At 44.3% G+C, this 72,089-nt stretch overlaps 1 protein-coding gene across 4 annotated transcripts; it reads right to left on the bottom strand.

Annotated features, from left to right (window-relative positions):
- Positions 1–27,149: 27,149 nt before the first annotated feature.
- Positions 27,150–54,505, bottom strand: LOC109887650 (hepatocyte nuclear factor 4-beta). Of its 4 annotated transcripts, none has more exons than XM_031811020.1 (10): positions 53,914–54,504; positions 51,164–51,329; positions 36,124–36,218; positions 33,484–33,590; positions 32,545–32,700; positions 32,252–32,339; positions 31,889–32,041; positions 29,239–29,529; positions 28,816–28,938; positions 27,150–28,088 (listed from the first exon to the last, which is right to left on the bottom strand). In XM_031811020.1, exons 1-10 carry the CDS (start codon positions 54,026–54,028, stop codon positions 27,961–27,963), a joined length of 1,422 nt encoding a protein of 473 aa, XP_031666880.1. In that variant the 5' UTR covers positions 54,029–54,504; the 3' UTR covers positions 27,150–27,960. The 4 variants fall into 4 exon arrangements, with proteins under 4 accessions (XP_031666880.1, XP_031666906.1, XP_031666889.1 ...); XM_031811046.1 differs by having other exon boundaries at positions 27,150–28,424; positions 29,266–29,529; XM_031811029.1 differs by having other exon boundaries at positions 29,266–29,529; positions 53,914–54,503.
- Between the last annotated feature and the right edge of the window lie 17,584 nt (positions 54,506–72,089).

The following is a 72,089-nucleotide window of genomic DNA, read 5'->3' as shown; positions in this document are numbered from 1 at the left end:
TCATTTCCTCCCTGCTATGTTGAAGCTGAGGCTCTGAACGGCTGTGTGTCTGTATGTGTGTCTGTTATCTCCAGAACACTATATCTTGCCATAGCAACTCCAGCAGGCTCACCCATCCAGCAGCCAGCTGCTCCTCTCCATCTCCCTGTTTCTGCTTAAGGCTGCAGACTGTTTGGTTGGGTTACTGTAGTAGTGGGAAGCAGCAGGGGATGGATAAACAAATAGGCCTCACTTGTCTTGTAACCCAGCCATTAATGCACAACAAACAGCAGGGCCTTCAGTGGAGAACATGCAGCCTCTGCCCTTATCCTGCCCCACTGCAGCAGCAGCAGGAGCAACACACTGTATCGACCAGCTGCTGGAGAAGAGCCCTGTCTCCTCTGATGGGGTTATGTTCTACGCACTGACCTCAGTGTGTGTGTGTTGGAGGGGATCTTAAAAGCAAGGTATCTGGCTGAAGTCCCTGTAGCTAGGACTTTGCAGTCCTTACGATCATTTACAGTATGCTAGTGAGCAGCTGAATTTAACCTTCAGGGACTTTTGGTTGAAGATCTCTGCTGTTATTGGGTGCCATTTTCAACCACAATGTCAAAGACTACAGTCGGAGACTGTAATTCAGAGGGACTTTGTGCTTGCCTTGTTTTCCCCTGAAATTTGAGTGAAATGAAGGAGGACATGTTGCACAAATTACATTAAACAACTCATTAACCCTTTAATTCATACAGTAGATCCTTCTAAAACTGTGGTCTTTAAGTCAAGGCCTGGCAGCTCCATTTCCTTTCCATCCTTCTGATGTGCTTGACAATTCCTGCATCTCACCTTCACACATCGTTTAATAAACATCTGTGTGGGGGCTGGAAGTCATTTCTGAGGAAGACCGTACAGTAATTACTGTAGTGAAGTCCTTTGGGGGAAGTGGCCGTAGCTGAGCGTCCTGGAGGAAGCACCGCGGGGCTTCCAGGATATGCTGCATGTTATCAACCTCCTGTTTGTTGGCTTAATTTAATGAGGCTTCACAGGCCAGGACTGCTTACCTACTAACATGGGTCCCCTTTCTGGGGGCCTTGAACACCTCTGTAACATTCCACTGGACTGTGTCCACCACTCTCCATGCTGCTTGGAAAACAGTCTACAGTTCATGATGAAAAACACTGTCCACTCTACTCAAACAGAGAGATGATCAACATGGTCATGTTCACAGTCAACAGTACCAGAGTTGGGGAAACCACTTGGACACTGTAACCTACAGCTATTAGCGTCTGCGTCCAAGTGAATAAATTAATCTGTTGTTTATCGGCTGCTGACCCTTGGCTGGTTTACACTGTATGTTGAAAACATTCCTGCAGACCTCAAGGCTCCTCAAGATTAACACAGCATTAATGAGATGTACAGGTTGTGGACAGCATCGATATAAATGCATTAGAGGAAAATATCCTAATACATCATACAGTATTTCCCCAGGCCATGTGAGGAGATCCATCTGGGTTCTCCGGCTGTGGAGCCATGGATGTTGAGTTATCACTGTATTTGCATCTGTTAGGGAGTTTTTGTTCAAACTAGGTTAACATAGCACACATGCCCTGCACTCACTGGGGGCGGACCAGGATGCAAGACAGGATCCAAGACTGCACCAAAAGAAAAAGAGGACTCCGGATTCAAACTAATATGACAGACTAGGTAAATTGAGTGTGTTTTTCCATCCGGGGGGATTGATAGTGATGCAGCATGTGCTCTGAAGGGAGACAAATGGGGTCTACTGGGTTAGTGGTGTGGGAGGATGCAGGATAAAGGACTGGATTTGGATCCAAAGGGAGCTATGTGCAAAGGTGGCTGATACTGCTGTGATGTTAGGGAGGATGCTTGGCCTCATTGGCCTGCTGCTTAGAAACACTATGGGGTGATGTTTCTGAAATTCTAATACATCAATATTAAAAATCAATGCGCTTCCTTCAGCAAAGGTGTATGGATCGGCTAATGTTATTTATTCAACTCCCCAAAAAAGGCAGCAGGAGATGATGTGCAAGAGGGAGGACAAAGATCACGGGAAGGACACATTTGACAAGTGTTTGAGGTGTGATCAGATTGATGGAGGAGGATGGTGCATCCCTGCCTTATCTACACAGTATCCCCTGGCAGCATATCAGAAGTCACTGCAAGAGAGTGCTTGGGTGAGGACATGAAGCTATGGTTAGGGTTATGGTTGAGCCGGGGTGAGGACATGAAGCTATGGTTAGGGTTATGGTTGAGCCGGGGTGAGGACATGAAGCTATGGTTAGGGTTATGGTTGAGCCGGGGTGAGGACATTAAGCTATGGTTAGGGTTATGGTTGAGCCGGGGTGAGGACATTAAGCTATGGTTAGGGTTATGGTTGAGCCGGGGTGAGGACATTAAGCTATGGTTAGGGTTATGGTTGAGCCGGGGTGAGGACATTAAGCTAGGGTTAGGATTATGGTTGAGCCGGGGTGAGGACATTAAGCTAGGGTTAGGGGTAGGCTTGGCCCCACAGGGTCCCATTCACCCAACCTTCTCACTCCTCACTGCTGTGGGGGTTGAGGTGTCAGGGGCCCCTGAATAACATGAGCGGAGGAAACCTGGGGTACCCCCTGAGGGCTCTGGGGTGTAGAGTGGAGGCAGTAAATCACCTGCAATCTGTGGAAGTAATCACTGGCACACTACCCAAACACAACATGGTGTGGCAGCCATCTCCAACACTGCAATGTGATCCACATCTGAGAATACAGTACAGTACAATACAGTTACATGAGCCAGAGACATCAGTGAACACATTCTACATTTTATACTGTACAGTGTATAATCCATCTTAATTTCTCTCCGGTTTATTCAGCCGGTCATGACCTTCTGATCAGGCGAAGACACGATAAACACAAACCTACCAACATACACACACTCTGGTATTACCCTTAAGGTGGTGAATACACTGTAGCGTGAAGGCTTGAACTGTGAAGGACTTCTAGCTAGTTGTCTTACACAATACAAATCATAATGCAACGTTTCAAATGCTTCCAAACTACTGCAAACTAACACAATTACATTTTGTTGTTTGATTGACTCATCCCTCCTTTATTTGTGTTTGATTCAGGCTCTTTATTGTTTCAGTATAAAAACAGCTCTCATTGATTCATTGACTAGGTCCCCCTGGGGAGTGGAGTAGAATACTGGCACAAAGTGAAGCCACTCAGAGCAGAGAAACAAAGAGTGTATTTCACAGGGCTGATGGGGAATCTGTGGCAATGCTGCATACTACTTAGTTAGACAGACCGTTCTGACTGGAACATCAAACCCACACTGTAGTAGGGACTAGAGACGTACAGTGAGCACCAAAAGTATTGGGACAGTTTTTATTGTAAATAAAAATAGAACATGTTCCTAAACACTTCTACATTCATGTGGATACTACCATGATTACAGATAATCCTGAATGAACCGTGAATAATGATGAGAGAGAAAGTTACAGACGCACAAATATCATACCCCCCCCCAAAATGATGAAAGGTTAGCATGTCTTGGGGTATGATATTTGTATATCTTTCTCACTCATCATTATTCACGATTCATTCAGGATTGTCCATAATCATGGTAGTTAACACATCAATGTAGAAGTGTTTATAGACATATTATATTCTTATTTACAATAAAAGTGACTCCAAAATGACACAATACATTATTTAGCATTTATTTCTATTGGGCACAAAATAATCTGAAACACAACTAAAACAAACAGCAAATGCATCCAACAAATGTGTAGAGTCTCAAGCTTGATGTAGTCATTTTATGCCATGACTATGGGACCAAATACTAAACTTTTGAGTACTTTAATGAACATATAAGTGAATTTGTCCCAATACTTTTGGTCCCTTAAAATGATTGGACTATGTACAAAAAGTGCAGTAATTTCTAAACTGTTCACTCAATATGGATGAAAATACCCTCCAAGTAAAGCTGACAGTCTGCACTTTAACCTCATAGTCATTGTAGAACTTCAAATCCAAAGTGCTGGAGTACAGAGCCCCCCACCAAAAATATGTCACTGTCCCAATACTTTTAGAGCTCACTGTATATGAGGATGAGGACTGAGAGATAAATTGTTCTGTTTTATCACACTGACAGTGAAACAGCCCCCAAGTTTATTTTTTCAGTGACGCACTTCCATGCTGGGAAGTGTCTTGAAGATTCACAGCCTAGTGATCAAACATGGGTGCCTGTGGATACATAGTTCAACCAATGAGCAGGGACTCACTGGTGCCAGCTTTGGAATCCTGAAATGTCTAGTAAAAATCGTAAATCCATGTTGTTTTTGAAAACAAACTTGTCAACCAGCAGTGATTCCATGTTGAAGAAGAGATGAACATGTGGATAGATTAATTTAAAAGTTTAGATTTGTGTGTAGTGTTGTGAAATGGTTAGATATCACTTGTTAGATATTACTGCACTGTTGGGGCTAGAAAGACAAGCATTTCGCTACACCCGCAATAACATCTGCTAAACATGTGTTTGTGACCAATAAAATGTGATTTGATCTGTGTCTGAGTGTGACTGACCAGAAACCTGCTGCGCCACCAGGTTGACTCAGGGTTTTAAAAAATGACATCGCACAGTCACTAGAAGTCCTCTGATTGAATAGTGAGAACCGGGACTCATTCATGGAAACCACTTCTCTACAGAATTACATAATCAAATCAAACATGGGATCCTGTGGATGTTAGAATCAGTTAAATGTAACTAAATGTAACTAAATGTAATCGAAAAACAATGGGTCATAAACAATGACTAGTAATGCTGCATTCTCCAAGGTTAACATCTCACCTTTCTGGTAAAAATAGTTATACATTGCTGAAGTGTAGTCATTCTCAGGACACAAGCTCAAGTACACAGTACAAATGATAAAAATATTAAATATATGATATTTTGTATTTCCTACTCAACAAAACTGTATGCATTAGGCTTGAAATGATTTATATGCTTTCTAAACATTGTATAATCAAATGATAAAATGTCAAACTATAAGATTTCGCCTTCCTTATAACTGTAAAATACATGTTTATATGTTTAGTGTTAGAGAAAATGTCCAGATTTTCTAAAGGTCTCTCTTGATCAAAACGTCTGTCCCCATCGCTGTGAACATCTCACAGAGCTCTGGCTTGGCTTCCTGAACTCGTTAGGAACTCGCCTTTCATTAATATTGCCGGTCTAAGATGAACAGAAAGTGTTTTTTGTTTAAAATCTATGAATTATTTTAGATGACTGGCTATAAATCGATATCTGAATGTGCTACAGAGACGAAACCGCTCTCTCTTGCTGCGCTACGGTGTAGATTCCAACTGCGTTGTTAGTGGCTGTGACATAAGGTTCAGCCAGGAGTTGATGGACAATCGGAAGAGCGAATTAAATGGTAGGAGGAACATCCCAGTGCTCTCAAATTGTGTCAGATTTCACATCCTGCTTCACACAGGCAATAGAGACATACATACTCTGTCCGTGAGAATCAGAGCTACCACTTAATACAAGCCATTTCGATCTATGGTGTCCACCGATCGATATCTAAGCGAAAATGTCGGTCAGAACCGGTACCAGAACCATGCAGGTCCCCAAAACAGGGGACTTTACATCTAAGAGGTTTAAGCTTCAACCAATGGCAGGGGGATGCTGTGGTGCCAGTTTTGGAATCCGGAGTAAAACCCCTAAATCAGTGTTGTTTTTGGAAACAGCCATCAACCAGCCGTGTTTTCATGTGGATGAATATATGTAATTGTGAATAGATTGATTTACAAGTTATCCATATTGGTGTGTCCTGAGGGACTAAAACTTGTTGTATCACCAGATTGACTCAGGAGAAATGAGACCTCGCCTGTTTACGAGAAGCTCTCTGATTGGACAGTGAGCACCAGTGCTCATCCATGGAAAACATCTACAGGTTTCACATAATCAGTTGACTGTCATCCACACTGGGTCGTCTGATGAGTTGATGGTGTGTTTGGAGGAGGTATGTTACTTCTCCTTAATTGTTGCCATATGTGTCTTTGGCTCTAGGAATATTTGGGAGCTAGCCATAGCCCAAGATGAGACCTGAGAGATGGGCTGTGACCACAGCAGCACTCCCTAACATGGTTCTCCTCCTCCTCAAAGGACTCTGTCTCCTACCCATCACTGGCATATTTGGCTAATGAAGACTCTATGCCTCAGTGTTGTATAACCATCCTCTCAGCTCAGTCTAAACAGTGTAGAGACTCACAGGGAGCATCTTTATCAAAAGCAAATCAAAGCGCACACTCATACACACACGTCATCACTAAGTTATTTTCTAACATCATACACAGGAGCTGATTCAGGGTTAAGGCCCTGGGTAAATTGGTCTCCTGCTGGTTTGTATATATTGACTGCTTATTGCTCTCCTCTATGAATCTGTCCGGTGCTGTAGCAGTATCATTTGTTGTTACTGGGATGCTCTGAGAGAAGCAGAAGGAATAGTGGAAAGTTAAGCAGGGGTAAACAAGGCTTTGAGGCAGTGTTATGGTGTGTTTAAACAACTCTGTGCTTTAGTGGAGCTGAGCTGGGACAGTGCCAGAGGCTGAGAGGGTGACTAGCTGTTTGGGTGAGGAGGATGTAGCCTGTGAGAGGTACTGAGAGGTGGGACAATCCTGACCCCAGCCTGGCCTACCAGATGGTCTCTCATCACTTGAGTCTTGTTTCCTGACAAGACTATAAACTCAAAGATTAAAACAACACATAAACAGTTTCCTGATCCTGTTGAAACAAGCTCTCTGCTTATGACAATAGGTCCTAATGGAATAGAGTGGAGTACAATGACTCTACTACTGCTTGGACTGTAACTGTAATGACTGTACAGTAGTCATCCCTGCGATAGATGGGTGGTGTCGCGCAAACCTGGGGCCCCTGGCACCACCGCCTGGCCTCGGAGCAGGCCTCGGAATCAGTTCCATGTGACGCTGTTCCGCTGTTTAGATAACGGGGGTGTCAAAGTAAAGGAGTGGAATTATGGGTCGAGGTGCAGGGCTGACTGATGACTCTGCTCATTGGTTTGGTGTGTAGGGGCTTGGTTTGCGGTGCAGAGGGGGGGGGGGGTCGTTACTGTACCAGGTCTGGTTCCAGTTATCTCCATGTGGGACTGGCTCTGGACTGGTAAACAATACTCTCCACAGACAGGTACCAGGTCTTAGAAAGTACCCTTGGCCCTCACAAAATCAATGATAAAATAAACATTTACATTTTAACCTGACTTTTTAGTCTCCAGCCTTGGTTTATAAATGCATTAGTGTTTCGAGGGACATTTCCATAAAGTGTGGCTGCGCTCATGACGCAGAGAAATCCCACATTTTTTCCAGGTGTCCTTGTGTTGTCAGCGGTTTAATATAGATGTGTTTTTCCAATTTTCCTAATGTAAGTCTACTATCTCTAGCGTGCTAGATGAGCTGGGCCCCTCAGAGCTGAGGACCTTGTGTCATGCAGAGTACAATATGAATTGGATCATGGAAGGATTGGTGATAAATCTCCCCTCTGGCACCCTCCCTCTGTCTCTGTGTCTGTCAGATTCCTCTCAGGAGCTAAAAGAAATGGGGTTCAAATGGGGAGATACATCTCCACAAGGTAAAACTCTCTGTGAAAAACAACCGCAAAGCCCCTTACCCCTCTCACATTCAGAGAAAAAACACCCCTTACTCTGAAACCACTATCCTCCCCTTATATCACCACCATGAATTCTGAGAGTACTCAATAAAAGTAATTGCATAAATGTGTTGTTTCCATTACGTTAGAGGATAGGCTTAGAGTGATAAAGTTTACATGGCTTCTTATGTAACAGGTTGTGTTAAGATGTTGATGCACCCCTTATGATGGGCTAACCCTCTGGAATGGCAGTGGGGACCATTATGTTCCTTTTTTTCAAACCGGATCGTAAAATGCAACCCAATGTTTTCCACTCCAGATATGGGTTGTATTTAAACTACCTGTGGGGCAAGTAATACGTTAGACCTCAACCACACAGGGTATATGTTTCACTGTCCTCTCATGGCAGATTAAATGTCAGTTGAAGGGGGCTGTGGATCCGTCTTCCAAGAAGATGAAGTCTCATCAGGCTCCCAGCTTTGATGTTCTGTTTTGGAGATCTCTCTGTTCTCTAAAGGTTGCTCCCATGCCAGCCAACCATTCTTGGGTTTCTTTTATTTACCATACAAGGCAACATTTGAATTGTCCCTTGTAATTCATCCTTACATAGGAACACCAATTCAGAATAATGTATGAGGTACAACACATACAGTACAGACCAAGTCCCTCATGTATTGATAGAAGTTCAAATCCCTGAGCTGACAAGGTACAAATCTGTCGTTCTGCCCCTTAGCAAGGCACTGTTCCTAGGCTGTCATTGAAAATAAGAATTTGTTCTTAACTGACTTGCCTAGTTAAATAAAAAAAATATTGTTGATTACTATATTTTCTCATTGAATTAGACTTAAACATGTCTGAAGAGGACTCCCGGGTGGCGCAGTGGTTAAGGGCTGTGCCACCAGAGACTCTGGGTTCACGCCCAGGCTCTGTCGTAACCCGGCCGTGACTGTGGGTGGCGACGCACAATTGGCATAGTGTCGTCCGGGTTAGGGAGGGATTGGCCGGTAGGGATATCCTTGTCTCATCGCGCACCAGCGACTCCTGTGGCGGGCCGGGTGCAGTGCGCGCTAACCATGGTTGCCAGGTGCACGGTGTTTCCTCCGACACATTGGTGCGGCTGGCTTCCGGGTTGGATGCGCGCTGTGTTAAGAAGCAGTGCGACTTGGTTGGGTTGTGGATCGGAGGACGCATGACTTTCAACCTTCGTCTCTCCCGAGCCCGTACGGGAGTTGTAGCGATGAGACAAGATAGTAGCTACTAACAATTGGATACCACGAAATTGGGGGTAAAATTCACCAACAAAAAAAACATGTCTGAAGTGCCAGTATTGGCTCACATAGACAAGTACAGCCCTTTGCTTATCTGAGTCTGTGCATGACAATACTCCTTTAAGGTCCAATGCATCCATTTTTATCTCAATATCAAATCATTTCTGGGTATAAATGAAGTATCTTACTGTGATTGTTTTCAATTGAAATAATCAAAAAGAAACACAATTTTCTCAAGCAAGTATTTTGCTAGAACTATCTGAGTGGGGAGGGTAAAACAGAAAATGTGCTATTATTGGCAGAAAGGTTTGGAACTCTCTTTCTTATTGGTCTCTTATCTAATTTACTGACTGGTGATGTCACCAGGCAGGCCAAAACTTCCTCCCACTAAAACAAGCTGAAATTTCAGGCGACCTTTTCAAACAGCTCTTACACTAAAAGGGCATTATCATCATTTTCACAATTTCACAGTATTATTCCAACCTCATAGTGTGAATATATATATAAAACACAGGGAAAATCGCATTTTTGACTGCACTGGGCCTTTAATACTCTATCTACACCTGCAATATGAATCATGTCTGTGTGATTTGAGGGTTGAAGTTCTGGCCAAACTAGCCTCAACTCATAACTTTAAATAATAGTCAGGATATTTTATAGGTATAATCTTCTATGATAAAATTACCACTTTAATGTGTTGTCATCTAAGTGTTTATTGGACTAGAGCTTTTATAAATCATGTCATATGTTTTTAAAAGTTGTTTTTACCATGTGAACCAATGTTTATATACTTCGTCAGTCAGTTGAGACACTAACAGGCTGGTGTTGTATGTAATACTTGCCTAACGGTACCATGACAGATTTAGTTCCTTAGCCTTGTTGTCTCATTAACGTAGGCTCTCATGGGAATGCTCCCTTATCAGCTTGGCTTAAGGAGGCTGATGGTAATCAGCATCAGAATGGGAGCAGTGAGGCCACATTTCCCATATTACTCACTGAGGCCTGTGACGCTGATGCCTGCGGAGTGTTGGCACTAGCTGCCCATGCCAACACAAAATGTCAGTCAGTCTGGGTCCCACTGTCCCGTGGTATTTTAGTTAGCTTTGTGATGGATGTGTTATATCAAGCTCTGAAAATCCTTACTCAGACCTTGTAGCAAGGTCCCTTCCTGCTATCCAGGGGTGGGGCTCTGGGAAAGGTTGGGTTCCCAGGCAGAGAGGGACAGACTGGGTGTGAGATGTGTTTTCCAGGCCCACTGGAGGCCTCGTCCCGGGAGCCTGGAGCAGCGGGACGATGGGAATGTGGGAGAGAGAGCGAGAGACCACCCTCTCTCCTGACTCTGGGCTAGCGGAGTGTTCCCATTCCTCTCTGTCTCTCTCCCTGAACCACTTACCATGCTATATGTCCCAAAGCCTTTACAAGCAAACTGCAGCTCAGATGATGTCCTTGTGGTTCACAGGAGAATAGCACTGACGTGTCTGAAATGTCATGTTCTCATTGAGGTCTTACACTCTGACACATCTTCCCATCAGGGTGTACAGATTGTGATGAATGTACGTCATTTATACAGTTGCCTGTGCAATTATGTCTGATTATTGTATATGGACAATTTTGAGTTTTCATCACAAAGAAAATGTTTTCCCAACTGATTTTGAACTATATAGCGTATCTGGATCAAATTTAAAATGTGCACTGTTTTTGTTGCTAGAGCGAGCCAATAAGTTATCATGGTATAAAACACAAACAGATTTTTTTTCTATTTTTCCCGGACTGTAATTTACAATCACTAATCATGAAAGTGGTGGATGGCTTTATTTGCTCTACAGTACATAGTTATATATCAAATTAGCCCAAGACAACTGGAGCCTGAGGGGGAGGTGAAGAAACCCTTGTGTCTTTTGAGTCTGAACCATCAATTATATTTTGGGTTGGTGTGGTTGACTTTGACGTCTGAGCCCACTCACTGATGGTGGTAGTGGTTGTCTTCTCTAGCCGTTGAGGAGTTGTAGTGGCAAGTCAGTGTTGAATCATTTTATATTTCCTAGGGAGAGAAAAACACGGACTGACACGAGTGCAGAGGCGTCACGGCGGACTGCTGACGTAGGTCAACAGCACAGGGACTGGTGGCTTCGGCTGCTTGTACTGCTTTGTTGCCACTACTACTGCAGCCAAGAGAGATGAGTGTTCCTGGAACAGACGGGTTCAGTTAGACAGACAGACAAAACAGAACTGTTACTGCTGAAGAGAGGTGCACATTCTGTTGCTCTGATTATGTGTCTACCGTCCTGGTACAGATCTATACACTCCAGATCTGGATAATACATTCTTACTGTTTGTCTCTTTTTTTCTTAATTTTTTTTTTTTTCCCTTAATTTTCTTCTTCTCTGTCTCTCTCTCCACCTAATTTTCCCCCTCTCCCTCCCCTGATCCACTGATCAGACTTGATTTACTCAAGCCTCAACTCCCCTTTTCCATTTTCCTCTCTCTATAGTACTCTCTGAAAAAGCCCATAACTTAAGCATTGTCCACTCTTGCACATCATATCTCAGTGTCCGGAGGATGTTCTATGTGTCAGCTCTATATAACAACCCTCTGCCATAATAAGACAATATACAGCTCAGGACAGATAACATACATTGAGTGTACAAAACATTAAGAACACCTTCCTAATATTATGTTGCACCACACATTTTGCCCTCAGAACAGCCTCAATTTGTCAGGGCATAGACTCTACAGTGTCGAAAGCGTTCCACAGGGATGCTGGCCCATGTTGACTCAAATGCTTCCCACAGTTGTGTCATGTTGGCTGCATGTCCTTTGGGTGGTGGACCATTCCTGATACACAGTGGAAACTGTTGAGCTTGATAAAACCTAACAGCATCGTAGTTCTTGACACAAACCGGTGCACCTGGCTCCTACTACCAGACCCTGTTCAAAAGCACTTAAATCTTTTGTTTTGCCCATTCACCCTCTGAATGGCACACATATACAATCCATGTCTCAATTATCTCAAGGCTTAAAAATCCTTCTTTAACCTGTCTCCTCCCCTTCATCTACATTGAATGAAGTGGATTTAACAAGTGACATCAATAAGGAATCATAGCTTTCACCTGGATTCACCTGGTCGTCTATGTCAGGGAAAGAGCAGGTGTTCATAATGTTTCGTACACTCAGTGCATATAACATAAGGATCTAATATTTATCTTTTAGATTAATTTATATTTCCTCGCCAAAGAACCATTTGGTTGAATAATGGTTGTTGGCTTGTGTTGCCTATAAACTAGGGCGAATGGGTTGATTGACTTCTATTGTTTCCAAATTGGAGCCAATATGTTCTATAAATCTGTATGAAATATGGGTCGAAAGACTTCCCTTGTTCGGCGTAAAGAGCCTATAACTAAAGCAATTGTTGGTTTTGGCACATAAATGTACTGAATGTTAGTACCATATCAAATTCCTCTACCAAGTAGAAGAGTCTCATTAGTGATTCTGTCATAATATTTAGGTTGGCATTCACTAGCTGGCACAGCCACAAAGTCATAAAATCTGATTTTAAACATAAACTAAACCCTAACCTTAACCACACTGCTAACCTTATGCCTGACCATAACCTTAACCACACTCCTAACCTTATGCCTAACCTTAACCTAAGAATAAAAAGCTAATGTTTGTTGTGTTTTCATGAAATGTTGGAATATATAGTAAAGTCACTTTTGACTTTGCAGCTGTCCCATCTAGTGGAAATCACTCAGCTCTGCTTCCAGGACAAGATTTATCCCAATAAACGTCAACCTGCATAAGACTGTTAACAGCTTGGGATGGCTTTGCCCCATCCAGGTAACATGTCCACTTAAACTTCTATTGATTCCTTAGAATGTTTTTTGCTACTTGTGTGGTCTGTAAACAAGGATGAATGGGTTGATTGACTTTCTTACCAATTGTAGCCAATGTATGTCCAATAAATCTCACAGAAATCTGGGTCATATGTCTTCCTATGTAGGGCGAACTAAGGAAATTACACTGACACATTTTGAATGCAGTAAGATGAGACCTTTCCTTCCCTTTATAAATCAAATGTTTTCACTTGCCAAGATGCTCCACCGGCTATTAACTGTCAAATAATCCAAATCTAATTGGACTAGTTCTGCTGTACTTTCATAAGGAAACAGAGACCTGCATGAGAAGACTACACTATTTAAGGTACTGTATTTCCACCTGGAATTCACTGGAGGCTGTTTTCTCTTGAAGGTACAGTTCTCTCCCCTGTGAGCTGCTCTGAGACAAATGTGATTATCCTGCGTTGGCAGTGCTGGGTGCTGAGAAATGGTGGACAGTCGCCTGGCTAAATCAGGCCTTTCAACGAATCAGGCCTTTCTGCCAGTCTGGGTCAGGGGAGGGTTATAGCCAAAAGCTGAGGTTGACCAAGACACAATCTGATGCAGGGGGTGGTGTTTACATCTGACATGGTTATGGTATGGTAGGTCAAAGGAGGTTACAGATTCATGTTATTTATGCTACTCTAAAAACACCTGAATATAGTAGAGCTGAAACAGGATCGTTTGTCATATCTGTTTTCTTGTATGAAGGTTGTTGTTTTGTAATTCTCATACATATACATGAATGCAAATCACAGCTTAAAGTTTGCTACAAAAAAAGACATAAAAACATAAATAAAAAAATATTATTATTCCCTTTCTCCACCTTTTGGCCCTTCACTTCACTCCCAGTGTGACTCCACGTCTGGTATCCAGCTGTACTGCTAAAGAGCCCAAACCACACTGTTTTAATACTCTGCCATATTTCACAGTAAAGAAACTCCGGGGGTGCTGACCAAAACGGAATGCCTGTTTAGCTTGACGTAAACATACATGTTAATTGATTTTTGGAAAAGATGAGTGTACATCGGAATACTTTATTCTAAGTACTAAAGGGCACTTCTGCTCTATGTCCCATACAGAAAAGGCCATGTTTCCTTTCCTCTGAGTTCTCCACAGCTATACTGTATAGTACAGTACCTGCCATAGAGCGCTTTCCATGAGTGGAAAAACCCTGTGCAGTGTGTGGATGGAGGCCTGCTGTGAGGAGTAGAGCTCAGCCTGTGTGGGTTTGTCCCTGTGGACTGTCTATGTGATCAGGTGCACAGAGGGCTCCCCCCCTACAACACACCACACTGTCTCTCCTGCCAAGTGGCTGTCGCCGCGCAACTAGACTCCCCTTTTTATACTGCATTTCCACAGGTCTCTCTCTCTGTGTGGGTGTGTGTGTTTGTGTGGTAGTTTGTACGTGCAGACGTGTGTTTGTGTGAGGCAGGGATTTGGACGCCAAAGAGAGTTGACCCACTTCAGAGCTTTATTCTATACACAAAGATTCGACACAGGGTCATCAACGTGCATCTGGAGACCTGCTGTATGAGCACTGTAAGGCAGAAGAACATGAAGACTATGTAAGTTAACCCAGTACTGTTGATAAGAGATGGACTGGTTTACCTTAATCTGATCATGAAACTAAATATGCAGTGTGACCTAAGAATAGTGGCATGACATCAGTGAATAAAGGTAATAGTGGGATACGTCCTCCACCACCACCATCTCCATCTCCACCACCATCTTCACCTCTACCACCATCATCTCCACCACCACCACCACCCCCTTCACCTCCACCACCACCCCTTCACCTCCACCCCCATCTTCACCATCACCCCCTTCACCTCCACCTCCACCACCATCTCCACTACCACCCCCTTCACCTCCACCCCATCTTCACCACCACCCCCTTCACCTCCACTACCACAATCTCTACCTCCACCATCTCCACCACCACCACCACCACCACCCCTTCACCTCCACCCCCATCTTCACCACCACCCCCTTCACCTCCACCACCATCTCCACCAGCACCCTTTCACCTCCACCCCCATCTTCACCACCACCCCCTTCACCTCCACCTCCACCACCATCTCCACTACCACCCCCTTCACCTCCACCCCCATCTTCACCACCACCCCTTCACCTCCACCCCCATCTTCACCACCACCCCTTCACCTTCACCACCATCTCCACCACCACCTCCTTCACCTCCACCCTTATCTTCTTCACCACCCCCTTCACCTCCACCACCATCTCCACCACCACCCCCTTCACCTCTACCACCATCTCCACTACCCCCCCTTTCACCTCCACCCCATCTTCACCACCACCCTCTTCACCTCCACTACAACCATCTCCACCTCCACCATCTCCACCACCACCCCCTTCACCACCACCCCCTTCACCTCCACCACCATCTCCACCACCACCTCCTCATCTTCTTCACCACCACCTCCTCATCTTCTTCACCACCCCCTTCACCTCCACCACCACCCCCTTCACCTCCACCATCATCTCCACCACCACAACCTCCACCACCACCACCACCACCACCACCACCTCCACCATCACCATCTCCACCACCTCCACCACCATCACCATCTCCACTACCACCACCCCCTTCACCACCATCACCTCCACCACCACCATCACAACAGACTATCTATTGATAGAGTATTCAAGGACTGCCTCGTAAAAAAAGATGTAGAATCTAGAAACATAAAAGGGTTCTTTGTCTTTGTTCTTTGTCTGTCCCTATAGGAGAATCCTTCTTGGTTCCAGGCAGAACCCTTTTGGGCTCCACATAGTACCCTTTCCACAGATGGTTCTCCTATGGGGGCAGCCAAAGAACCCTTTTGGAACCCTTTTTCGAAGTGCATTCATTGGTGAGATAAATAGCCTGTCTAAACCCTTGCATTTGTATTCGCATTTCATTTTAGCCAAAGCAGCAGCTACTCTTCCTGGGGTCCAGTGAAATGAAGGCAGTTTATACAATTTAAAAAACATTACAATACATTCACAGATTTCACAACACATTGTGATTCTGTGTCAATGTTTGTGTTGCTTCACAGTCCTCGCTGTTCCATAAGGTGTTTTTTTATTTGTTTTTTAATCTGATTTTACTGCTTGCATCAGTTACTTGATGTGGAATAGAGTTCCATGTAGTCATGGCTCTATGTAGTACTGTGTGCCTCCCATAGTCTGTTCTGGACATGGGGACTGTGAAGAGACCTCTTGTGGCATGTCTTGTGGGGTATGCATGGGTGTCCGAGCTGTGTGGCAGTAGTTAAGACAGACAGCTTGGTGCATTCAACATGTCACTACCTCTCATAAATAAAAGTAGTGATGAAGTCAATCTCTCCTCCACTTTCAGCCAGGAGAGATTGACATGCATATTATTAATATTAGCTCTCTGTGTACATCCAAGGGCCAGCTGTGCTGCCCTGTTCTGAGCCAATTGCAATTTTCGTAAGTCCTTTTTTGTGGCACCTGACCACACGACTGTACAGTAGTCAAGGTGTGACAAAACTAGGGCCTGTAGGACCTGCCTTGTTGATAGTTTTGTTAAGAAGGCAGAGCGTCGCATTATTGTAGACAGACTTCTCCCTATCTTAGCTACTAATGCATCAATATGTTTTGACCATGACAGTTTACAATCTAGTGTTACTCCAAGCAGTTTAGTCATCTCAACTTGCTCAATTTCCACATTATTTATTACACAATTTAGTTGAGGTTTAGGGTTTAGTGAGTGTTTTGTTCCAAATACAATGCTTTTAGTTTTAGAAATATTTGTTGAAGAGTAAAAGAGTAAACAAGGAAGAGGTCTGAACACACATCCCTGCCCTGTCTGATTAAACACAGCTGCTTGCCACCGTGTCCCCATGTCTCCTCTCCTAGTTTGTCTCTATTATGTTACCCCGGACAAACAAAAACTGGGACCGAGCCGAAATGCAGATTCCAGCAGCAGTCTTCATCTGATGCTAAACTGTGACGGACAGGTCAGTAATGCTCGTAAACAAAACAAAGATGCACTCAGTGCCCTTAGTGGCATCTCGCCCCCAGAGTGAGAGGTACTTATGCTCAACCATGGACAGAGGGTACTAGAGCCCCCCTCAAAGGCACAGGGGGCACTATAAAGGGGGGACAAAGCCCTCTATGGTGACTGATGTTGCCGCCCCGCTCTCCTATCCTTCCTCTAGACCCAGAGATGCATATTAATGAGTGGGGATTACACTGAGGGGCCGGGGCCCAGACTGGTTCCCTCCTGTTTCCAACCACAATGGTTGATGAATGGTGACCACTAAAACAGTGTTGCTCACTGTACACAAGATCCCATTCACTATCTGCTTAATGACAGGTCCAAACCACTTTGACTGAAAGCATCTAATGGCCAAAAGGCCTTTGTTTTATTGAAGCTTGGGTTTTAATGAATGTTTTATCTTCAATTACACAAGAGAGGAGGGGGAAATTCCCCTGTGAATTCTCAAACAATGTCTTTACAATGGGTAACCACTGACTCAGGGCTCAGTGATGGTGCTGTTGCTGTCGCTTCACCCTCTGCTGTTACTCAGAAATGAAACCATGACCCAAGAAACCACAACAAATCCCAATAGCAAGGAATGTGTCGTCTCCTTCAGTATTGCCTTTGGTTAAAGCAGGGAAAGGAAAAACATGAATACACGTGACAGAGTATATTATTATTTATTGTCAGTATTATCTATTATTATCATGCATCATTTGCCCACAATCCTCTAGTCTGTGCTCCATAATAGTGACATTTAGTCCCCTAATGGAATTACAAGAAATATTAAAGGAGCTCATTGTAGTTATAGTGTTTCTCAGTCATGATAAAAGTAACCTTCTCAGTACGTTAACTGAGGTGAGAGAAGATGACTGACATCTAACAGTACACACTCGTCCTCTTACTCATGTAATGTTAATTACCGTGGCTGTGAAACAAAGTCACACCTTTTTTATATATTTTTCGAACTAGACCAATTTGCCGATGGCAGCAGCCTGTTCACTCTGAGCGCTACCTGTGGTCATCTCTCATTAACAATTTCCCTGATTGAAATTCAGGCCACGGAAAAAGAGAGGCCCTCTCCCTGGCTATATTTAGGCAGGCTGGTTTCCTGTCATAAATCCATAACACAGAGGAGACTGCTGTCGGTTAGCTAGCCTAGCACTACCTGAGAGAGCAGTAAAAACATCTGGATGGCTGACTTCTCTGCTCTGGCCTGACCAGAGAGAGGGAAAGAGGTGTTCTCTCTCTTTCTCTCTCGGGCTAAAGACTGGTGTTCTCTCTCTCTCTCTCGGGCTAAAGACTGGTGCTCTCTCTCTCTCTCTCTCTCTCTGGCTAAAGACTGCTGTTCTCTCTCTCTCTCTCTCTCTCTCTCTCTCTCTCTCTCTCTCTCTCTCTCTCTCTCTCTCTCTCTCTCTCTCTCTCTCTCTCTCTCTCTCTCTCTCTTACTTTCTCTGGCTAAAGACTGGTGTTTCCTGGCAGGAATATGGATGATTAATATCCTGTTATAACCTAAAAGCTTATTTGTTGGATTCATTCTGAATTTCCCCTCAATTTGGCATCATGTGAACAGATGATGACTTGGTAAAAAGTCCCACAAAAGAATACATGCCAGAGCAGCACCACTGTTGATTTTGACCTAAATGTGCCAGTCACAACCAGATATTGTGTTGCCATGTTATCAGACTCTGGTAGCTAATTTTCATCCTGCTTTGATATAGTTGGGCCTTCTCAGAGGGGGGTTGGGTTAGGGAGGGTGAGATGAAATGCCAGTGTGGAAAAAGCCTGATTCTGAAAGAGAGAGCTGTTTATGCCATGGCTCAGCAGTGCTTAATTGAAGTCATGCAGCAGTAGGTCCTGTCCCACTGGCTTAGTGTTTGAAGTCCTGTGTCTGTGATGCTGTGCTCCCTGCCCTCCCAGGCGCCAGAGAAGCGCTGTCACACCGGCCAACTTTCTTTGATTCCATCTCGGTTTCTGGGGTTTTCTGTCGCCTGGCTGCCAATAGTTGACCCACCCTTATTCTCCACCCTTCTCATCCTCTTCCCTCATTCTCTCTCTCTCTTGTTTTCTTTATCCATCCCTCTCTCTCTCCCGCTCTCTCTTTCTCCTTGTCTGTTTCTGTTTGTCTGTTTCATCCCTCTCTCTCTCCCAGCTCTCTCTTTCTCCTCGTCTTTTTCTGTTTGTCTGTTTCATCCCTCTCTCTCTCCCAGCTCTCTGTTTCTCCTCGTCTGTTTCTGTTTGTCTGTTTCATCCCTCTCTCTCTCCCGCTCTCTCTTTCTCCTCGTCTTTTTCTGTTTGTCTGTTTCATCCCTCTCTCTCTCCCACTCTCTCTTTCTCCTCGTCTTTTTCTGTTTGTCTGTTTCATCCCTCTCTCTCTCCCGCTCTCTCTTTCTCCTCGTCTGTTTCTGTTTGTCTGTTTCATCCCTCTCTCTCCCGCTCTCTGTTTCTCCTCGTCTGTTTCTGTTTGTCTGTTTCATCCCTCTCTCTCTCCCAGCTCTCTCTTTCTCCTCATCTGTTTCTGTTTGTCTGTTTCATCCCTCTCTCTCTCCCAGCTCTCTCTTTCTCCTTGTCTGTTTCTGTTTGTCTGTTTCATCCCTCTCTCTCTCCCCGCTCTCTCTTTCTCCTCGTCTGTTTCTGTTTGTCTGTTTCATCCCTCTCTCTCTCCCGCTCTCTCTTTCTCCTTGTCTGTTTCTGTTTGTCTGTTTCATCCCTCTCTCTCTCCCGCTCTCTGTTTCTCCTCGTCTGTTTCTGTTTGTCTGTTTCATCCCTCTCTCTCTCCCAGCTCTCTCTTTCTCCTCGTCTGTTTCTGTTTGTCTGTTTCATCCCTCTCTCTCTCTCTCCCAGCTCTCTCTTTCTCCTTGTCTGTTTCTGTTTGTCTGTTTCATCCCTCTCTCTCTCCCAGCTCTCTCTTTCTCCTCGTCTGTTTCTGTTTGTCTGTTTCATCCCTCTCTCTCCCAGCTCTCTGTTTCTCCTCGTCTGTTTCTGTTTGTCTGTTTCATCCCTCTCTCTCTCCCAGCTCTCTCTTTCTCCTTGTCTGTTTCTGTTTGTCTGTTTCATCCCTCTCTCTCTCCCAGCTCTCTCTTTCTCCTTGTCTGTTTCTGTTTGTCTGTTTCATCCCTCTCTCTCTCCCACCTCTCTCTTTCTCCTTTTCTGTTTCTGTTTGTCTGTTTCATCCCGCTCTCTCTTTCTCCTTGTCTGTTTCTGTTTGTCTGTTTCATCCCTCTCTCTCTCCCAGCTCTCTCTTTCTCCTTGTCTGTTTCTGTTTGTCTGTTTCATCCCTCTCTCTCTCCCCGCTCTCTCTTTCTCCTTGTCTGTTTCTGTTTGTCTGTTTCATCCCTCTCTCTCTCCCAGCTCTCTCTTTCTCCTCGTCTGTTTCTGTTTGTCTGTTTCATCACTCTCTCCTAGTTTCGCCAGTCTTACGTTCTCTTTTTCCCCATTCCCGTTCCTGCTTGGCTGTGGTAGGATTACAGGCTCCTCTCCCATTGGCTAACTCTTCTGTCTCTGTGTTTACTGCTGTTACTGTGGGATACAGGGGATTTTCCCACTCTTTCCCATGATTAGAAAATGAGACCCATCTTAATGATGATCTTTCATTTTTAGAAAGGCGTCTTATGGCATTACAAGTAATTTGTATGGTATTTACATGGGGTTTAAATGTGTTCTTTTTGGTGCATATAAGGGTGTAATGACTTACTCTATTTAGGTTTGTCTTTATGCCACAAATGTAAAGCATCTGGAGAGGTTTCATAACTTGAGAGGGGGGTCGTTTGAGATTAATCGTTCCTGACTTGTTCGGGACAATGTTGAAGTCCGGGATCATCCTGTCTAGTGACGCTCTTTGTTTTTCCACTTCTTCTGCACACTGCCTGTCACTTGGCATCCAAACTCAGTCAGAGTGCACTATAGTGGTAAGGCCTTGGATGTTTGTGATTCATGAATCAGCTGAAGGAGCTGCTAACCTATTGCACAACAAGTGGGCCTGGTCCAAAATGTCTGGCTGGTCGTGGTTCCAAACGGCATAGTACTAAGACAGCTGGTTTGAGTTCTTGCAGTAGTGATTGACATAAAAAGTGTGTCTAGTTTTGAAGAACTGCTCCACATCCTGGCTTCTTGGAACAGGTTCTGGACTTTGCCTGAATCCACATAACCCAGAACCCTTTCTTAAATAGAACCAGAACAGTGGGAGAGGACAGCCCAAGTGTCTGCTCTGGGTTTGATCTCCACTGTGATGCATTGTGATGGGCTGAGGTGCTTTGCCATGTGCTGTTAGTTTATGCATCCCTCCCGTCAGAACCTTCTGGCTCTGGTCTTTTCACACTGAGGAGCTGGGCTATTGACTGCTGAGCGTGACGGTTCACTTTAACACAGATCACTGTGCTGGCTGGCTGGCTGACTGGACAGATCAATAGACTCACTGCAGTCAGAGTGGGCCCCTGGGAGAAGAGGATATAGCAGTATAGTAGTCATGTCACTTTGCTGAACAGGAGGATCTGTCCTCTCCTCCTGCTGCTCCTCCTGCTGCTACAGTAACAATGAAACTTGAGGAGAAGAGGGGACCTAATGAGGCCTGTCTCCTGGGCCCTGTTTAAATGAATAGTCTTGGTTAATAGGCTGAGTGAGTGGATGTACTCCTCTCTCTCTGGTCTGAGGGCTTTATCAGTGTAAGACACTAGTCATGTCTTCTCAAAGATGAACTTAGTTCAATGGAGCTTTCTGGAAACTCATCCCAGAACTAGTGTTTCAGTGGAAGTAACACAGTGGATCATGGGATTATCGTCCCCAAATAAGTATCTATTAGTTCACAAGATTGTTTTTTTTTGTGTGTGTGTGTGTGTGTGTGTGTGTGTGTGTGTGTGTGTGTGTGTGTGTGTGTGTGTGTGTGTGTGTGTGTGTGTGTGTGTGTGTGTGTGTGTGTGTGTGTGTGTGTGTGTGTGTGTGTGTGTGTGTGTGTGTGTGTGTGTGTGTGTGTGTGTGTCTGTGTGTGTGTGTGTGTGTGTGTGTCTGTGTGTGTGTGTGTGTCTGTGTGTGTGTGTCTGTGTGTGTGTGTCTGTGTCTGTGTCTGTGTCTGTGAAAGTGAAAGTGTCTGAGAAAGTGTCTGAGAAAGTGCCTCTGTGAACTGCAAGTTTGTTTACATAAGGGATGCTCGTTCTGAAATATTTTCAGTCATTGGTCATTGCTATTTCCCTGAATCCCATCACTGCGGAAATAGTTGAGTTAACTCCTCAACTCTTCTCTCTCCCACTGGAGATAAATCTAGGTCCTCCCAAATAACTTCACCTGGAGGTGAGATGCAGAGCCAAGTCTGGAGCAGCAGGAAGGTACAGGGGGACCTGACTATCTGTACAGAGCCTGGAAAGGAAAGGAGAGGCAGGCTTTGGGTCAGCAAGCTGAAAGACCCAGTTTGCGCTGTGTGGGCTGCCTGATGGTTTGATGTCTCCCTCTCTTTTTCCAAATAGGTTTGAGGACAGGACTGAAGTGGTGTGGAAAAGTGGTGTGGAAAAGCCCAGCTGTAACACATTGGGCAGGCAGGGAGGCAGGCTGCAGGGTCGGGGCTGAGGAGCCAGCTGGAAGAGAGAGAGCTGCTCTAAAACGTCTCCCAGCACGCTGAAAAATGGCTTTTCTTCACCAGTCAACAGTCCAGTCATGAAGGAAAACATAGGCACACAAAATACTAAGCCCTTTTACTGAGAAAATCGACATCCATCTAGCAATTCACACCCACACTGACATTTGCTGTGACTTGTTTTGAGGATTCTGTTTATACAGTTATGATGACCTACCTTGGTCTCAGTCTCAGTCGTAGTCCCAAAATATTTTCTATAATAATTGAATTTGTTTACCATTAGTCATATTTTTGAGGACTTTGTACTTTCATATTGCCACTGTAAAACAATATTACCAAGAATGATACATCATTCATTTGTAGTCTTAACTTTGCAGGGAACTACCATTCCCAATGCCCCCCTAGCTATGCTGTCCTCAGCAGCAGTTAGGCTAGTCCAATGCCCCCCTAGCTATGCTGTCCTCAGCAGCAGTTAGGCTAGTCCAATGCCCCCCTAGCTATGCTGTCCTCAGCAGCAGTTAGGCTAGTCCAATGCCCCCCTAGCTATGCTGTCCTCAGCAGCAGTTAGGCTAGTCCAATGCCCCCCTAGCTATGCTGTCCTCAGCAGCAGTTAGGCTAGTCCAATGCCCCCCTAGCTATGCTGTCCTCAGCAGCAGTTAGGCTAGTCCAATGCCCCCCTAGCTATGCTGTCCTCAGCAGCAGTTAGGCTAGTCCAATGCCCCCCTAGCTATGCTGTCCCCAGCAGCAGTTAGGCTAGTCCAATGCCCCCCTAGCTATGCTGTCCTCAGCAGCAGTTAGGCTAGTCCAAGGCCCCCCTAGCTATGCTGCCCTCAGCAGCAGTTAGGCTAGTCCAATGCCCCCCTAGCTATGCTGTCCTCAGCAGCAGTTAGGCTAGTCCAATGCCCCCCTAGCTATGCTGTCCTCAGCAGCAGTTAGGCTAGTCCAATGCCCCCCTAGCTATGCTGTCCTCAGCAGCAGTTAGGCTAGTCCAATGCCCCCCTAGCTATGCTGCCCTCAGCAGCAGTTAGGCTAGTCCAATGCCCCCCTAGCTATGCTGTCCTCAGCAGCAGTTAGGCTAGTCCAATGCCCCCCTAGCTATGCTGCCCTCAGCAGCAGTTAGGCTAGTCCAATGCCCCCCTAGCTATGCTGCCCTCAGCAGCAGTTAGGCTAGTCCAATGCCCCCCTAGCTATGCTGTCCTCAGCAGCAGTTAGGCTAGTTCAATGCCCCCCTAGCTATGCTGCCCTCAGCAGCAGTTAGGCTAGTCCAATATCCTCCGTGGCTGCTAGCTACATCAACAAACTAATGGTTTATTATTGAAATGAATCATACAGAGTTATAGTGGCCGACTAGAGCACAGGCGTAACACATACATATTCTCTCGCTGAAATGTAAACTCCATGGAAACCTCCACCCTCTGTGAGAAAATGGCTGTTTCATGTTTCCTATTACAGCATATTGGGTAACAAGCACTGATAGACATCAAATGGAACAAATATTATATCATCTTGTATAAGTGTGAATAACACAGTCTTACAGGATTTAATGTCAGCCCCAGGTGGGCATACAGGGCGGCAATGTGGGAGCGGCTGACTTTGGCACTGCCACACATGGAGAGAGATTACCCACATGGAGAGAGATTACCCATTAGCCATTAAGCGCCTCAATAATATCTGTGTGTGTGTGTGTGTGTGTGTGTGTGTGTGTGTGTGTGTGTGTGTGTGTGTGTGTGTGTGTGTGTGTGTGTGTGTGTGTGTGTGTGTGTGTGTGTGTGTGTGTGTCTAAAACAGGTAAATGGGTCTTTTGAATGAGGGGTTAACTACCAACTATCTGCTTAGAATATACCCCCTGTAGTAATGGGTGCTGTTGTCCCCAGAGAGAAGTAGACGATACTCTGTGCTCTATTTCTGTATTGATTTTGTATTTTGGGTTAGAAAATAAACACGCAGGCTGGGGACGGTTAGGGAGCGGCCTTTCGTTCTACTATTCCCCTCCCTCGACTCTTCATCATCACCCATCTGACCAGGCCACTGATCCCATTAACTTTAACTGACATCCAGGGCCGGTCGTAGCCAAGACTTATACCATGTTAATGATATCTGAGTGAGAGTGAGTAACAAAATCAGTGGAGGCCCCATGGAGGTCAGGGCTCCTGGGCACATGCCCTACATGCCCGGTTGGTATTTGGCCATGATTACTACTAAGTTTAGATAGCTAGCTAGACTATTTTACCAATCTAAAAATTGTTAGCTGACATGGTTATGAGTGACTCTCAGTGACTGATGAACAAGAGAAAAACTGCTGATGCACAGACAAATTTCAAAATGGCACCTTGTGTATCTACTATTCTAACTCTCAACAGAAAGAATACAGTGGGTATAGAGTCACCACCACCTTTCAAAACATTCATATTTTTTTGCCTTTTTCCAGCTCTATTTACACACAGTAACCCACAATATCCAAGTGAAACTCTGAAAATTCATTAAAAGTAAAACAGTAAAATACCGTATTTGGATAAGTGAACACCCCCCCCCTAGAATTTCAATTGCAAACTTGCTGAGTTCTAACCAACCACCTTCCAGATCACAAATCAAGCTAATTGGCTTCCATCTGTGATCAATTGTAGTGACTTTAACTAGATCAGCATAAAAGCAGTTGTTCATAGAGGTCTCCACTGATTAGCAGTGCAGTTCAAAGTAAAGAGTTCACTATGGGCAGTGCAGTTCAAAGTAAAGAGTTCACTATGGGCAGTGCAGTTCAAAGTAAAGAGTTCACTATGGGCAGTGCAGTTCAAAGTAAAGAGTTCACTATGGGCAGTGCAGTTCAAAGTATAGAGTTCACTATGGGCAGTGCAGTTCAAAGTATAGAGTTCACTATGGGCAGTGCAGTTCAAAGTATAGAGTTCACTATGGGCAGTGCAGTTCAAAGTATAGAGTTCACTATGGGCAGTGCAGTTCAAAGTAAAGAGTTCACTATGGGCAGTGCAGTTCAAAGTAAAGAGTTCACTATGGGCAGAAAGGTACTTTCACAAGATCTACCAGATAAAGATTTCAAAGGCTTTGTCCCATTGGAGCACAGTTAAGACCATTATTAAGAAGTGGAAGGCGTATGGCACCACCCAGACCCTGCATAGATCAGGCCGTCCCTCCAAACTGGATGACCGGGCAAGGAGGAGACTGATCAGAGAGGCTACCAAGAAGCCAATGGCGACTTTGAAGGAGATTCAGGCCTTCATGGCAAAGACTGGTCAATGTGTGCATGCGATCACAAGCTCCACAAATCTGGCCTCTATGGGAGTGTGGCAAGAAAAGAACTACTCCTCAAAAAAAGCCACATCAAGTCTCGTTTGAGCTTTGCCAAAAAGCACATTGTAGATTCCGAGGCCAAGTGGCAAAAGGTGCTGTGGTCAGATGAGACCAAAATGTAACTTTTTAGCCGGAACGCCAAATGATATGTCTGGTGAAAACCCAATACATCTTTCCACCCAAAGAACACCATGTCTACAGTAAAGCACAGTGGTGGCAGCATCCTGTTGTGGGGGTGTTTCTCTTCAGCAGGGACTGGAGCACAGCGGACAGTGCAAAATACCGACAGATTATTGAGGAGAACCTGCAGGAAGTTGAAAATAGGAAGATGGTTCGCGTTTTAACATGACATTGACCCAAAGCACACCGCCAAAGCAATGGTACAGTGGCTGAAGCACAAGAAGATGAATGTCCTTGAGTGGCCTAGTCAGAGCCCCGACTTAAATCCCATCAATAATCTGTGGAATGACTTGAAGAGTGTAGTCCATGAGTGGCCACCATGCAATTTGACTGAGTTTGAACAATTCTGCAAGGAAGAATGGGCAAATATTGAACAGTTGAGGTGTGTAAAGTTAGTAGAGACATATTCAAAGAGACTCGTGGTTGTAATTCAAGCAAAGGGTGGTTCCACCATGTTCACTTATCCAGACAGGGTATTTTACTGTTTTACTTGTAATACATTTTCAGCATTTTTTAAAATATTTTTTTTCTCACTTGGATATTGTGGGTTACTGTGTGTAAATTTCAGGCTGTAAGGCAACAAAAGGTGAACATTTTGAAAGGTGGTGGTGACTTGCTATCCCCACTGTATATAATGTTTTGGTTGGGGTCCACCTAGTGGCCAGGGGCCCTAAGCAAACATTTAACATGCTTATGTTTAAGACCCTAAGCGACTGATTAAGATGCAGATGCTGGAATCTGACCTGAAGCCCCACTCCAGCTAGAGAGAGGTCAGCCTTTATAATATAATAGACATGCAATACACATTGCACTCAGACATACATTACATACCAACCTGGAAAGCATAGCTTATAGATGACTTAACCATGTACCTTGGGGTCAATAGGTGTCCCTACTTCACACTGACATGCATACTTTCTCATGTACAGAGAGATATGAAAATAACTCCAAAAACACCACTTCAAGTCTGGGTGAGGGAAGAGAAAGTCTAATAGACATTTCTGTCTATACCCCATGAAATATCTGACCCTGGGCAGTCAGTGAGTTACCTTGGCTAACCTGCCAAGAGTTGGTTATCTCAGTCTGAGAAGGTTTGCCTCAAGTGCTCAAAGGGGAAGTGGAACAGTCAGATTTTCTGAACAGGCTAAGTGCGCCCTCTGCAGTTACATTACATATCCTACACTCACAGTCATCACTGAATTATCAGTATGTAGCCTGTTACAAAGTATCACTTCACACATTAGGCCTACACCCTTACAGAATGAAACCTAACATACATCCAAAGCAAGAGACACACAACACATTTAGCAGGCTCTACAAATTAATTTTTCATTTATTTCCTTTAAAAAACTAAAAAACATTTTTATGAGTAACTTTAAAATGTTTAACAGTACCAACATCTGCATGGACAATGATCCTGAATATAAAAAACATGAAATTGTTCTTACTTCACCACTGCGACATCACTGTCTTTAATTAACATGCCAACACAACACAACTCACTCACCCAACCATGATCTAATAAAGATAACATACTATCGAGCTGTGGTCTTTATTGATTTTAATTGTCAGTGAATGGTTAACATAAAGAACAATTCCTGATCAATTATTAATTGTGTGCATCATATTCCCTGTGTGTAATGTGCATATGGGAGAGGACTGGCTGGTTGAGTCAAAGTCCATTTTTGGGTTAGTAGTGTCCATGTAACAGCCTCTACTTCATGTTGTGTTCATATAGTAGTACGGCCTGGATGCACCAACACCAGGTCAGGTGTGTGCAACTCATTTTGCCCCAGGAACCGCATTCGATCTTCAATGAGGCTCGGGGGGCTGCACTGAAAATGTGTTGCATTTCCTCGAAGTGGTTATTAACAAAAACAAACATTTTACTCAAACCAAACGCGGTTTGATTAGATGCGTGTGTGTGTGTGTGTGTGTGTGTGTGTGTGTGTGTGTGTGTGTGTGTGTGTGTGTGTGTGTGTGTGTGTGTGTGTGTGTGTGTGTGTGTGTGTGTGTGTGTGTGTGTGTGTGTGTGTGTGTGTGCGTGCGCGTGCATGTTTAGACCACACAGCTTTTTTCTCCTCTCTGTATAGTAGCTGCTGCTGCTTGGTCTGCTTCTCAGAGGCAGGTGTGGACAGGAGCCATGGGCATGCTGTGGGCAGACTCTATGGGCATGTCTGCCCCCTCTCCATGTCTGTACACCTCAGTGCCAGTCTGTGTGGGCACCAGAGGCACCACTGGCAGAGCTGTTGGAGAGAGACAGGCATCAGACTGGCATTACACACACTGAGACTGAAATTGCATGGCTTTTACTACAGGTCCGTAACAGTACTCTTTCAGGACGTTAAGTTACCGTTGGTGAGCTAATCCCCTAAAAAAGACACTAAGGTAGTAATTATAGGAATATTAATGATGGGAGACAGACATCAACATCCCTCAGGTGAGGTCAGAGCTGTAGGGACTGAGCCTGAAGACCAGGGCTGGTGAGAGGGCCCAGGTTCCTGTAAAGCGAGGCTGGGTTAGAGGGCCTGAAACAAGGGGAGCAGTCTGGGCCATGTGCCTCCTGTGGGGCCAGGCTGGCTCTGTGAGGGTGATAAAACACAGGGGACGGTGAGATCACTGTGTGTTATTCCTCTGTTTGACAGTATGGGGGCATTACACAGGTAGTCTTTTCCCACAGCTACTGTGGAGCACCATGAGGCTGGCGAGACAGACTTTTACTTAGGAGCACCATGCTGCTTGGTGTTGTGAGGAGATCTCAGTGAAGCAAACCTGTTGACTCAGTCTGGACACAGGTAGGAAACCAGCATCTGAGGTTTCACGCACCTGCTGCACAGCTAAATACAGGTGTGTGTGTGTGTATAACGGTGTCATGCAAGGTGACTATGATGTATTTGTTTGCTCTAGCTAGCTAATACATACTAGTACACAACATATATTTACTTGTCCATAGACACATTTTGGGGTACTCACAGCTAGGAACAGGTAGGATGACTGATGTGAAGTTGTTAGGCAACCCGACATGGCCTCCTAGTAGGTCTTGAGACAAGGTGTGATCTTGGGGTTGGGGGAACGCCATTACATTTGAGTTAGGACCTGAGGAGGACCAGAGAAGAGAAGAGCTGTATACTACTACACTACTACACTGATCCAGTTACCATAAGAGCTCAAAGGTTACCCTCATTACGAATACTCTCAAGTCAGTAATGAGAGTTCACAATGAAACAGTATGATAACATCATAAGTGAAGACACAATGCACAGTGGACAGATTAGATTGTGGGAATTGACCTATTTTAGGTTGACCTATTTTAGGTTTTAATTGTTATTGACCTCTGTTGTTGATCTGTAAGGCAACCCAGAGAAAGTCAGTGGTATTCAGTTTGAGGGTTTTTACTGTAAGTATCTCCCCTCTGGAGTGTACCGTGCCCTGTGCGTTGTCTCAGGCCCCCAGTGGCCCCCTCCCCCAGCAGCATCTCCTGCAGCAGGCTGTCCACGCTGGGCTCCCCCAGGAGCCTGGCCAGCTGCAGGGTCTCCACCATCTGCCAGGCCACACTCTGCAGGGGGGGCAGCATCAGCAGCAGCTCTCCAAAACGCCCCCGCTGTTCACAGGTGGCCTCGTCCAGCAGCACCTGGGCCTGGAAACGCAGCCGACGCACTGTCTGAGGGGCCTCCAGCCCTGGGCAGTCTGAGAGACAGGGGGAGAGAGGTAGGGTTAATACTACACACAGAGAGAGAGAGAGAGAGACATCAATCTATACACAATACTCCATAATGACAAAGCAAAAACAGGTTGAAGTCGGAAGTTTAAATACACTTAGGTTGGAGTCATTAAAACTTGTTTTTCAACCACTCCACAAATTTCTTGTCAACAATCTATAGTTTTGGCAAGTCGGTTAGGACATCAGCGTAATGGTAGTAATAAATCAAATCAATACTAATTTTAGCAGCAGCGTAGGTTTCAGGGGGAGCAGTAGTTGTTAGCCATTTAACAGTCTTATGGCCATGGGATGGAAGCTGTTTAGGAGTCTTTTGGTTTGAGCCTTGTTGCAAAGGTATCGTCTGACGGACACGAGCATTGAGAACAGTCCATGTCTCGGGTGGCTGTAGTCTTTGGCAATTTGTGGCATGTACTGTCACACCCTTATCTGTTTCACCTGTCTTTGTGCTTGTCTCCACTCCCCGCCCAGGTGTCGTCCATCTTCCTCATTATCCCCAGTGTATTTATACCTGTGTCATCTGTTTGTCTGTTGCCAGTTTGTTTTGTTCATCAAGCCAACCAGCGTTTTTCCCCCTGCTCCTGTCTATTTCTAGTTCCTGTTTTGTAGTTTGACCATTCTGCCTGCCCTGACCCTGACTGCCGTTTCTGTACCTTGTCACACCACCCAGAATTATTGACCTCTGCCTTCCCTGACCCCGAGACTGCCTGCCATTCTGTACCTTTTGGACTCTGATCTGGATTACTGATCTCTGCCTGCCCTTGACCTGCCGTTTTGCCTGCCCCCTGTTCTAGTTCTTGAGGGAGAGGTTGTAATCCACTTCCAGGTCTCTGACCTCCTCCCTGTAGGCCGTCTCATGGCTGTTGGTGATCAGGCCTACCACCGTCGTGTCATCGGACAAACTTGACGATGGAGTTGGAGTCGTGCGTGGCCACGCAATCATGGGAGAACAGGGAGTGTAAGCACACACCGCTGGTGGGCCCATGTGTTGAGGGTCTGCATGGCGGGTTGAGTAACAGTGGTCTGGGACTTTAACGCCCCAAGTGGCGAAGGAGACGTGTTGATAGAAGTTGAGCATCACCAGTCTTAGTGATGCGGAATTAAAATCACTGGCAACAAGAAAAGCAGCCTCCGGGTGCATTGTTTCTTGCTTGTTTATAGTCTTGTACAGTTTGTCAAGTGCCAGCTTGATGTTGTCCTGAGGTGGAATATACCCGGAGTGTACAAAACATTAAGAACATGCTCTTTCCATGACATAGACTTACCAGGTGAATCCAGGTGGAACCTATAGTCCCCTATTGATGTCACTTGTTAAATCCACTTCCATCAGTGCAACTCAATAGTAGGAAGGTGTTCTTAATGTTTTGTACACTTAGTGTATTCAGCAGTCACGGTAACAGTTGTAGGTACACAAAGAGTCCAGGGCAGATGAATCAAAGTTGAAGTCAGAATTGAGATTATTAACTACCGATCTGATGTCCAAAAGATTCCATCGATCATAGGAAAATGATAAACGCCAAAAGAATCACAAAATAGAAAAGTTGGGTCAGAGCACGTAAGACAGCAGCCATACAGTACGGCGCCATCTTTACATAGAGTACATGAGAGACACATACATGTACAGTATGCTTATACTGAGAGACAGAGTGAAACCACTGTGAGATAAACAATTTCTATAACACAGCCCTGAGACAGAGAGAATGTGAGATTAAGAGAGACAAATCCTCAAACTGCGGCCCTATGAGAATAGAGAGAGATGGGATTGCTGTGGGGACATTATACAATATACCTCTTTACTAATTGAAATGCATTATGTGTAATAAACTAAACTGAAATTATTAGAGAAAGGTTAGGTAAAGGTAGTAGGGCAGGGTCACACAGGACAGAGCTGAGCACACATGCGGTGTGTTTATTTCTGTAGGTAGTCAGTCATCTGTGTCAGACTTGGCCTGATGCTGCTGTGTACTGCTGTGCACTGCTGTGCCAGTTTGGCCAGTCAGTCTGTCAGACTGGTGGCCTGGCTCTGCTGCTGTAATCACCACCTCAGGCCAGCAGGCTGTAAAGTCCAGCAGCCAGTCACCTCTCCCTGCCAAAACCTCGCCCAGATATGAATAGTTTCTTCCCAGAACACGATGAAACCAGACCGCCAGGCCAAGACAAACCAAGAGGGGGCCAAGGACAGAGCACAGAGAGAGCCGAGACAGTCCCAGGAGAGAACAACTGTGAAATAAAAAGATTCCTGGCGAAAGACTCTTCCTTTGTCTGAGGACAGAGGAGAGGTGAGGAGGGGCAGGGGGGTGGCTGGTGGTGACCAAAGGACTGACTGACCAGGACTGAAGAAGACTATGGTTTTAAGGCAGGCAAACTCGCTGTCGGTGATGTCCAGCTCTCTCAGAGGCTTGACCAGCTCCTCCAGGATCCGGGCAGCCACCCTGGACACCTCCACCTCAGGACCGCTCACTGGGATCACAAAGTAATTACCTGCAAACACAATCCACATATGAAATACTTATAATATAAATTAAGTAAAACTTTATACATTAGGTAAGTCTGCTTCCTTTATCAATATACACATATGGTAAAAGCAGCATAGCTTGTCGACATTACTAGTATCAAACATTTTCATTATATAACAAAGATGAGAGCACATCCCAGACTCAGCTGAGATCTATATATATATATATATTTTACCCAGAAGGATAATGTCATTGTAAGGCAGGGAGCGTCGAGCCACCCCTAGGATGAGGTGTTCAGCAGAGTGGGCTCGTAACAGGGATACCTGCACATAGACAAGACACAGCACAGAGACAACTCACAGCAGCCATTACACAGACAGCCCTCCCTGCAACGTGAGTATTCCAACAGCTAGTGATCCAAAACCCAACACAAAGACAGCTGGGCTGAATGTGACCGCCTGCTTAGACAGGTGCAGCTCACATGTTCATACAGACACATTAAGTAGGATAACATCCAAAGTTCCATACCCTGTCGTCAACGGGGAGGCTGCAGAACTCGGGGATGCGCTTGGCCCACTGCACCAGCAGGAGGAGCTGCTGCTTCATGGACTCACACACGTCCCCCACGAGCGCTATCTTCTTGGTGTTGATGTCACAGCTCATAGGGGAGGTCAGGGCTGGAAACTGAGAGTGGCACACAATAATGAGAGGTTCCATATTGGCCCTAGGTGTCAGTGTAATGTGAGAATGAAGAGAGGGTTGGAGGAGATGGATGGGGCAGGGTGCAGGGGTTAGATGATGGGTGCTTGGACAATCGTGAAGGGCAGAGCAAGCAGAGGCAGGTAGGGTATTGGGTAGGGGAAAGGTCACTTCAGAGAATGGTGGTAATAGAGAATATAAGGGTGTAAGATGAGAAATGGATTTTGGATGTGTGTTGTTGGTGGGTCTGTCTCTGGAACGATGCTGTTGGATGGTGATCAGAGCCCCTTCAGCACACAACTCACATTGAAGGAGACATTGCATGAAAACTTGACCCAAATGGAAAACAGCCTGGCCAAATTGTGGTTCATTTGTCAATCATCCAATTACATTTCTGCCGCATTCCTTTCGCATATAAAGAGGATATCTGGTTGTTATTATGTATTTGAAGCCAATTGAACGCTGGCACACAATCCAAGCCCAGGCACTGCCATTACATAGGACTGCTGTGATCAGATGTGAGTCTCTCTGGGCAATTTGGCAATTTCTAAGGAGTAACTGAATCCAGTCTTCAGCTTGAATCTCCAGGGGACCTTAATGGCCGGCTGTCTAAAGTGCAGCCTGTATCCTCTCCATCTCTAGCCTTGCCACTGCTGTGTTTCTGAGAAACAGATAAGGGGCTCTACTCTGGGTTGTATGGGAAATGGAAGCCTCTGGAGCACTCTGTGGCTGTGAATAGGGAGAGGTTTTATAGTGACAGTCTCTTACCTGATGCATGCTGGCCTCTGCCTGTAGCAGTACACTGATTGACAGAGTGCCCAACCCCTGTCCCTCTCCTCTGCGGCTGCTGATGCGGTCCCGCTCGTTCTGCACGGCTGGAAATAAAAGAATAGGAGGGAGGGAGAGTCCCTGGATTTCTTGTGTTCACTGTTTTACTTGTACAAAGTATACTCAATGGAAGGGTAACGTTGTAATTATAGCATACACCTACACTGAACAAAAATCTAAATGCAACACGTAAGGTGTTGTTCATATGTTTCTTGAGCTGAAATATAAGATCCCAGGAAGTTCGCACAAAAGCTTATTTCTCTCAAATGTTGTGCACAAATTTGTTTACATCCCTGTTAGTGAGCATTTCTCCTTTGCCAAGATAATCCATTCACCTGACAGGTGTGGCATATCAAGAAGCTGATTAAACTGCATAATAATTACACAGGTGCACCTTGTGCTGAGGACAATAAAAGGCCACTTTAAAATGTGCAGTTTTATCACACAACACAATGTCACAGACGTCTCAAGTTGAGGAAGCGTGCAATTGGCATGCTGACTGCAGGAATGTCCACCAGAGCGGTTGGCAGAGAATTTAATGTTAATTTCTCTACCAACATTGTTTTAGAGAATTTGGTAGTACGTTCAACTGGCCTCACAACCGCAGACAACATGTATGGTGTCATGTGGGCGAGCGGTTTGCTGATGTCAACGTTGTGAGCAGAGTCCCCTATGATGGCGGTGGGGTTATGGTACGGGCAGGCATAAGGTAAGGTCATCGAACATAATTCCATTTTATCGATGGCAATTTGAATGCACAGAGATACCATGACAAGATCCTGAGGCCCATTGTGAGGCAATGTTTTTTGTTGGTATCTGTGACCAACAGATGCATATATGTATACCCAGGCATGTGAAATCCATAAATTAGGGCCTAATGAATTTATTTCAATTGACTACTTTCTTATATGTAACTCAGTAAAATCTTTGAAATTGTTGCATCTTGCGTTAATGTTTTAAATGTTTTTTATACATTTAATTTTGAAACTCATCTGTATTGAGACTATTTCAGTGCAAATTCAATTTCCAAATTCCCCATTGTATGAAAAGTAACATCTCTAATTTTGATTCTGATTTTGCCAACATATTAAACCTGACTATGTAATTAGGCAAAGGAAGGCATGACATGAGGCTGACAGTACAGGGCCTGATGATTGGGATTGTGTCTGACAGAGGAGACTGTCTCATAGTGACCTCTGTGCCTGTATCATTACAATGGATGACCTCAGCCTGATTTCAGTCTGCTCCACAAAGTCAGACAACAAGCCCCAGTCTGAGAGCAATCAGTCACCACAGCTGACCTCTCAGCAGCCAATCAGGACCCTATTAATCAAACTGGAGCTGCAGAGACAGAGAGAGACCTCTGCCTTGGAGACATGGCCATGGGTGATGATGTCACAAATTAGTCCTCCACGGAGCATAAGTGAAGTGATAGATTGAAAGTGGCTGTGGACATTCGGCAAGGAGAATAGGAGTACAAATAATGATTGTTGTCAAAAATGGTTTGTTAGAATTAGTTGTCCGGATTAATGTACAATTGAAAAACATTAAACCAAAGGCTTATACAAATTTTCAAAATGGCATGTTCTGATATTTTCTGGCATAGCTTTGCAGTTTCTTAAATGCTAATTGATTGGTCTGCAAAATTAATATGGCAAATGTTTGAATCTTTCTCCCTGACTATCACTAAGGGGGCTCAACTCAGCTTCAGTTTCTCTCTTACGGAACATTCCTCTGGAATGAGGGCTCAGCAAAGAGAAGTATCTCTCTTGAAAAAGCCAGAGCAAATATTTGCCCATGCTCAGCCATGTTAATTATTCATGTGAGGAGCCATTCATGGATCCTCTAATCCCGTCTCTCTCTCTCCTGGTTATCTGCGGCAGCCAGTGGAAGATAAGGTCTACAGTGCACACTGCAAACAGCCACTCACTCAGTATTGCTCAAGAGAGCGGCATGTTGATCTTGTTGCATTTCCCTCACAGTAAGAGGCGAATACACTCTTAGAAAAAAGGGTTCTTCGGCTGTCCCCATAGGAGAACCCTTTTGGGTTCCAAGAAGAGGGTTCTACCGGGGACCAAAAAGTTTTCTTCAAAGAGTTCTCCTATGGGATAGCCAAAGAACCCTTTTCGGTTCTAGATACCCCTGCACATCGACTCTGTACTGTTACCCTGTGTATTTATTCTACGTGTTATTAGCTTTCGAATATTCAGTTGTTTATGAAGCATGTGACAAATACATTTTATTTTATTTGGAATAGCACCTTGTACACTATACCCCACTCACTACCCCTGCTTGAGCCTCCACTACCCACCCCCATCTGGCGTGCCTGCCAACCCCAATTCCCCCCTTGGCGTTGGACATGGTTATGTAATGTGGGTAAATATTGTGATTTGTCAACTTGTATGCTTATTGCTTTAAAAACAAAATGCTGTGTGTGTGTGTATGTGCGTGTGCGTGCTGGTAGGCTTTAAAAATATATATTTTGAATTAATAATGTGGCAATTTATTGTGTAATTACTTTGTAGTATGGTGCCATACAGTATGTAAACTCTATGTCATGATTAAACAAAAAAAACTCACCTTCCTTTCTCATGCCAGCTCGGAAACATTTCCGAAGCCTGCAGTAACGGCATTGGTTCCTCTTGTCTTTGTCCACAACACATTGCCTGCTGAACCTGCCGACCACACACACATACACACACACACACACACACACTTCAATACAACAGTTGTAAGATTCTGTAACACACAATCAGATATAAGTCTCACACTATGGGCTTCTGTAATTGTGATGGCGTCAGATCAGTGCTGTGGGCATACACATGTTCAGACAGGCTCCTAACGCTTAGTTCCAGACCTTTCATAGAAACCTGCGAAATGACAACTCCTATAGTCTATACAGTGTGGTAAAATCGACTTCTCACATGTAAGAGTAAAACTCATCACACCGTTGACTTGGAGTCTTCAACCACTGTATTAAGGTTATTTTCTCTTTGTCTGAACAAAACCCAGAGACTATGACACAGAAGTTGGCTTTCTATTCTTGGCCAATTCAACTCTCATACTTTTCACTTCACAATGGATGTGGTTGAGAACTGTACCACCAGAAAAAGTAATCAGTTATTGAGATGGGGGTTGAACACTGTAAAAGAAAGTACTTTACCAGAATTTCAGCAACAAAAAAAAGACCAGCTGCCCTAGTCGTTGGCAGTAAATTTGTCTCTGTGTTGTCATGTGGGTCGGAGGTGGACAATAGTGAGCATAATAATAATTCCAATGACCTGCAGTTCTAACAGAACCTTGGTGGTATCTCAAATGCAGTCTTCTGTGAATCCGTAGGCGAGCGAGTAAACTCCCACTACCATATGTTCTTCTTGCTAACGTGCATTCAATGGGAAATAAAATTGATGACCTACGATTAAGATTATCCTAACAACGGGACATCAAAAACTAACATCTTATGATTCACCAAGACGTGGCTGAACGATGATACGGACAATATAGTGGTAGAAGGATTTTTCATGCATCGGCAGAACAGAGACGCTACCTCTGGTAAGACGAGGGGTGGGTGTGTGTGTGTCTATTTGTTAATAACAGCTGGTGCGCGATGTCTAATATTAAAGTAGTCTCTAGGTATTTCTCACCTGAGGTAGAGTACCTTATGATAAGCTGTAGACCACACTATCTACCAAGAGAGTTCTCATCTATGTTATTCGTAGCCGTCTATTTACCACCACAGAATGAAGCTGGCACTAAGACTTTAATGCAGGCAAGCTTAAATCAGTTTGACCAATTTTTTTACCAGCATGCACAACCAGAGAAAAATAATTCCTAGACCACCTTTACGCCACACACAGAGATGCATACAAAGCTCTCCACCGCCCTCCATTTGGCAAATCTGACCATAAATCTATCCTCCTGAGTCCTGCTTACAAGCAAAAGCAGGAAGTACCAGTGACTCAATCAATACGGAAGTGGTCAGATGATGTGGATGCTACACTACAGGACTGTTTTGCTAGCACAGCCTGGAATATGTTCTGGGATTCAGCCAATGGCATTGAGGAGTACACCACCTCAGTCATCTGCTTCATCAATAAGTGCATCGACGACGTCATCCCCACAGTGACTGTACGTACATATCCCAACCAGAAGCCATGGATTACAGGCAACATCTGCATTGAGGCTAGAGCTGCCGCTTTCAAGGAGCAGGACTCTAACCCGGACGCTTATAAGAAATCCATCTATGCCCTCAGACGAACCATCAAACAAGCAAAGCGTCAATACAGGATTAAGACTGAATCCTACTACACCGGCTCTGACGCTCGTCGGATGTGGCAGGGCTTGAAAATTATTACGGATGACAAAGGAAAACCCAGGCGTGAGCTGCCCAGTGAGGCGAGCCTACCAGACGAGCTAAATGCCTTTTATGCTTGCTTCGAGGCAAGCAACATTGAAGCTTACACGAGAGCACCAGCTGTTCCTTCAAACGAGCTTCAATGCCATGCAACACTCCTTCTGTGGCCTCCAACTGCTCTAAAACGCTAGTGAAACCAGATGCATGCTTTTCAACCGTTCGCTGCGCGCAGCTGCCCGTCCGACTAGCATCACTACTCTGGACGGTTCTGACAAAGGGATTTGTAGTTGTCCACATATTCTAGGTGTTTAGCTAGACTGTAAACTCTCCTTCCAGACACATATCAAACATCTCCAATCCATTTCACAACAAAGCATCCTTCACTCACGCCGCCAAACTTATCCTAGTAAAACTGACTATCCTACAGATCCTCGACTTCGGCGATGTCATCTACAAAATAGCTTCCAATACTCTACTCAGCAAACTGGATGTTGTCTATCACAGTGCCATCCGTTTTGTTACCAAAGCCCCTTATACCACCCACCACTGCGACCTGTATGCTTTAGTCGGCTGGCCCTCGCTACATATTCGTCGCCAGACCCACTGGCTCCAGATCATCTATAAGTCTATGCTAGGTAACGCTCCGCCTTATCTCATCTCACTGGTCATGATAACACCCACCCATAGCACGCGCTCCAGCAGGTATATCTCACTGGTCATCCCCAAAGCCAACACCTCCTTTGGCCTCCTTTCCTTCAAATTCTCTGCTGCCAATGACTGGAACGAATTGCAAAAATTGCAGAAGTTGGAGACTTATATTTCCCTTACTAACTTTAAAAATAGCCCACCCAATCTACCTACCTCATCCCCATATTGTTTTTATTTACTTTTCTGCTCTTTTGCACACCAGTATCACTACTTGCCCATCATCATCTGCTCATCTATCACTCCAGTGTTAGTCTAAATTATAATTACTTCGCTACTATGGCCTATTTATTGCATTACCTGCTCACGCCATTTGCACAGACTGTATATAGACTATTTTTTGCCTACTGTGTTATTGACTGTACGCTTGTTTATTCCACGTGTAACTCTGTTATTGTTTGTGTCGCACTGCTTTGCTTTATCTTGGCCAGGTCGCAGTTGTAAATGAGAACTTGTTCTCAACTAGCCTACCTGGTTAAATAAAGGTGAAATATGTATATGTTTAAAACACTGTGGCACTCACGTCAGTAGCCATGAAGTGCTTTGAAAGGCTGGTCATGGCTCACATCAACAGCATCCTCCCGGACACCCTAGACCCACTCCAATTCGCATACTGCCCCAACAAATACACAGATGACGCAATCTCAATCACACTCCACTTTCAAATCAAATCAAATGTTATTTGTCACATACACATGGTTAGCAGATGTTAATGCGAGTGTAGCGAAATGCTTGTGCTTCTAGTTCCGACAATGCAGTACTAACCAACAAGTAATCTAACTAACAATTCCAAAACTACTGTCTTATACACACAAGTGTAAGGGGATAAAGAATATGTACATAAAGATATATGAATGAGTGATGGTACAGAGCGGCATAGGCAAGATACAGTAGATGGTATTGAGTACAGTATATAGAGTGCCTTGCGAAAGTATTCGGCCCCATTGAACTTTGCGACCTTTTGCCACATTTCAGGCTTCAAACATAAAGATATAAAACTGTATTTTTTGTGAAGAATCAACAACAAGTGGGACACAATCATGAAGTGGAACGACATTTATTGGATATTTCAAACTTTTTTAACAAATCAAAAAACTGAAAAATTGGGCGTGCAAAATTAGTCAGCCCCTTTACTTTCAGTGCAGCAAACTCTCTCCAGAAGTTCAGTGAGGATCTCTGAATGATCCAATGTTGACCTAAATGACTAATGATGATAAATACAATCAACCTGTGTGTAATCAAGTCTCTGTATAAATGCACCTGCACTGTGATAGTCTCAGAGGTCCGTTAAAAGCGCAGAGAGCATCATGAAGAACAAGGAACACACCAGGCAGGTCCGAGATACTGTTGTGAAGAAGTTTAAAGCCGGATTTGGATACAAAAAGATTTCCCAAGCTTTAAACATCCCAACTGTGCAAGCGATAATATTGAAATGGAAGGAGTATCAGACCACTGCGAATCTACCAAGACCTGGCCGTCCCTCTAAACTTTCAGCTCATACAAGGAGAAGACTGATCAGAGATGCAGCCAAGAGGCCCATGATCACTCTGGATGAACTGCAGAGATCGACAGCTGAGGTGGGAGACTCTGTCCATAGGACAACAATCAGTCGTATATTGCACAAATCTGGCCTTTATGGAAGAGTGGCAAGAAGAAAGCCATTTCTTAAAGATATAAAAAGTGTCATTTAAAGTTTGCCACAAGCCACCTGGGAGACACACCAAACATGTGGAAGACGGTGCTCTGGTCAGATGAAACCAAAATTGAACTTTTTGGCAACAATGCAAAACATTATGTTTGGCGTAAAAGCAACACAGCGCATCACCCTGAACACGCCATCCCCACTGTCAAACATGGTGGTGGCAGCATCATGGTTTGGGCCTGCTTTTCTTCAGCAGGGACAGGGAAGATGGTTAAAATTGATGGGAAGATGGATGGAGCCAAATACAGGACCATTCTGGAAGAAAACCTGATGGAGTCTGCAAAAGACCTGAGACTGGGACGGAGATTTGTCTTCCAACAAGACAATGATCCAAAACATAAAGCAAAATCTACAATGGAATGGTTCAAAAATAAACATATCCAGGTTTTAGAATGGCCAAGTCAAAGTCCAGACCTGAATCCAATCGAGAATCTGTGGAAAGAACTGAAAACTGCTGTTCACAAATGCTCTCCATCCAACCTCACTGAGCTCGAGCTGTTTTGCAAGGAGGAATGGGAAAAAATGTCAGTCACTCGATGTGCAAAACTGATAGAGACATACCCCAAGCGACTTACAGCTGTAATCGCAGAAAAAGGTGGCGCTACAAAGTATTAACTTAAGGGGGCTGAATAATTTTGCACGCCCAAGTTCAGTTTTTGATTTGTTAAAAAAGTTTGAAATATCCAATAAATGTCGTTCCACTTCATGATTGTGTCCCACTTGTTGTTGATTCTTCACAAAAAAATACAGTTTTACATCTTTATGTTTGAAGCCTGAAATGTGGCAAAAGGTCGCAAAGGTCAAGGGGGCCGAATACTTTCGCAAGGCACTGTACATATGAGATGAGTATGTAAACAAAGTGGCATAGTTAAAGTGGCTAGTGATACATGTATTACATAAAGATGCAGTAGATGATATAGAGTACAGTATATACGTATACATATGAGATGAATAATGTAGGGTATGTAAACATTATATTAGGTAGCATTGTTTAAAGTGGCTAGTGGTATATTTTACATCATTTCCCATCAATTCCCATTATTAAAGTGGCTGGAGTTTAGTCAGTGTGTTGGCAGCAGCCACTCAATGTTAGTGGTGGCTGTTTAACAGTCTGATGGCCTTGAGATAGAAGCTGTTTTTCAGTCTCTCGGTCCCAGCTTTGATGCACCTGTACTGACCTCGCCTTCTGAGAATAGCGGGGTGAACAGGCAGTGGCTCGGGTGGTTGTTGTCCTTGATGATCTTTATGGCCTTCCTGTAACATCGGGTGGTGTAGGTGTCCTGGAGGGCAGGTAGTTTGCCCCCGGTGATGCATTGTGCAGACCTCACTACCCTCTGGAGAGCCTTACGGTTGTGAGCGGAGCAGTTGCCGTACCAGGCGGTGATACAGCCTGCCAGGATGCTCTCGATTGTGCATCTGTAGAAGTTTGTGAGTGCTTTTGGTGACAAGCCGAATATCTTCAGCCTCCTGAGGTTGAAGAGGCGCTGCTGCACCTTCTTCACGATGCTGTCTGTGTGGGTGGACCAATTCAGTTTGTCTGTGATGTGTATGCCGAGGAACTTAAAACTTACTACCCTCTCCACTACTGTTCCATCGATGTGGATAGGGGGGTGTTCCCTCTGCTGTTTCCTGAAGTCCACAATCATCTCCTTAGTTTTGTTGACGTTGAGTGTGAGGTTATTTTCCTGACACCACACTCCGAAGGCCCTCACCTCCTCCCTGTAGGCCGTCTCGTCGTTGTTGGTAATCAAGCCTACCACTGTTGTGTCGTCCGCAAACTTGATGATTGAGTTGGAGGCGTGCGTGGCCACGCAGTCGTGGGTGAACAGGGAGTACAGGAGAGGGATCAGAACGCACCCTTGTGGGGCCCCAGTGTTGAGGATCAGCGGGGTGGAGATGTTGTTGCCTACCCTCACCACCTGGGGGCGGCCCGTCAGGAAGTCCAGTACCCAGTTGCACAGGGCGGGGTCGAGACCCAGGGTCTCGAGCTTGATGACGAGCTTGGAGGGTACTATGGTGTTAAATGCCGTAGTCGATGAACAGCATTCTCACATAGGTATTCCTCTTGTCCAGATGGGTTAGGGCAGTGTGCAGTGTGGTTGAGATTGCATCGTCTGTGGACCTATTTGGGCGGTAAGCAAATTGGAGTGGGTCTAGGGTGTCAGGTAGGGTGGAGGTGATATGGTCCTTGACTAGTCTCTCAAAGCACTTCATGATGACGGAAGTGAGTGCTACGGGGCGGTAGTCGTTTAGCTCAGTTACCTTAGCTTTCTTGGGAACAGGAACAATGGTGGCCCTCTTGAAGCATGTGGGAACAGCAGACTGGGATAGGGATTGATTGAATATGTCCGTAAACACACCAGCCAGCTGGTCTGCGCATGCTCTGAGGGCGCGGCTGGGGATGCCGTCTAGGCCTGCAGCCTTGCGAGGGTTAACACGTTTAAATGTTTTACTCACCTTCGCTGCAGTTTTTTTATTTTAATTTTTTTATTTTACCTTTATTTTACTAGGCAAGTCAGTTAAGAACAAATTCTTATTTTCAATGACGGCCTAGGAACAGTGGGTTAACTGCCTGTTCAGGGGCTGAACGACAGATTTGTACCTTGTCAGCTTGGGGATTCGAACTTGCAACCTTTCGGTTACTAGTCCAATGCTCTAACCACTAGGCTACCCTGCCGCCCCGTGAAGGAGAGGCCGCATGTTTTGGTTGCAGGCCGTGTCAGTGGCACTGTATTGTCCTCAAATCGGGCAAAAAAGTTATTTAGTCTGCCTGGGAGCAAGACATCCTGGTCCGTGACGGGACTGGTTTTCTTTTTGTAATCCGTGATTGACTGTAGACCCTGCCACATACCTCTTGTGTCTGAGCCGTTGAATTGAGATTCTACTTTGTCTCTATACTGACGCTTAGCTTGTTTGATTGCCTTGCGGAGGGAATAGCTACACTGTTTGTATTCGGTCATGTTACCGGTCACCTTGCCCTGATTAAAAGCAGTGGTTCGCGCTTTCAGTTTCACGCGAATGCTGCCATCAATCCACGGTTTCTGGTTTGGGAATGTTTTAATCCTTGCTATGGGAACGACACCTTCAACGCACGTTCTAATGAACTCGCACACCGAATCAGCGTATTCGTCAATGTTGTTGTCTGACGCAATACGGAACATATCCCAGTCCACGTGATGGAAGCAGTCTTGGAGTGTGGAATCAGATTGGTCGGACCAGCGTTGAACAGACCTCAGCGTGGGAGCTTCTTGTTTTAGTTTCTGTCTGTAGGCAGGGATCAACAAAATGGAGTCGTGGTCAGCTTTTCCGAAAGGAGGGCGGGGCAGGGCCTTATATGCGTCGCGGAAGTCAGAATAGCAGTGATCCAAGGTTTTGCCAGCCCTGGTTGCGCAATCGATATGCTGATACAATTTAGGGAGTCTTGTTTTCAGATTAGCCTTGTTAAAATCCCCAGCTACAATGAATGCAGCCTCAGGATGTATGGATTCCAGTTTGCAAAGAGTCAAATAAAGTTAGTTCAGAGCCATCGATGTGTCTGCTTGGGGGGGAATATATACGGCTGTGATTATAATCGAAGAGAATTCCCTTGGTAGATAATGCGGTCGACACTTGATCGTGAGGAATTCTAAATCAGGTGAACAGAAGGACTTGAGTTCCTGTATGCTTTTGTGACCACACCACGTCTCGTTAGCCATAAGGCATACGCCCCCGCCCCTCTTCTTACCAGAACGAAGTTTGTTTCTGTCGGCGCGATGCGTGGAGAAACCAGCTGGCTGCACCGACTCCGATACCATCTCTCCAGTGAGCCATGTTTCCGTGAAGCAAAGAACGTTACAGTTTCTGATGTCCCTCTGGAATGCTACCCTTGCTCGGATTTCATCAACCTTGTTATCAAGAGACTGGACATTGGCGAGAAGTATACTGGGGAGTGGTGCACGATGTGCCCGTCTCCAGAGTCTGACCAGAAGACCGCTACGTTTCCCTCTTTTACGAAGTCGTTTTTTTGGGTTGCCGGCTGGGATCCATTCCGTTGTCCTGGGTGAAAGGCAGAACACAGGATCCGCTTCGCAAAAGTCATATTCTTGGTCGTACTGGTGGTGGTGCTGGTGGTGAGTTGACGCTGCTCTTATATTCAGTAGTTCTTCTCGACTGTATGTAATGAAACCTAAGATGACCTGGGGTACTAATGTAAGAAATAACACGTAAAAAAAAAAATGCATAGTTTCCTAGGAACGCGAAGCGAGGCGGCCATCTCTGTCGGCGCCGGAAGTACTTTCTCACCTGGACAAAAGGAACACCTATGTGAGAATGTAGTTCATTGACTACAGCTCAGCGTTCAACAACATAGTGCCCATGAAGCTCATCACCAACCTCAGGACCCTGGGACTAAACACCTCCCTCTGCAACTGGATCCTGGACTTCCTGACGGGCCACCCCCAACTGGTAAGAGTAGGCAACAACACATCTGCCACGCTGATCCTTAACACTGGGGCCCCTCAGGGGTGTGTACTTAGTCCCCTCCTGTATTCCCTGTTCACCCACGACTGCGTGGCTAAACACGACTCTAACACCATCATTAAGTTTGCTGACGACAACAGTGGTAGGTCTGATCACCGACAACGACGGCCTATAGGAAGGAGGTCAGAGAACTGGCAGTGTGGTGCCAGGACAACAACCTCTCCCTCAATGTGAGCAAGACAAAGGAGCTGATCGTGGACCACATTAACATCGACCGGGCTGTAGCGGAGCGGGTCGAGAGTTTCAAGTTCCTTGGTGTTCACACCACCAACGAACTATCATGGTCCAAACATACCAAGACAGTCATGAAGCTGGCACGACAAAACCTTTTCCCCCTCAGGAGAGTGAAAATATTTGGCATGGGTCCCCAGATCCTCAAAAGGTTCTACAGCTGCACCATCGATAGCATCCTGACCGGTTGCATCACCGTCTGGTATGGCAACTTCTCGGCATCTGACCGTAAGGCACTACAGTCAGTTGAGGATGCCTGGTCATTCTTTAAAAGTAACTTCCTCACCATTTTAGATAAGCATGCTCCGTTCAAAAAATGCAGAACTAAGAACAGATACAGCCCTTGGTTCACCCCAGACCTGACTGCCCTCGACCAGCACAAAAACATCCTGTGGCGGACTGCAATAGCATCGAATAGTCCCCGTGATATGCAACTGTTCAGGGAAGTCCGGAACCAATACACGCAGTCAGTCAGGAAAGCTAAGGCCAGCTTCTTCAGGCAGAAGTTTGCATCCTGTAGCTCCAACTCCAAAAAGTTCTGGGACACTGTGAAGTCCATGGAGAACAAGAGCACCTCCTCCCAGCTGCCCACTGCACTGAGGCTAGGTAACACGGTCACCACTGATAAATCCATGATTATCGAAAACTTCAATAAGCATTTCTCAACGGCTGGCCATGCCTTCCGCCTGGCTACTTCAACCTCGGCCAACAGCTCCGCCCCCCCCGCAGCTCCTCGCCCAAGCCTCTCCAGGTTCTCCTTTACCCAAATCCAGATAGCAGATGTTCTGAAAGAGCTGCAAAACCTGGACCCGTACAAATCAGCTGGGCTTGACAATCTGGACCCTCTATTTCTGAAACTATCTGCCACCATTGTCGCAACCCCTATTACCAGCCTGTTCAACCTCTCTTTCATCTCGTCTGAGATCCCCAAGGATTGGAAAGCTGCCGCAGTCATCCCCCTCTTCAAAGGGGGAGACACCCTGGACCCAAACTGTTACAGACCTATATCCATCCTGCCCTGCCTATCTAAGGTCTTCGAAAGCCAAGTCAACAAACAGGTCACTGACCATCTCGAATCCCACCGTACCTTCTCTGCTGTGCAATCTGGTTTCCGAGCCGGTCATGGGTGCACCTCAGCCACACTCAAGGTACTAAACGATATCATAACCGCCATCGATAAAAGACAGTACTGTGCAGCCGTCTTCATCGACCTTGCCAAGGCTTTCGACTCTGTCAATCACCATATTCTTATCGGCAGACTCAGTAGCCTCGGTTTTTCGGATGACTGCCTTGCCTGGTTCACCAATTACTTTGCAGACAGAGTTCAGTGTGTCAAATCGGAGGGCATGCTGTCCGGTCCTCTGGCAGTCTCTATGGGGGTGCCACAGGGTTCAATTCTCGGGCCGACTCTTTTCTCTGTGTATATCAATGATGTTGCTCTTGCTGCGGGTGATTCCCTGATCCACCTCTACGCAGACGACACCATTCTATATACTTTCGGCCCGTCTTTGGACACTGTGCTATCTAACCTCCAAACAAGCTTCAATGCCATACAACACTCCTTCCGTGGCCTCCAACTGCTCTTAAACGCTAGTAAAACCAAATGCATGCTTTTCAACCGGTCGCTGCCTGCACCTGCATGCCAGACTAGCATCACCACCCTGGATGGTTCCGACCTAGAATATGTGGACATCTATAAGTACCTAGGTGTCTGGCTAGACTGCAAACTCTCCTTCCAGACTCATATCAAACATCTCCAATCGAAAATCAAATCAAGAGTCGGCTTTCTATTCCGCAACAAAGCCTCCTTCACTCACGCCGCCAAGCTTACCCTAGTAAAACTGACTATCCTACCGATCCTCGACTTTGGCGATGTCATCTACAAAATGGCTTTCAACACTCTACTCAGCAAACTGGATGCAGTCTATCACAGTGCCATCCGTTTTGTCACTAAAGCACCTTATACCACCCACCACTGCGACTTGTATGCTCTAGTCGGCTGGCCCTCGCTACATATTCGTCGCCAGACCCACTGGCTCCAGGTCATCTACAAGTCCGCCTTATGTCAGCTCACTGGTCACGATGGCAACACCCATCCGTAGCACGCGCTCCAGCAGGTGTATCTCACTGATCATCCCTAAAGCCAACACCTCATTTGGCCGCCTTTCGTTCCAGTACTCTGCTGCCTGTGACTGGAACGAATTGCAAAAATCGCTGAAGTTGGAGACTTTTATCTCCCTCACCAACTTCAAACATCAGCTATCTGAGCAGCTAACCGATCGCTGCAGCTGTACATAGTCTATTGGTAAATAGCCCACCCTTTTCACCTACCTCATCCCCATACTGTTTTTATTTATTTACTTTTCTGCTCTTCTGCACACCAATATCTCTACCTGTACATGACCATCTGATCATTTATCACTCCAGTGTTAATCTGCAAAATTGTAATTATTTGCCTACCTCCTCATGCCTTTTGCACACATTGTATATAGACCCCCCCTTTGTTTTCTACTGTGTTATTGACTTGTTAATTGTTTACTCCATGTGTAACTCTTTGTTGTATGCTCACACTGCTATGCTTTATCTTGGCCAGGTCGCAGTTGCAAATGAGAACTTGTTCTCAACTAGCCTACCTGGTTAAATAAAGGTGAAATAAAAAGAAATATTAAAAAAATACAGAGGGAAGTGCGAACGGCGCAGAACTCCACTGGGGCCAAGCTTTCTGCCGTTCAGGACCTATACAATAAGCGGTGTCAGAGGAAAGCCCATAAAATTGTCAGGAACTCCAGTTAGACTGTTTTCTCTGCTACCGCACGGCAAGCGGTACCGGAGCACCAAGTCTAGGACCAAAAGGCTCCTCAACAGCTTCTACCCCCAAGCCATAAGACTGCTGAACAATTAATAAAATCGCCACTGGACAATTTACATTGACCACCCTCCCTTTTGGACACTGCTGCTACTCGCTGTTTATTATCTATGCATAGTCACTTCACCCCCACCTACATGTACAAATGACCTCAACTAACCTGTTCCCCCGCACACTGACTCGATGCCGGTGCCCCCTGTATATAGCCTCGTTATTGTTATTCTTATTGTGTTACTTTTTATTTTAGTCTACTTGGTAAATATTTTCTTAACTCTTCTTGAACTGCACTCTTGGTTAAGAGCTTGTAAGTAAGCATTTCACAGTAAAGTCTACACTTGCTGTATTCGGTGCATGTGACAAATAAAGTTTGATTTGATTTGAAATTACACCCTATTTCCCCATTTAGTCTCAGGTCAAAAGTAGCGCACTAAATGGGGATCCAGCCTGGTCTCATAGACTAGATGTAACAGAGTAATTGTAAATCCGGGACACTGAAATTAGTATGATACAGTATGTTACATTTGGTATGCTTCCATAAGACAGATGGTTACTTAAAGTAGGGTGGTTGGTTGAGGTGTATGGGTGGGGGTATAACGCAAACTTCTAGAAACCAATAGATTGAGAGTTTGAGTCTCATCACAGACAACTTTATCATTTGAGCTAAATTAGCAACTTTCCAACTACTTACTACTTTTTAGCTACTTTGCAACTACTTAGCATGTTAGAGAACCCTTCCCGTAACCCTTTCTGCTAACATTTCCCCTAACCTTCATCCTTTTAGCTAACCCTTTCCTAAACCTAGCCCTTTAACCTAGTCCTAAACTTAACCCTAACCACCAAGTTGTAATTGGCCCGTGCAACCCAAGGCTTGATACCAGCATAAACAGAAACTCTTAAACCTAACCACCAACCCCTAGCTTATGCTAACGTTAGCCACCATAACATCTCATATATTTAGCAACTTCGTAACATATTGCACGTTTTGAAAATTCGTAACATATAATATGAATTGTAATTTATAACATATAATACTAAATGGGTGATGGACATCCAGAAATGAATACATACAGTTGAAGTCAGAAGTTTACATACACTTAGGTTGGAGTCATTAAAACTCGTTTTTCAACCACTCCACAAATTTCTTGTTAACAAACTATAGTTTTGGCAAGTCGGTTAGGACATCTACTTTGTGCATGACACAAGTAATTTTTCCAACAATTGTTTACAGACAGATTATTTCACTGTATCACAATTCCAGTGGGTCAGATGTTTACATACACTAAGATGACTGTACCATTAAACATCTTGGAAAATTCCAGAAAATGATGTCATGGCTTTAGAAGCTCCTGATAGGCTAATTGACACCATTTGAGTCAATTGGAGGTGTACCTGTAGATGTATTTCACGGCTTACCTTCTAGCAGTAGACCTCCATAAATCTGGTTCATCCTTGGGAGCAATTTCCAAATGCCTGAAGGTACCACGTTCATCTGTACAAACAATAGTACGCAAGTATAAACACCATGGGACCACGCAGCTGTCATACCGCTTAAGGAGACGCGTTCTGTCTCCTAGAGATGAACGTACTTTGGTGCGAAAAGTGAAAATCAATCCCAGAACAACAGCAAAGGACCTTGTGAAGATGCTGGAGGAAACGGGTACAAAAGTATCTATATCCACAGTAAAACGTGAAAGGCCGCTCAGCAAGGAAGAAGCCACTGCTCCAAAACCGCCATAAAAAAGCCAGACTACAGTTTGCAACTGCACATGGGGACAAAGATCGTACTTTTTGGAGAAATGTCCTCTGGTCTGATGAAACAAAAATAGAACTGTTTGGCCATAATGACCATTGCTATGTTTGGAGGAAAAAGGGGGAGGCTTTTTTGCAAGCCGAAGAACACCAACCATGAAGCACGGGGGTGGCAGCATCATGTTGTGGGGGTGCTTGCTGCAGGAGGGACTGGTACACTTCACAAAATAGATGGCATCATGAGGGCGGAAAATTATTTGGATATATTGAAGCAACATCTCAAGACATCAGTCAGGAAGTTAACGCTTGGTCGCAAATGGGTCTTCCAAATGGACAATGACCCCAAGCATACTTCCAAAGTAGTGGCAAAATGGCTTAAAGACAACAAAGTCAAGGTATTGGAGTGGCCATCAGAAAGCCCTGACCTCAATCCCATAGACAATTTGTGGGCAGAACTGAAAAAGCGTGTGAGCAAGGAGGCCTACAAACCTGACTCAGTTACACCAGCTCTGTCAGGAGGAAAGGGACAAAATTCACCCAACTTATTGTGGAAAGCTTGTGGAAGGCTACCTGAAATGTTTGACCCAAGTTAAACAATTTAAAAGCAATGCTACCAAATACTAATTGAGTGTATGCAAACTTCTGACCCACTGGGAATGTCAGAAATAAAAGCTGAAATAAATCATTCTCTCTACTATTATTCTGACATGTCACATTCTTAAAATAAAGAGGTGATCCTAACTAACCTAAGACAGGACATTTTTAGGCTAAGGTGTATGTAAACTTCAACTGTACCATAGGAACCGAACCGTAACTGTCACGCCTTGGTCATAGTGTTTTGTGTTTTTCGTTATATATTTTGGTCAGGCCAGGGTGTGACATGGGTTTATGTGTTTGGTTTCGTATTGGGGTTTTATAGGATTTGGGATTGCTATGTTTAGGGGTGTGTCTAGTTAGGCTTGGCTGCCTGAGGCGCTTCTCAATCTGGAGTCAGGTGATTCTCGTTGCCTCTGATTGGGAACCGTATTTAGGTAGCCTGAGTTTCACTTTGTATTTCGTGGGTGATTGTTCCTGTCTCTGTGTAGTTTCACCAGATAGGCTGTAATTAGGTTTCACGTTCCGTTTGTTGTTTTGTATTTATTATAGTTATTTCATGTATCGTCACTTTTCTTCATTAAAGACATGAGTAACCACCACGCTGCATTTCGGTCCGACTCTCTTTCAACAAACGAAGAACACCGTTACAGTAACATATCATATTAAATGGAGTGCTGCGGATTTATTTACAGAATAATACGAAATGCTCTGAGAACAGGTTGGATCAGATATAAAAAATATATATCTTTTTATATCTGATCCAACCTGTTCTCAGAGCATTTCGTATTATTCTGTAAATAAATATATATATATATATAAAAGGGCAATATATTGTGAATAGGGTGTCATTTGAGATGTAGTCCTCTTTTTCAGTGACATGTGTGGTGAAGAGTCTCACCTGCAGGTGTAGGCGTGGTTCTTCCTGACGCTCCTCCTGAAGAAGCCCTTGCAGCCGTCACAGCTGGAAGCACCGTAGTGTTTACCTGTGGCCCTGTCTGCACATATGGAACACACGCTCCCGTTGGTCTGTGGCAGCAGAGGGGCAGGCTCCGGCATCATCAACTCTGTCAGTCAATCACAAGAAAATGATTGAGATTCATACACTACAGCACACTGGAGGTCTGGTGTGTAGCTACTGCATGTGTTCAATTCACTCTTGAGACTTGGGGAGAGACATGTGAGGATATATATTACTGATGACCTCAGGCTAACATTAGAAAGCTTTGGAGATGCACAATGGAATAGGGTCTTGTAGGACACTGTTCTACTTTTACAGAGCGCCCCCCATTGCTGATGAATAAGTAAACATCTCCGAGCCTTGCTAATAAGCCCCAACAGTGTCTGCAGAGAGCGGATCACTCAGCTGAGAGATTGTCAACGCTGTGTGACAGCAGATAAGCACGATTACAGAGCGAATAATTAATCAACGCCATCATCAGCTAAGGTGATTAATGAATCCCTGTTCATTCCATGAAGGGTAATAACCTTGTGCTGCACATAAAAACACATAACTTTCAAAGGCAGAAATGTGTTGATTGTGAGCTTATAGGGCTGTAAGAACAATGGCAGCGTTGTGTTGTTCCCCAGGTCTGATGAGGTTTGGAGGGGGTAATAAAAGCAGGGTTATAGGTAGAGATATCACTGCTGTATGTTACTGCCAGACTCACAGGCCCTCAGAGGACCACTGCTGCTTATTACTCAGAGGAAGAGGAAACTCCCCATTTAATTAAAGCAGATTCAGGTCAGTGGCAAAGACAAAGTCCACTGGCTAATTTTACACTGGGAGCTCCATTTTAATTCAATCTCCCTCAGTGTTGCTCTAAATTGTGTCCTGTCAGTGTTCGATCGCTGCAGGATTGTCTCTCTTAAAACCACTGACCGTCAAATATACTTTGTTGGTGTAGTGTTTGTGCAGTCACAGGGACAATGCCCCCAGGCTGTAATGTATTTAAAATTGCACACTTAGAGCTGGGAGACTGAGCAGCCAGGGATAACAATTTAACATGGAGACTGCTTTCTGTGGTCAAAGATCAGTTCGATTGAATTAAGAGATTAGAATACATCTGCCACACAGCTATCTGCCTTGGAGAGCAGTCTGCTGGTAAAGCATCTCCTTAAAAGTGCCAAAGAAAGGACCTGATTCAGCAGAACAGACTCCTAATGATGATAATGATCAATTCAAATTAGATTATAAGGGAAAGCAGAAGAGGGAGGTCTTTAGATCACTCTCAGTATTGCCGGGAGTAATGACCGTTGCATTCACAGCATTTTGTGGAATGTGAGCTGATGTCATTGTATCCATGCCATGAGAAAATGGTCTTACAAATTCCTGTGTGCATGAGAGCTATAGTGGCAAGAAAAAGATGACTGCAAGAGCACAGTGCAGAATGCTCAATGAGGTTAAGAAGAATCCTAGTGTCAGCTAAAGACTTACAGAAATCTCTGGAACATGCTAACGTCTCTGTTGACTTGTCCATGATACGTAATTCACTAAACAAGAATGTTGTTCATGAAAGGAAGCCACTGCTGTCCAAATAAAACATTGCTGCGCGTTGGAAGTTTGCAAAATAACACCTGGATTTTCCACAGCCCTTCTGGCAAAATATTCTGTGGACAGATTAAGCTAAAGTTGAGTTGTTTGGAAGGAACACACAACACTGTGTGGAGAAAAAAAGGCACATAACATCAAAACCTCATCCCAACTGTAAAGTATGGTGGAGGGAGCATCATGGTTTGGGGCTGCTTTGCTGGCTCAGGGCCTGGACAGCTTGCTATCATCGAAAAACTTGGGAATTCATTTTTCAGAATACAAGGCTGTCTGTCTGCCAATTGAAGTTCAGAAATTGGGTGATGCAACAGGACAACGACCCAAAACACAGAAGTAAATCAACAATAGAATGGCTTCAACAGAAGAAAATATGCCTTCTGGAGTGGCCCAGTCAGAGTCCTGACTTCAACCCGATTTAAAATGCTGTGGCATGACCTCGAGTGGTTCACACCAGACATCCTAAGAATATTGCTGAACTGAAAGTTTTGTAAAGATGAATGGGCCAAAATTTCTCCTGACCATTGTGCAGGTCTGATCCGCAACTACAGAAAACTTTTGGTTGAGTTCATTGCTGCCAAAGGAGGGTCAACCAGTTATTAAATCCAAGGGTTCACATACTTTTCCCACTCTGCACTGTGAATGTTTACACGGTGTGTTCAATAAAGACATGAAAACGTATAATTGTTTGTGTTATTAGTTTAAGCAGACTGTGTTTGTCTATTGTTGTGACTCAGATCAAATGTAATGACCAATTTATGCAGAAATCCAGGTAATTCCAAAGGGGTCACATACTTTTTCTTGCCACAGTACATTGTAAAGTGCTGAGAGTACTTTTTAAAACCATGTTCTTCCAAGGGCACTGTGTCTTTTATGCAAGCCTCCCCCCATCTGAATGGAAAGAACAGGTTTTAAAAAGTTACCAAGATCTACTCATGAATTTGAACCTATAAAAATATAAATATATACATTTTATATTATTTGAATGTCATTTGAATATCATACAAACCCCCTCAAAATGTCAGACCAGTGTTTTGGTATTGTTGTGCACCAGTCTATGAGTGAAAGACAGACAGGTAAAGGTGTCATTATACCAGACGTACCTGTCTCTACGGGAAACACCCTGAGGTTGTCAAACTCCAGCATGGTGTAGGAGGGATCAAGGGTGGTGCTGTAGTCTGTGGAGTCCAGATCCAGCACGTTCCCTGACAGCTTCATGGTTCTGGTCACTGCTTCAGGAGGCCACACTAGGCCCAAATAAAAGTCTGATTTATATGAGCAAAGGAACCAGAACAGGCTGCTGCACGACCTTCCTCTTCAGTTCACCACTCTGTTCCAAAATTACCCACTATTTCAGCGCAATCACTTAATTCCTCTGTGTCTTCCTGATTGTCTAGCTCAGGTAAATCAATGTGTTGTCATTCTGTGTGACGCTGCTATTCCTCCACTCGTCACAGGCCTCCAAAGTCCTGGTTCCTGTCCTGTGCTGATGTTTTCCTTGGCCCAGTGAATCATGTGTACCTTTTAGATTCTTCCTTTTCTCATCCCAGTATTCCTGGCAGGCAATTCTTACTCAGGTTGTATAACAGAACAAGTTATCCAGTATGTATTTAGCTGGTAGCTAATGTTCCAGATCAGTGTGACAGATCCCAAACGGCCTTCTAAAGGAGGGAAAGAGAGAGACACTGAGATTTGGCCCACTGTTTGTTTGTGACTCTCTTATCAGAGTAGAGTATAATAAAGGTGAGGGTTCAGATGTAGGCAGGTAAACATGACTCACTGGGAAGAGAAAAAACAGCCAAAACAGTCAAGGAGCTACCTTATCTTAATCACTTTTACGGCTGAGGAAAAAAGGACAGCAAAAACTAAAGTATATGACCAGATCAAAGGTCATCATTACAGTGTGTTATCAGTAACTTCAGGTCAGTTGAGAATTCAAGGTATTTCAGTACCGCTGATCAATGTTTGATATTTGTAATTTCAGTAGACTTCTATGGACAAAAGATGCCAGATTCTCAAGTTTGAGTATTATTGTAACTGGATGAGAGAGTGCCATATTTCACCACTGGGGGCAGAGTTTGCTAGTTCAACAGGTCTGCACTCTCCTCTGTTTCACAACGGGGAGGGGCATCTTTCTTCACCTTTGCCCATGTGGGGAGCATGCCATCAGCTGTTTGGAGGTATTGATCAGAGGTAGAGTGATAACGTGTTTGCAAATAGAACTATACCTCCCCTGGGCCCCTTTATACAGATAGTGAATGCACTGTAGATAGCCTCTCTGACTTGTCTACATAAACCACAGGTTCAAAGCAGTGGAGGGTCATCTATGTCAAGCTACAATATAGTGACATTAGTATCTTCACAAAGACACTTTGTGGTCTATCTACTGTTCTAGTAATGGAGTAACAATAATATAAAGCACCATATTAACAATCATATCATATTGTTTTTAGATTAGGAAAAAAATGCCTATTGAGTTCATAATGTGAAACAAAGCAGTGGACAGTAAAGTCCAACATGTATTTTTCAGTTTGCATCCCAAAATGGACAGAGATCTCATATTAATGTCCTTCATTTTTAATAGAGTAAATTCCCAGACATCTATAAAAATGGCCGTCTGGGTTGAAGAACAAAAAAAATAAAAATATGAGCCAAATCCTGTGTGTGCAAGAAATCAATAGTATGTATTATATTAGAACTGAACAATAATCAATAGTCTGTCTTATATTATAACTGAACACATTGAGCATGCTAATGTTAACATTACCTCCACATCAGTAGAGGCTGCTGAGGGGGGGAATGGCTCATAATAATAGCTGGAATGGAGTAAATCAAATGCTATCACCCACATGGAAACCACATTGTTGATGTGTTTGATAGCATTCCATTGACTCCATTCCAGACATTATTATGAGCCATCCTCCCCTCAGCAGCCTCCACTGCTCCACATGGCAGAGATGATATGATGATGACAAGTTTATACAGTTTACAGTGCATTCAATACACTAGCAAACTTCTCAGCTCCCCCACTGACATACCATAGTCATACTGGGGCCATTTTACCCTTCCTGGGCTGGGACACTTCCTGGCCATCTGCAGAGGAGTCAGATGTCCAGAATATTCTGCGGATCCGCACTTTCAGTATGTGAGACATTGTGTGTAGGCTAAAGTATAGGAGAGAGTGAGGAGTTTCGAAAGAATGAAAGACAGAAATGTGAACGTGGCCATATGATTTTTACAAATTATAACAAATTATATGTCAGACCACATATGAGCTTTATCCAGGAGCGATATCCATCATGCTTTGGTGTAATGGGATTTCCTGGGTGAGCAGCTCTCCTTCCTTGAATGTCACGCTAGGCCGCAGGTCAGACCTCCCCTGGCAGTGGCTCGCTCTCTCTCATGCTGCAGCTTTGTTAAGGTGATTGATAGCTCATAAAAACCTGTCAGTCACGGCAGGATGAAGGCAGAATGGTCCTTGGTGCCCTGTAAAATTATATCAGATCCAGATTAAAAATTATACTTCAATTTAGGTTATCTTGCTAAAGCATTGTAGTGTTCACAAGGACCATTCACAAAATAGATGGCACAAAACACAAAACAAATCATACCCCTTGACCTTTCCCACAATTTGTTGTGTTACAGCCTGAATTTAAAATGGATCAAATGTAGGTTATTTTTCACAATAGCCGATCATGTCAAAGTGTAATTATGACTTTCAAAATGTTTACTAATGTATAAAACATTTAAATCTGAAATGTTTTGAGTCAATAAAATGAAACAAAAATAGAACTGTTTGGCCATAATGACCATTGTTATGTTTGGAGGAAAAAGGGGGAGGCTTGCAAGCCGAAGAACACCATCCCAACCGTGAAGCACGGGGGTGGCAGCATCATGTTGTGGGGGTGCTTTGCTGCAGGAGGGACTTGTACACTTCACAAAATAGATGGCATCATGAGGAGAAAAATTATGTGGATATATTGAAGCAACATCTCAAGACATCAGTCAGGAAATGTCGCAAATGGGTCTTCCAAATGGACAATGACTCCAAGCATGCTTCCAAAGTTGTGGAAAAATGGCTTAAGGACAACAAAGTCAAGGTATTGGAGTGGCCATCACAAAGCCCTGACCTCAATCCTGTGTGGGTAGAACTGAAAAAGCATGTGCGAGCAAGGAGGCCTACAAACCTGACACAGTTACACCAGCTCTGTCAGGAGGAACGGGCCAGAATTCACCCAACTTATTGTGGGAAGCTTGTGGAAGGCTACCTGAAATGTTTGACCCAAGTTAAACAATTTAAAAGCAATGCTACCAAATACTAATTGAGTGTATGTAAACTTCTGACCCACTGGGAATGTGATGAAAGAAATAAAAGCTGAAATAAATAATTCCCTATACTATTATTCTGACATTTCACATTCTTAAAATAAAGTGGTGATCCTAGCTGACCTAAGACAGGACATTTTAACTAGGATTAAATTTCAGGAATTTCAAAAGTTCCAAAAGTATGTGGACACCCCTTCAAATTTGTGGATTTTGCAATTTCAGCCTCACCCGTTGCCGACAGGTGTATAAAATCTAGCACACAACCATGCAATCTCCAGAGACAAATATTGGCAGTAGAATGGCCTTACTGAAGAGCTCAGTGACTTTCAACGTGGCAAAGTCATAGCATGCCACCTTTCCAACAAGTTAGTTCGTCAAATATCTGTCCTGCTGCAGCTGCCCCGGTCAACTGTAAGTTGTGAAGTGGAAACGTTTAGGAGCAACAACGATTCAGCCGTGAAGTGGCAGGTCACACAAGCCCACAGAACGGGACGGTAAAAATGGTCTGTCCTTGGTGACAGCACTCACTACAGAGTTCCAAACTGCCTCTGGAAGCAACGTCAGCACAATAACTGTTCGTCGGGAGCTCTGTGAAATGGGTTTCCATGGCTGAGCAGCCACATACAATCCTAAGATCACCATGCGCAATGCCAAGCATCGGATGGCTTTGTGTAAAGCTCGCCACAACTGGACTCCGGAGCAGTGGAAACGTGTTCTCTGGAGTGATGAATCACGCTTCACCATCTGGCTGTTCGATGGACAAATCTGGGTTTGGAAGATGCCAGTAAAACGCATGGTTCGGGCTAGGCCTCTTAGTTCCAGTGAAGGGAAATTTTAACGACAGCATACAATTGCATTCTAGACAATTCTGTGCTTCAAATGTTGTGGCAACACTTTGGGGAAGCTCCTTTCCTGTTTCATCATGACAATGCTCCCGTGCAGAAAGCATGACAATGCTCCCGTGCAAAAAGCATGACAATGCTCCCGTGCAAAAAGCATGACAATGCTCCCGTGCAAAAAGCGAGGTCCATACAGAAATGGTTTGTCAAGATCGGTGTGGAAGATCTTGACTGGCCTGCAGAGAGCTCTGGCCTAAACCGCATTTAACACCTTTGAATGAATTGGAATGCCAACTGCGAGCCAGGCCTAACTGCCCAACATCAGTGCCCGACCTCACTAATGCTCGTGGCTGAATGGAAGAAAATCCCAACAGAAATGTTCCAACACCTAGTGGAAAGCCTTCCCAAAGGAGTGGAGGCTGTTATAGCAGCAAAGGGGGGACCAATTCCATATTAATTCCCATGATTTCGGATTGAGATGTTCGACGAGCAGATGCCCATATACTTTTGGTCATATAGTAATATATACATATACACATATACACACACACACACAGTTAATTTGGGAATTATTCAGACCCCTTGACTTTTTCCACATTTTGTTAAGTTACAGCCTTATTCTACAATTGATTAAATATTTTTTTCCATCAATCTACACACAGTACCACATAATGACAAATAAAAAAATATCTTTGTAGAAATTTTAGCAAATGTATACAAAATAAAAAAACAGAAATACCTTATTTACATGAGTATTTAGACTCTTTGCTATGAGATGTTACCATTGATCATCCTTGAGATGTTTCTACAACTTGATTGGAGTCCACCTGTGGTAAATTCAATTGATTAGGAAATTTGGAAAGGCACACACCTGGCTCGATAAGGTTCCACAGTTGACAGTGCATGTCAGAGCAAAAACCAATGTCATGCCCTGACCTTGGAGATCCTTTTTATGTCTCTATTTTGGTTTGGTCAGGGCATGAGTTGGGGTGGGCATTTCTATGTGTTGTGTTTCTATGATTTTATCTCTATGTTTTGGCAGGGTATGGTTCTCAATCAGGGACAGCTGTCTATCGTTGTCTCTGATTGGGAACCATACTTTAGGTGCCTTTTTTCCCACTTGTCTTGATGTGAAGTTTACTTTCTTTATGGCACTTTGCCTTTGAGCTTCACGGTTTGTTTTTGTATTGTTTATTGTTTTGTTGGCGTCATTTTGATCATTAAAAGATAATGTACGCTCACCACGCTGCACATTGGTCCTCTCCTTCAAACAGCCGTGACAGAACTTTCCACCAACACGGGACAAAGAAGCGTGGTAAGGAGGAATGGACATGGGAGGACATCCTGGACGGCAAGGGATCCTACACGTGGGAGGAGATCCTGGCCGGAAAGGATCGCCTGCCCTGGGAGCAGGTAGAGGCAGAGAGGCATTGTTATGAGGGAACACGGCAAAAAGTTTTTGGGGGTGCACACAGGGAGTGTGGCGGAGTCAGGTTGTAGACCTGAGCCCACTACCCGTGCTTACCGTGGCAAGCATGTGACTGGTCAGGCCCCGTGCTATGGGGTGATGCGCACGGTGTCGAGGCGGAGCATTCAAAGGCCGGTGTGCTCGGTGCCAGCGTCCCGCATTTGCCGGGTGGAAGTGGGCATCCAGAAAGAACGGGTGATGCCAGTTCTGCGCTCGAGACCGTCAGTGCGCCTCCACGGCCCAGTGTATCCAGTGCCTCGGCCAAGGAAGAGTCCTCCTGTATGCCTCCCCAGCCCGGTGAGTCCTGTGCCTGCGTCCAGTCCGGAGCCTCCAGAGGCGCCCTCCAGTACGGAGCTTCCAGAGGCGGGGTCTATCCGCCACCTAAGTGGGCCAAGCTAGAGGTGGAGCGGGGTCAACGTCCCGCACCAGAGCCGCCACTGCGGATAGATGCCCACCCAGACCCTCCCCTATAGGTTTAGGTTTTGCGGCCGGTACAGTCACGTCTGACCTTGGAGATCCTTTCTATGTCTCCATTTTGGTTTGGTCAGGGCGTGAGTTGGGGTGGGCATTTCTATGTGTTGTGTTTCTATGATTGATTTTCTACCTCTATGTTTTGGCCGGGTATGGTTCTCAATCAGGGACAGCTGTCTATCGTTGTCTCTGATTGGGAACCATACTTAGGTGCCTTTTTTCCCACTTGTCTTGATGTGAAGTTTACTTTCTTTATGGCACTTTGCCTTTGAGCTTTACGGTTTGTTTTTGTATTGCTTATTGTTTTGTCGGCATCATTTTGATCATTAAAAGATAATGTACGCTCACCATGCTGCACCTTGGTCCTCTCCTTCAAACAGCCGTGACAACCAAGCCATGAGGTCGAAGGAACTGTCCTTAGAGCTTCGAGACAGGATTGTGTCGAGGCACAGATCTCGGGAAGGTTAACAAAAAAATCACTGCAGCATGGAAGGTCCCCAAGAACACAGTGGCCTCCATCATTCTTAAAATGGAAGAAGTTTGGAACCACCTAGACTCTTCCTAGAGCTAGCTGCCCAGCCAAATGGAGCAGTCGGAGGAGAAGAGCCCTGGTCAGGGAGGTGACCAAGAAGCCAATGGTCACTCTGACAGAGCTCCAGAGGTCCTCTGTGGAGATGGGAGAACCTTCCAGAAGGACAACCACCTCTGCAGCACTCCACCAATCAGGCCTTTATGGTAGAGAGGCCAGATGGAAGCCACTCCTCAGCAAAAGGCACATACATGACAGTTTGCCAAAAGGCACCTAAGGACTCTCAGACCATGAGAAACAAGATTCTCTGGTCTGAAGAAACCAAGATTGAACTCTTTGTCTGGAATGCCAAGCGTCAAGTCTGGAGGAAACCTGGCACCATGTTTTTCAGCGGAAGGGACTTGGAGACTCGTCAGGATCAAGGGACAGATGAACAAAGCAAAATACAGAGAGATCCTTAGTGAAAACCTGGTCCAGAGTGCTCATGACCTCAGACTGTGGCGAAGGTTCACCTTCCAACAGGACAACGACCCTAAGCACACAGCCAAGACAACGCAGGATTGGCTTCGGGACAAGTGTCTGAATGTCATTGAGTGGCCCAGCCAGAGCCCGGAGCCGAACATCTCTGGAAAGACCGAACATCTCTGGAGAGACGTGAAAATAGCTGTGCAGCAAAGCTCCCCATCCAACCTGACAGAGCTTGAGAGGATCTGCTGAGAAGAATGGGAGAAACTCCCCAAATACAGGTGTGCCAAGCTTGTAGCGTCATACCCAAGAAGACGAGGCTGTAATCGCTGCTAAAGGTGCTTCAACCATGCACTGAGTAAAGGGTCTGAATATTTATGTAAATGTAATATTTTATTTTTTATTATTTGCAAAAATTTATAAAAATGTGTTTTTGATTTGTCATTATGTGGTATTGTGTGTAATTTGAGGGGGAAAAACAATTGAATAAATGTTATAATAAGGCTGTAACCTAAAACAAAATGTGGAAAAAGTCAAGGGGTCTGAATACTTTCTGAATACACTGTATGTATGTGTGTGTAATCCCACTGGGCATCGTCTACTCCACTTTGGTAATTTCATTTAAATGACGTGTAAACAACGTTTGTTCAACAAGTGTGTGTACACAGTGGGATGTTATCTATAGTAGGCCTGGATAGAAAATCAGTAGCTACATTTGTTTGGATCCATCACAACAACTCAATGTCACAAACAGAAATGTTTTACTATAAAGAGAATGAATGCAGTTTAAGATTTTTTATTGGAACTCAACGTTATGGTCCGATGGAGCGCAGGAGACTAAAAAAGGCTGATCCTCACTCTGACCAGCAGGGAGAGACAGAGTACAGTGTATCAGTCAAGACTCAGCTCTATACAGAGGCCACAGACACAGGCTGAATCTAAAGCTGAATCACACTGACACTCACTGTCTCACACACTTTTGGTTTTGAGGCTTTATACAGCACAGAGAACTATGTCTAAGAGAAAGCATCTTTACGTGAAGACCAGAGTGACTTAGGATCCTTGTTCAACATACTCCCGTTATATTAGAGAGAATTAGGTATTGCGGACTGTGCTGATCTAGGAGGTGAAACTCTTGTCAAAATCTGTGAATTTACTCTCTACATGTGTGTTGGAGGTAGTTCTGCCTATCCGTCTATCTGGAGAGAGGTCTGATTGACGATAGGCAGCAACATTTCAGGCCTGTGATTTGGGAGGGTAAAGTGTGGAGAGCAGCATAATTGGTCTTGGCCTCAACTCTGCACAGTCAGTCACACTGTTGAAGAGTAATGCAGGTTGGACTATTAAGCTAACATAAATAAATAATGGCACCGGCACCACTGAGTGGGAGTCGGAAACTTTTAGCAATGCATTTCTAATTTCCTTGTCAGGGTGAGTCAAATTAAATCAACTTTTGATCTGAATCATTTACTTGGATGGCTGGCTAAGATGTACAATAAACACACACGCACAGGCACAGCAGGGCACTTGGCTGGAAAGTGTACCTACGTCTCCTGGGTGAGGCAGGGTCAGAGGACTCTAAATCAATGAGGTCTCTCTCTCTCCAGCTGGCCTAAGCTACTAGTATTCAAAGGACCGGCAAGATAGACAAACACATCAGCCATATAATACGTTCAGAATTACTGAATTTGAAATGTAAAACATTTAGACATTCATTTCGACCATATTTTTAAACCATGCAAGGGCTAATATTGTATTTCTTTGCACACGGCAACATTCCTGCTGAAGCCCTCTAATAGGAGCAGAATAACTGGACTATATGAGAGATGGGAGCAGGTGCAGGTACTGAGGTAGGGACTTCGGTATTCATAAGCACTGTGACATTCCCTGGCCATTCATTATAGCTAGGGGAAAAAAATACAACTGTCCCCCAGCCCCAATCACTCATGTTGCCCCCCTCTAACCCACTCCACAACTTTCACTCGTCACTGTCTGCATGTCACTGCCACTGTGACCTCTGTTCCCTGAGCAATGCCCGGTCTGACCTGCACTAGCCTAAATAATTCATGTTATTCTTGAATTACAATGGAGTTATTCCTGTACTTATTACCCCATAGCAGAGAGAGGGGCCATGCAGCAGGCCAGGTATGACTGGTTCAAATGGCAGCTATGTTGATGCATTCTGAAGACAAATTTCAATGGGGCGTGATGGTAGGATTTCAGTGGTCTGTCCAGCTAAAGGTTGAGATGTTTGTCTAAATGAACCTGCCTGTACTGATAAGAACCCATCCCCCCATCTGAATACCAACCCCATGCAGAAATACCCTGAAACCAGCATGTTCCCCATTAGAAAAAAATGAAAGTACAGTCTTTGTAGTTTTATTCCAAAAAGGGGGGATGAAATAAAAAAGCAGCAGAAATGGGTTATAAAAGCATGGCAGGCATATGATTTAGTGAGGCAATAAAAATGAAAAGGTGGCCATTCATCATAGCGGCTAGCTCACCGGGAGAGGGGCTGTCACAGACACGCCAAGTCCGGGAGCCGGTTCCGACAGAGCCTCCAATCACCCCCAAAACCTGCTTGGCCCGATGGCTTTTCCAGATGAGTACAGATGGACGGAGGATGGAGAGTACTGGGTCCCTGGCCCTGTTCGCCATCACCACTGTGCTGAGAGAGGAGAGGAGGCAGTGAGAGGGGCAGATGTAATGCATTGTGATGAACAGAATATAACCAAATAACACAAGGAACAACGCCAGCAGTGGGAGAATGGGGGAAAGGCCCTCTGCTGGCAAGATCAGAGCTGTACCTCCTGATTAAACCCGGGATAGGGTTGGAGCCTGGAGTGTTTTGGTGCTCTAAACATTTGAATGAGGGCTTCTGAGAGGACAGAATATATGTATTATTTAGATTAACCTACCTGCTGCCTGTCTCACTCTAATCCAGTAAACCTACCAATGTAAACTGCTGTGCACATGAGCGAAAATACAGAAGTGTGGCCTAATACATGTTCAATAATGGATCTCCTTACAAGTGAATTCCCCAAAAATATTTGATTGAAATTAAACCTGAGAATGTATTGCCAGGTCTAGCGTTTCTATCAGAGTATAATCAACCACATTTGGAAAACCTTCTTACCTGGTTTCTCCCTTGATCATTCTTAACATCAGGCCTATCTAAAATTCTAACGACAGAGGCATCGAGCAATCTATCGATAATTAACAAGATAATTAACACATGACTCAACGATTCTCTTTAGCTCCACAACATCCATGTAAAATTAATACTGAACAACCAACAGCACCTGGAGCGTTTATCAAACGCGCGCGCGCACGCACCTTCCTTTAAATTTTTCCCGCGCTTAGGCATTGCCTTGCGCTGTAATCACCTGACCGCAATAAAATGAATTCAGTAGTGATGGGCATTCGAATCTTTTCAGTGAACTCGCTCATTTGGCTCCGTTCAGCGAAAAGAGACATTAATTTAGCTCCCAAACGGCTCTTCGTTCAGTAGTTATCTAAAGTTTACAATTGCCTGTCTTTATGTCAAATCGTGACATGTGAGTTCAAATATTTTTTTTACCTGACCATATTATTAGATGAATGTACTGCAAAAATGTGTGTGAACCAAAAAAAGGCTCGCTCCTCACTATCTATTGTTCCTGCAGTGAGGTTTTACAATCTTCAGAGAAGTATTTGTATTATTTCATCTGTCTGACTCTGGAGCTCAAAAAGCAGTTGTTGGCTATGCAAATCAGGGGGCCAAATGAATTCTCTTTCACAGATGCGATTCGGTTCGCGACGTTTACCAAAAAGGGCCGGTCAAAAAGAGCCGCTGGTTCGCTATCATTCAGTAACAACATGGTGATGAAAGTAGGCTAGATAGCTCTCTACATTTATTAACCATTACATTTGTTAACCATGACAAAGACATGTTAGACATTCATTAAACGGTATGTAGACTGTATTTTCAGGGAAAAATATAGTATTTTCTGCTGCATTGTGTTTGCTAAAACTATTCATTATGAGGAGTTACTTATCATTCACATGTAGGCTAATGCATATATTAATGTTACATTGTTGTGGTTATAACCACAGGCTGGTAAATATATTCACCTAAGACAAGTGGCAGTATATGTCTCATGAAAGGAAGCAAAACATCTTGGTAGGCCTAGTGGAGTGTCTGTGTCCATGCCTGGGTGCCATCTCTCTCAGTCAAGTCTAAATCAAATCAAATCAAATCAAATCAAATGTATTTATATAGCCCTTCGTACATCAGCTGATATCTCAAAGTGCTGTACAGAAACCCAGCCTAAAACCCCAAACAGCAAGCAATGCAGGTGTAGAAGCACGGTGGCTAGGAAAAACTCCCTAGAAAGGCCAATACCTAGGAAGAAACCTAGAGAGGAACCAGGCTATGTGGGGTGGCCAGTCCTCTTCTGGCTGTGCCGGGTGGAGATTATAACAGAACATGGCCAAGATGTTCAAATGTTCATAAATGACCAGCATGGTCGAATAATAATAAGGCAGAACAGTTGAAACTAGAGCAGCAGCACAGTCAGGTGGAAGTTGAAACTGGAGCAGCAGCATGGCCAGGTGGACTGGGGACAGCAAGGAGTCATCATGTCAGGTAGTCCTGGGGCATGGTCCTAGGGCTCAGGTCCTCCGAGAGAGAGAAAGAAAGAGAGAAGGAGAGAATTAGAGAACGCACACTTAGATTCACACAGGACACCGAATAGGACAGGAGAAGTACTCCAGATATAACAAACTGACCCCAGCCCCCCGACACATAAACTACTGCAGCATAAATACTGGAGGCTGAGACAGGAGGGGTCAGGAGACACTGTGGCCCCATCCGAGGACACCCCCGGACAGGGCCAAACAGGAAGGATATAACCCCACCCACTTTGCCAAAGCACAGCCCCCACACCACTAGAGGGATATCTTCAACCACCAACTTACCATCCTGAGATGGCCAATCTCAGTCTAGGATTAAAATCCTGGTGAACATTCTGTGCATAATTTGTTACACAACCTGGACTCAGGGGTAGACATAACATAGTACATGCAAATCCGATACACTCCAATTAGTATGATATGTATTAGTTTCGTATTGTATGTATTCATTTGTAGATGTCCATCCTCCATTTCTTATGATATTTTACAAATAACAATGTGTATGATATGTTAGGAATTGCAATTCATACAATATGTCACAAATATGCTAAATGTATGATATGTTACGAATTCCAATTTGTTGTGGCTAACGTTAGCTAGGTGGCTGGGTGGGTAATGCTAACTTTAGCAAGGTGGCTAATGTTAGCAAGGCTAGGAGTTAGGGTTAAGGTTAGGGCTAAAGTTAAAAGGTTAAGGTTAGGGTTAGGGGAAGGGTTAGCTAACATGCTAAGTAGTAGCAAAGAAGCAAAATATTTGTGAGTAGTTGCAAAGTTGCTAATTAGTTAAAATGCTAAAGTTGTCCGTGTTGAGATTCTAACACGTATCCGTCGGATGGCTAAACGTTTGTGTTAAATGCCCACCTGCCCCCACCTCACCCCGACCACCCATCCTACCTACCTTCTGTCTTATGTCATTATACCAAACGTAACATATCATACTAATTTGAGTGCCCCAGATTTATGTTTACTATATTACATCTAGTCTATGTGACCAGGCTGCGTTACAATAATATTTGTTGCCAGTTTCACGAGTTAGAAAGCTGGGCCACAAGTCCAGCATTGTTAGTGTTCTTTGTAAGACAGATGGACATACAATTTGCATGAAATACATAGGCATCTTGATGTGATAGTGCCATGGTAGTAAATAGTTCATCCCCAGTTATCAAACACTCATGTAAATTTCTTCATGAGAGAGGGTAGAGAGAGGAGCAACAATCTCAATACATAAATCCATTGTTCCCCCAAATAGGCCTACCTCCAACCAAAGCACAGTATGCTCTCATGTTGACTGGTTCTGTTAGAGTGATTATACCCATATGTAATATGCTTTAAAGTTGCAGGGTCATGGTGTCACAGACATATCTAAAATAGGTCTGTGAGTGCTGTTCATTAAGTCCTATAAACTTGAGTTCACTACATGAGGGCGGAACAGACTGCTGGCAGCACAAGGTCATGAATGTTTCCAGTGGAGAGATTCCCTCACTCCTCTCTGTCTGTCGGATGTGGTAAAGTAGGTCTTTCTGCGGTCTCCTGAAGATGCTTTCATATGCCACTCTGCGTGTTTTTAACCATCTCTTTTGTTAAGCCCACAGGAAATCCAATATCCTAAACACTATTGTTTGTCTTCTGTGTTCTATCTTCATTATCTTGTGCTAATAACTTTAATTTGGCCTCCTTTTATTCATTCTGCAATGTTTACTTACTGTGGAGCCCTTAAAAGAAGTTATCGGAAAAAATGTGGTTTGAATGAACACACACATCTAATTTTTAAGTTTCCTCTGCCTTTCCTGTGAAAATGTGCAACACCTTTGTGAGAGCTGAGTGTCCACAACTAATAATAAAATGGAAAACATATGCTGACTTCTCTGAAGAATGATAAAAACAACTCCCTCAATCCAAAGCCCTCTGTGAGCCTGCCCTTTTAATTAAAACCACTTGTTCCAAAACTTGTACTTAATGTTTCCCATTAGTCATGTTTGAGGGATTACAGACAGCTCCAATGAAAGTCAAGGATTAAATGGAAAATGCAGATGTGCGAACAATGCAGCTTGTTTTATTGCCATCACAGTCCTTTAGTAATTATGAAAAATTAGCTAGGATTGACAAGGTTTCCTAATTCCTTCCGTAATTAAAGATGACTTGTCTCTGGAAAAAAAGAGGGTTACCTAGGTCACGGACAAGGGGCGTTAGGATTAAAACATTATCCTTTGTAAAAAGAAAAAGCTTCAGTTTCCTCCTTTTCCATTCTCATTATCTGCAAAGTCAAGTTTTTCTTTCTTTTTTTCCCTTTATGATTCACTTTCATCCATTAGATTTCATGTTTTCTTCCAGTACTGTGTCTTCAGTGTTAATTAATGGTGACATTTACTTCCCCGATACCCACCCATATGACCCATCAGTTATGAAACAATGTAAGTAGAAACAGAGTTATCACGAAATGTCAACCTTTATGAAAAGGCGCCATGATCACACACACACAGTAAAAGACGATCTGTATTAAACATGGCCGTGGCTGTTCTTAACTGACGTATTCAGTGGGATGTTTACCATTTTGCCTTAATTCAAGTCAACAGGCAGAGGGACATAAAAGGGAAAAAAGTGCTAAGCAACAGTTTAATTACATCATCTGGCCAGCGAATCACTTTAATGTGGGCAGCATGCTTACGAGGGCTCACTATCAGGTTTAGCATTCTTTGCTAGGTCTGTGTGCATTGTGGATTGTTAGTGTGACCCGTGACACTTGACCTCTCGGCGATTCCCCAATTCGTGCATCCCTCCTTGAATCTTCCCCAAATCTTTGAAGACAGAGGTGAGGGCAAGCAGAATTGCTTCCACCCCCTCCCTCATTACCACGTACCCTCATCTGGAGCATTGCGTCCACACATGCTGAACTTGGCAGAGGATCAGTGAATCTGAGAGTCATGCCTGTACATTAATTAGGCCATCCACGTACACACGGCTATGCTAGGTATATGTCTTTAATTATGTAGCCCGTCTTTGACCTTTTCTGAGATACTTATTTTTACAAGTAGTTTAGATGAAGTCCCGCTGAGATTCATAAAATACACATAAAGTGATGCATCAGCAGTGTGATTCAGCATTTAAAATGCAGAGAGGTATAATTCAACATAAACAGGGAGAAAACACTAATCTCAGGTGCTTGCCACTGAGGAGAGCGAATGGAAGAAGTGAGAGATGGAACAGTAATTCATTTTCATACTGATCCCAGTGCCAGAGAAGGGGAAAAAGCAATGACCAGTAATGGGCTGGTTGTAGCCCTACTATGATTATTAAGAGCTGTTACTGATAACACATATGAGGTATATCACTGCATTGACAGCTATAATCAACTCTCCCTCTCTGTTTGTGCATTAACATCCTCCCGTTCCCCCACACTCAAGTGGAAGCTGATTTGTAGACAAGGAAGAGAACAGAAAATAAAAAATATATATATTTCATTCCTTGCAAGGGGTTCGGAACAAGGAATGAAAGTAATTATTTTAGCTTTTCAAGATTTAGTCATATTTATGGGGCATTACTGTACGAGCGGGCTGTTTAATGTTATTTGCAGAAAGCACACATTGTTCGCATCAAGCATAGGAAAGCTGAAGGCACAGCCATCTGAGCCGTGACCTCACGGCTGCAGCGCTCAGCTCCACGGAGCAAATGGGGTTCAACGTTTGTGCAAGCTACACACAATTAATAATGGAACCAGGTTTCAAACTTGACAACTGTTTGGACCGCCGCTTGTCCTGGATCCTTTTGTGTGAGGGAGCCTGAGGCACCAGAACACCCCCTGGCCAGAGGGCCCAGATTTGAGGCAATAACCCAATCCATCCATGTTGTGCTGAGGTAGAGGAGAGGAGACAGAATAGACCTCTCTCACCCACTTATGTTGCATTGCATCTGATAGGAGAGGCTGGCTCTGCAGATCAGTGGGCATATTAGAGGTCAAGTTCAGGTACTATATTTTTCTTCATAATCATATCTAACAGCAGGAGTGTTTACAGAGTCTGCCTGTTGAGTATGTTTGTGGTTAATATTCTGCTGTATGTCCATATTTTCTGTGTATAACTGTGTTTCCATTTGTGTTGTTTGCTGCTGAGAGCCAGACAGTCAGTTGGTATCTCTAGTGGTATTCAGATGAGGTTGAATGGTGAGGAATGAGTAGTAGATTTTTAATTCTATTCTAAACAATATCATGTTATATTAGGTCTCACGGTGTAGAATGGTGGGCTGGAAAATCTGGGGTCCTTTGCAGCCCTGACTTGAGTGCAAAGAGTAACTGCTGACTCCTGGGACCCACTTACTACTAAGATGTGCTTTTATCCCGCCTGGCCAAATGTGAATTAAATAAAAAGGATGGAAAATGGCTGCTCTCTGGGCTGTACCCTTGGTCCCCAGCTCTTTGTTAAAACCATATCTCTGCTGCTCCATTGCCCCTAGCTACATTAAATCCCATTAAATTCACGTCATTAAAGGAGCCCTCACTGCTCCTCGCAGCAGCCCTAATGCTGGGCCTCTCAAGGACAGAGCGGTAATGAGGGTGGACTGGATTTAACCTTGAAAAGTACAAGTTTTCATTTCCAAATCAATAACGTATGGTTCAAAACCGCCACTAGATCCAGGCTATAATTTTCAAGCATTAATTGTGAGGATTATGTTTCTCCTGCAGTGAGAAGTTATTTAACTTTAAGCTTCAGTGTACATATTGCATTTAGCTTTTGAGTTTTTTCTCTCTTTCTCTCACAAGATAGGAATTGACAGCTTGCACATTTTCTATATCAGTGAGTCCATGTGCATGTGTACAGTTTGCTATGCAGGTGGGATAGCTTAGGGAGATTGGATTTCAAAGAGCTATTATACTGTGTGTAAACAATTAGGTGATCTGTGCAATTTTCTAAAGTGAAGCCAAACAGCGGCACTGTTGGCTTCAAGTTCTTTTTCTCCTCCATGTGAGAGTACATTCTAGTGTCGTCATTCACACTAAAGAGGTTACATTCTGAAATATCCATCAGAGCCATTTGATTCAGACTCAGACTGTCACCTGCTGTGAAAAAGTGGGAAATTGTGAATTATGAATTAATATTTGCATGATGGCAGGGGGAAAAGAAAGAATACCTGAGAAAAGAGAGAAATGGTTCCTGTCTCTCTCCTCATGGCTTTAGCTCATATAACCCTCTCCATAGTGGGGGCCGTCTCCTCGTGTGATCCTATGGAAAGCATTAATTTGTCCTGGGGTGATCATTTCTGCTCGACATGTTCATAATGTGAAATATTGGATCTCGTCCTGAGATGGAGGCTGGGGGCTGGGTGATCACGGCAGCTTAATTTTTTAATCAAATCCCCCTCTTAAATGAGGCTTTATTAAATTACACAGCTCACACTGTGGGAGTACTGTAGGGCGCAGGCAGTGCCAGCACTGTGTGAAAAGAGCTTTGCGGGATAATTAAATAAAATGTATAAAAACCCTCAGCCAGCGTAAGGTGAGGAGATTGGGAAGGAGGGAAACCCAACGGCCATCTTTACATGCTCAGCTTCTGTTTCATTCTCTCTAATTTGGGTCCTGGGGAATGGGCCATGTAGAATGAGTAAAAATGGGAGGGGGAGAGATTGTCTGCAAGATGTAGCTGGCTGTAAAGGGAGACACACACATATGCTCACTTAGGTTCTCATACGCAAACACACAACACCTACAATACGAAACAATTGGAACTTGAGTTTTATGTTCTGATGCTACTGGATAATTGTGCCCAAAGGCAGAGAATCCCTTCACATCAAAAAATATTCCGAAATATTCTTTGTATGAAAATAATGTAGTATAGACATTTGAACTGTCCACTTTCTGTCCCTGGTCCCCCTCCCCTACTCCTCTGTGTCGGGTATGTACAGAGCATTCGGAAAGTATTCAGACCTTTTCTACATTTTGTTACGTTACAGCCTTATTGTAAAATTTATTATATCGTTTTTTTCTCCTCATCAATCAACACACAACACCCCATAATGACAAGGCAAAAACAGATTTGTAGAAATAAAAAATATATATAAAAAAATATTACATTTACATAAGTATTCAGACCCTTTATTCAGTATATGGTTGAAGCACCTTTGGCAGCAATTTCAACCTCGAGTCTTCTTGGGTTTGACGCTACAACCTTGGCACACCTGTATTTGGGGAGTTTCTCCCATTCTTCTCTGCAGATCCTCTCAAGCTTTGTCAGATGATTGGGTGGGGAAGCCACTCCTGCGTTGTCTTGGCTGTGTGCTTTGGGTCGTTGTCCTATTGGAAGGTGAACCTTTGCCCCAGTCTGAGGTCCTGAGCGCTCTGGAGGCAGTTTTCATCAAGGATCTCTCTGTACTTTTCTCCGTTCATCTTTCCCTCAGTGCGTATTAGTCTCTGAATCCATGCCACTGAAAAACATCCCCACAGCATGATGCTGCACCCACCATGCTTCACCGTAGGGATGGTATTGGCCAGGTGATGAGCGGTGTCTGGTTTCTTCCAGAC

Source organism: Oncorhynchus kisutch, linkage group LG3, assembly GCF_002021735.2.
Source record: "Oncorhynchus kisutch isolate 150728-3 linkage group LG3, Okis_V2, whole genome shotgun sequence".
NCBI lineage: Eukaryota > Metazoa > Chordata > Actinopteri > Salmoniformes > Salmonidae > Oncorhynchus > Oncorhynchus kisutch.
The sequence above is the reverse complement of the archived record's forward strand: the minus strand, read 5'-3'. Positions and strand labels throughout refer to the sequence as shown.

Coding starts and splice junctions, on each gene's coding strand:
- LOC109887650 (XM_031811020.1), bottom strand. CDS start 54,028: ATGAAGCTGTCAGGGAACGTGCTGGATCTGGACTCCACAGACTACAGC. Junction 51,330..53,913: donor GGTGTTTCCCGTAGAGACAG/GTACGTCTGGTA, acceptor ATTGACTGACAG/AGTTGATGATGCCGGAGCCT. Junction 32,042..32,251: donor CAATGACATTATCCTTCTGG/GTAAAATATATA, acceptor TTGTGTTTGCAG/GTAATTACTTTGTGATCCCA.